Source organism: Barbatula barbatula (assembly GCF_947034865.1).
Source record: "Barbatula barbatula genome assembly, chromosome: 3".
Taxonomy (NCBI): Eukaryota; Metazoa; Chordata; class Actinopteri; order Cypriniformes; family Nemacheilidae; genus Barbatula; species Barbatula barbatula.
Genome location: NC_136764.1, coordinates 15221974 through 15289533, shown reverse-complemented (window position 1 = coordinate 15289533; position 67560 = coordinate 15221974). Strand labels below are relative to the sequence as shown.

At 37.9% G+C, this 67560-nt stretch overlaps 1 protein-coding gene across 1 annotated transcript; it reads left to right on the top strand.

The window, feature by feature from the left end:
- Window positions 1–24413: 24413 nt before the first annotated feature.
- tmtopsa (teleost multiple tissue opsin a) lies at window positions 24414–61211 on the top strand (the record flags this gene model as incomplete). Its single annotated transcript, XM_079453121.1, has 4 exons — window positions 24414–24786; window positions 27554–27882; window positions 48458–48691; window positions 58611–61211. 4 exons carry the CDS (start codon window positions 24414–24416, stop codon window positions 58860–58862), a joined length of 1188 nt encoding a protein of 395 aa, XP_079309247.1. The 3' UTR covers window positions 58863–61211.
- Between the last annotated feature and the right edge of the window lie 6349 nt (window positions 61212–67560).

Sequence of the window (67560 nt, the reverse complement as noted above, 5' to 3'; positions counted from 1 at the left end):
GTTGCGTTACTGGTGTCTGAGCTGCACATTTTCTGCATCATTTTCTACAATATTTCCAAAATATATCTCAATCCAATAATTTTTGACATAAATCACTATTATTAGTCACCTTTTATATTTGTCTCTTGCTTTGACTTTTCGCCAAAGTGCTGTACATTTAAAGCAGAGTATACAGCACATCTTACATTCATACAACAAATCTTAATCAAAAGCCAAAGAAAATGAATACAATTTAAGAGCAGATTTCAAACTGGCTAGTGAAGGGGCTAGCCTCACATTAATAGGCAAGCTATTCCAGAGCCAAGGAGCTGTTGCGGCGACAACGAGGGACGGTTAAAAGAGACTGATTGAAGAGAGACTTAATAACTTCTTAACAATCTTCTTCACTTTTAAATGCCAAACAGCAATATCGAAGCCTTATGAATGCTTCTCTTTTCTAATATTACTACAATCACCTCAACCTATCAAACACATTTCTATTGTATGGATTACTTTTAAGTGCAATAAGCCTGCAGTGAGGTTTATATTGATCCGTTATAAGCACTCTCCCTAGGAGAGCATGGATTTCCCTGATGAGTCTAATAATAAAGCATGGTCAATGCTGCACTTTTTGCAAGTCAACAACAACATGTACACTTTTTATGATAGGTGTAAGATCTGCAGGTATGATGTTATGTTGAGATATTTGTGGATCAGGTGGTTTGAGACCGTAAACATGTTTGAGGTTTGTGGTGGTATTGTTTACAATCTTCGGTTCTTGATCAGATTTGGCCTGCAAGGCAACAAAACCTTTGAGCTTTTTTCATGTTGTGTCAATGTATGAGTACCACAGTACCTGTATTTGCCAAAGAGATCTCGCTGGAGGTTTTATCAGATTTATAAATGTTTAACGTCATTTAGTGCCAGGTTGGAAAATAGTTGGAATCATATAAAACTATACAGTATAACCATAATTCAGTTTTTCAGGTTTTCACCTGTTTCCAACATTCATTGCTATTTGTGCAGAACATGTGTGTGTGTCGAACCTGCCCAGAGCTGACAGAGTAGATCATCTCTTTATTACAGGCCGTGGTGCACGTCAGCTTGAATCAGCGTATTTCATGATTCATGGCTTTCACATTCACTCAAATCTCAAAACTTTGATATGTCACACAATACTTCAACTTGGCATATTTGCACGATCAGCGATTCACCCTTTATTATATCTTTTATAGTGCATTATTAGCATTGCAATTGCCTCCTTTACATGCTGTGAAATTGAATCTGTAATATTCATCCAGTCAGGTCTGGAAAGCATTTTTTGAGTAAATTCATTTAAAGTAAATTACTGAAACATTGCTTTTTTCTAATAACAAGTTGTGTTTCTCTTTTCATGCGTCACAGTAATGATCAATCAACAGGTTGTTTAGTGCATCATGAAGTTTGCCTGGTCTGAGTCATTTAGCATAAAAGTATTATGCCACCTATTGATGTACCACACTTGTGAGTTACTGGCCACAGCAAGAATATATCTCTGTCATGCACACATATATTATTTATTAATTAATTAATTAATTAATTAATTAATTTATTTTGCGCTTTAGATATCCAGTAAGCATCTCAAACAGTGAATTTCGACCACCGGCCTTGCAGGGTGCTGGAAGTACGTAGTCTGTTGATGCACATAGAGCAGAACTAGACCATCTGCTTTCTCTCCTGCTGTGTGTTTAAAGTGGGTTGATGCCATTGACACCTCCACAGAGGAGATTTCAACAGACTGCGTATATCGATCTGCCCTTCACAGTTCTTTGGTGAATTTCTTTGAGTATGTGTGTGTGTTTACTTACACCTGCAGATTTCACCTCAACAATTTCAACAGTAGGAATACTCCAGAGAGTGGACCTCTACCCATTCCTGAAGCTCCTCTCCCATTTCATGTGTCATATAAACCTTTGACCCTGAGACTGTGACTGCTCTGCTGTTGATGCCTCATTTCTGATGTTCTCTTGACACGTGACATGCACAACCATGAAGTTGAGATTAGTCAGCACATCCATTGAGAGCCTCAGGTAATCACAGTGGCTGATATGAGAGGGATCATCTGGGACGGTACTTATCTTTAAAGCTCCCATAACACTGAGGCTGGTGAGGCTTCTAGTTATGGCCTGCTATCGACAATCCCATCTTCCTGAAGATCATGTGAAAATTGGTTGGGGATCCATTAGACCTTCTGTAATGGAGAAGGTGATGGGGCGGTTATAATCATTAATGGCAGTATTACCTTGATAGCCTGGTCATTAACCTGGAACTTGACAAGGACATCAGGCATCAGGGCAGTTTTTTGTAGTTTGAAAGGAATAATTCCCTCAACAATAAAAATTCTGTCATTATTCATTCAACCTCATGTTGTTCCAAACTGTTGCGAGTTTGGAATCTAGAACTTGAATCATACAAAATAAATAGAATAGAATAATTCTTCATAAGTTCTCATTTTCTTTTCTCCATTTGTATTTTAAAGAGTTTTGAACTTCAATGTTCAGTATCCAAAATATAAAAACTTCAGTGAGAATACATTTAAAATTTACATACAAAACTGTCAGCTCCTTCACCTTCAAGACGAAAATAGGAAGAAAACAGGAATACCTGTACCTCTCTTGAATTAATCGATTCCATCAATGGCACATATTCAGATTCCAATTGAGGCACACATAAAATATGTGCCACTCATACCGATGTAAAAAATGTCGTTTAGCTCTTTCTTTTAACTTGTATTGGCTCTCAAGCTCTTTTCACTTGTACTTCAATATGTTTGCTTTCAAAGTATTATGGTTGTAAAATAGGGTACAGATGTGTGTCTTAAATATTTTTGTCTTTTATCTTCTCTCTTTCACCCTTGACTCTCTCCCCGAACACCTGGTCTCCTCTATTTAGATAATTAAATTAATGCGCTCCCTCTGCTCACAGGCTGACAGTGTTGAACCAGAGATGTTTTTTTCTTGTGGATAGAAAGAACAGAGAAAAAACACTAGAGAAACAATTCTGCTTGGCTGAGCCAGAGGAAGAGGCAGAAGACTATCCATGAGGAACAAACTTTCTTAATGACCTTTTGTGTCCTGCCAAGACCCATAAATCTAATTTACTCCACCATTGTTGTACATAAAAAATCTAATGTAAACACTTTCTTTTGCTATTTATTCAATTTCTGTTTGATAACTGCTGTAGTTCTGCTTTAAGTCCACAAAAGCATAATATAGTAATGCATGCATTTATTTAGAAAGCATTATTGTTTATTATCGTTTACAAAATATTAGTGAACCCACTTATTCCACATAGGTAAAAATACTATAATACACTTTATTCAATTACACTTAGTACACTTATTTAAGTGAACTTAAAGTGCTCTATTTTCACATTGTACTTAATATACTGGAAATATAGTCTTTAGTACTTTTACCTTTTAGAACATTTTTATGTTTTTGCTGTGAGATTGTGGAGCACTTTAAATACATTTAAGTGCAATTCTTCACCTGTGCAATACAATGCGCTCAGAGAATAAATTCATCCTGAATTGAAAATTTGTATGTCATTGCTAGGGCTATAATATATTTACTACTGTGAGAAAGATGTTGATGCATTTGGCAGATGCCTTTATTTAAAGCGACATACAGTGCATTTGATGAATATTTTATCACTTTTTGTGTTCCCTTTGGGAATTAAACCAATGACCTTGGCATTGCAAGCATCATGCTCTGAGACGAGCGACAGAAAGGAAATTACACGTGTTTCACATTATGCTTTGAAGCGCATTACAGAGAGTGTGCAAATTGTGTGTGTGTGAAGAAGAGGGTGTCAGGAGATTATGCTTACTCCATCCCAAAAAGGAAAAAAGTCACTCTCCCGTACCTTCTCTGGATCTGTTCCACATTGGTGGAATGATCTACCAGCTGCTACAAGATCAGCAGACTCGGTTGCCATCTTTAAAAAACGCCTAAAAACGCATCTCTTCCGTCAACACGTCGCTGATTGATTTTTCCTAATTCTTTTCCCTTTCCTTCTTTAAAAAAAACACTTACTAACCTCACTATTCTTAGCTTTGTATACTGTGCTAGGCTTTAATGGACTAGTTGACGCACTAATGCATTTTGCCGCTTTGTTGTTATAATTGCTTCCAATGTTTCCTCATCTGTAAGTCGCTTTGGATAAACGCGTCTGCTAAATGACTAAATGTATTGTCTTTAAAATCCTTTTCTGATTACCACACCATTCCTTAACCTGATTGTAAATTGTATGTTTTGGAGGATGGATAATGAAGGGAAAAAGGGAGAGTTAGAAGGGATATAGGAGTGGGGAAAACAGAAGCAAATAGGAGAAAGACATACTGCGTCAGTTGGATGGATTGTTTTTGATAGCAAGCTTTTAGACTGCAGGCCACCTAGATGAAGTTGTTCTATCATGTAGGAGACTATCCATTATTGCTCTCATAGATGGGAGGCAGCACAAAAGGAAGGTGCAGGTCATCGCAACTAATCTACAACTACAAAATGTGTAGAAAAGGGCCCTTAATGTACTGAAGAGATTGGAAGATGAGACTTTGAATAGAAGAACACATAAAGTCCTCGCCCAATCGCATGCTATTGGTTGTGTCAATATTCAAATTCAATATCTGTCTGATTGGAATGCTCTAACAAACAATACTGTCTTAGGGATGAATATTTAGATTTGATATTTTTTCCTTTTGATGTATTTCCAAACAGTTACAACACTTGATAGTATATTTTGTTAACAAAACATCTTGCTCAGCAAAGTTTATATCACTGAAGAACATTTAACACTAAAATTCAGTACTAAAAATGTTTAAATATCCCACAAGGTGATAGGATTGCGCAAAGATTTTACAAAATCTTACTGTATGACTTTCACATATTCAGCCAAGTATGCTCAAAGTCACACTTTATCTTCTGCTGTTGTGCGAAAGCCTTGATTGCTCATGTGTTCTTCACACAAGTGCCTCAGCACTATACTGCGTCTTAATCAAGCAACCCTGATTACTAGGAACCATGCAAATCATTTGCTAATTTTAACTTTATTTTTGAAAGTTCTGTTTTTATATATGAAAGTCCTTCATATTTCAAAACTTAAAGCAATTGTGTCTTACAAATTACAATAGTGTGTAGTAAACGTCAAGCCCACAAAATCCTATAAGGGATTTTGTGGGCGTTTTACTTCTAATACACACTTCATGAAATACTGTAACTATATTTCCCAAGTGTGTCTATAAAGGTGAATATTGACATTTGATGAATCTCTATACAGCGTAGAGTCCTATGGACAACAAACTATGGAGGCAGAACCATTAAACCAAGTAATTAACACTGTACACATAGACTGGGGATCTGCTGACATTTTCCAAACTGTTGTTTTGTGCTGTGTGCGGGTTACTTTTTGCCGTAGTTTTTCCACACATGGAGTTCTAAATAAAGGTTTGGGAAGAGTATGTTTATTATTCTACAACACTGGAGTCAGGTAATATAAAACCCTGTTTACATCTGCATCAATTCTACTGGCATATCTCCTCCATCCTATTATATCTGTATGTGTGTGTGTGTTTGAGTGTGTGACTACAAGCCTTCAGGTCCTTGAAAATGGCATGCAGCCGACTTGATTGGCTTGCACTATATTGCTCCATAATTTACAATATATATTACGTCTTATGAATACTGACAAACAAAGACAGCCAAAAAGAAAAACAACAACAGGGTTGAAGGGTTGTGTGTTTATAATAGCACTGAGATTAAACCTCCATGCCTAGATGGGCCAATGTCACCTTTCTCCTATACCATCAGGTTGAAATACAGCCTCCAACGTTAACCACAGCAAAAAAAAAGACAATTATGTTCACGATATAGTATGCCTATAGTTTAACATCAATGTGATCAGCATGTCTTCATTGTCAATGCGGTTCACATTGCATGTTTTAGCCGTGCATGATAAGAGATTAAATTGAGAGCGAATGGAAACTCTCACCTCTCATGCTTGTCAGTTACATCATATCTTCTGACTAAAAGACACTAGTAATCTCAGTGAAACAGCTCCACGTATGCCCAACCTCATTTTATCTTAAGACCTGCAATACCAGGAGATATCACATTGTCTCTTGAAGGGGCTCAGAATGGCACCTTGTGATTAAACTACCAGATGATGGAAGAACAAGTGCCTCTCAGCCTCCAAATCCAGTGGAATTTTGTATTCAATCATTACCTCAAGTGAATTACAGTCTGCACAGCTTCTGCATGGCTGGTCAGATAAAGGCAAAGTGCATCTGTGTTTATTTTATACAGACTCTGCTGTCATTTGCTCTCTGTCAGTGACTAACGTCTCTATCTGGACCTGATTTGCGGTCTGTGCCCCTGTGGATTCTGCTCATGTCCTCTGATGTGCGTGACTGTATGCTTGAGCTATTGGGAGATTGTGAGGTTTTCATTAAGTGTAGTGTAGTTCAGTTCCTTAATTTGATGCATTTTTCTTTCGTTCTAATTCAAATTCAATGCTTGTCTTAAGCCACCGAAACACAAAAATGAGGACAACATTTTGTGCATTTGTGACAATAATAGGTTCAGTTTTACACAATGGTCTATGCTGCCTGATATAAATGCCATCATACAGTATACTCTACAATATGCATAAATAAAATCATGCAAAATACAGTGAGCAATATTATGCATGGCTGGAAAATCTCTTTAAATTCAAAAGCATAAATGATGTTGCATAGAAACTGTAGTTATTCAAGGTGATGGGTCTGGGTGAGGATGGCAGTCAGTTTGCATAGGAACAGATGTTCTCTGAGAACACAGTGAATGTCATCACCCGTCTCAGGAATATGCCATTCTCTACTGAAGATGCCAGCTAGCATTTGAGAAAGGAAGGTCATCTATAAATATTTTAATCTCTCTTAGTCACAATATCAACTCTTTTGACCTCCCTGATTTTGTTAAACACTCTGGACCTGGTGCAGTCAAAGAGCCCATCTAAAATGACCTCTTATGTCATTATTCTTTATCAACTCAGGGTTGCAACATAATTTCCTTTCACTGCTGACTGTTTATTCTCCTCAAATCCCATAAGACAGGAAAATGTCTTGGTTACGGATGTAACCTCAGTTCCATGATGGTGGGAATGAGACGTTGTGTCGAGACGGACAGAATGGTGTTTGACTTAAGAACCTATCATCTCCGATTGAATTGGATGGCACGTGTTGTGGCATGATGGACATGTCTCGTTCTCTCTGTAACCAAGACGTACCCTTTCTATCGGTCTCGCGACGTTGTGTCGCCACTGCGTGTCAGAGACCTGCCCGATCGGGACTCCAGCCTGGAGAAGGACACGTCTGTCCAAAAGCCTAGGGTGCGACAGCAGTGAGGCGAGAGCCTCGTGCCGCTGTGCCACGCTCTCCAGGGACTCTACTCTGCTCTACTCAACTCGACTATAAAGCCCACGCTGAAGGGGTCTCTAATGCATCAACCCAGACGGCATGACTTCTGTCGAGGACGGCATATGCCCCAGGAGCCTACAGCGAAAAGCTTCAGTGGGACCGATGACTGGAGAGCTAAGGGGTGCTCTGTACAGGGGAGAGCTTGCTCTTGGCCAAGTTGTCCCTTAGGCCCAGTCGGTCAAGGTGCCGAGGCACAAGGTCCCTGTGCGTACAGAACAGATCTTGCGAGTGCGCCAAGATGAGCCAGTCGCCAAGATAGTTGAGTATACGAGACGTACACGCTGTAGGAGGTTTGCTCTTTTAGACTCATTCGACTCGCTACCAAAACGCCTGGGGAAGTCGCACACACTGGGACGAATCAGAGAATCCAGTAGTAATTGAGAGATGATTTGCTCAGCATTAAGCTTCGCAGGTTCGGAAGAACAAAAAGGTGAATGAATGGAACCTGGTGTGCTGTCCCATTCACCAAGTTCATTGACCTCCACATTTGTCCTTAAATATTAATTTGAAAATTACGATTAAGAAATTCACAATGATGTCCAACACAATCATATGTTTACATTTACAAGACATAAAAGCCTATCACAGTACTGGCCGAATATACTGTAGCAATTTCACAGGCTGTTAATCATTTATTTAGTCTGGTGCCAACTTAAATGTATTTTGTGTGATGTGAGTGGATTACGCTATGGAAAATTCAATGCAATCTGTAAAATGGCAAGCACAGTACAATGAACATGATAATTATATTCTGCTTAATTTAACATGCAATCCAAAGTCAAAGTATTTAGACTTAAACCAGGTATTCTGGCACAGAATCATCTGAGATGTCTGACTGAACCCATGGAGGAGTTACAATGCCTGCTGTTCCACCTCTTGTCATGTGATTAACAGCTCTGGTTGTGTGTGCGAAAAGCCATCCATCTGTCTTCACACGTATCTCTCTTTGCAAGTCCAACCCTCTGCCTGTCTGAATTATTATCACTCATTGGATTTGATGAGTATCTCTCTCTCTTCTGGTGCCAAGAGGGCACATGTGATGTTTGTCTGATCGATATTTTACTGTTTTTTGGCCAGTGAAGTGCATATGGGAATGTTAAAGGGGATGCAGTTACTGTATGTACAGTACTATATATATTTATCAAAGTTTTCTTTTTCTAAGTAATTTCACATGAAGAGCATCAGGTACAGTATACAAATTCTGTGACTGTCAATATCTAATATTAGCTAATCCTTGGATCTCTGCAGGACTTTTTCAATAAATAGGGTACTGTGCACCAGCCCTTATTTGAAAATGCCATATACTACTCTTTCTGCCATGAAACAACGCAGATGCCTGTTAATGGATAACAGTTCATTGAATCAGAAAGGCTGACATTATTACACTGGGATAGTGTTAGATCCATGCATGGTGTCCCTCCTTCACATTTCTAGATGAATTCCTAAACCAACTGCTTCATGGGTACTGCAATATAATTTTCTTATAATGCCCTAAAAATGTATTGCCTAAAATGCTTCCTCCACAATCTATCCTCTATTTGGAATGTAATCCCACAATATGTTTTCTCTCAGTTAGGAGGTATACACGTCATTTTAATGTACAGTTACTCAATTAGTAAACTTCCTATTAAACTTTCAGTTACCACCAACAAATGCTTTTAGCTTGGAGAAATATTTATAAGCATATTTTCTCACCACACAGTTTTTTATCTGGAACCACTGTAATATTCATTCATTCATTCATTCATTTTCTTCCGCTTATCCGGGGCCGGGTCGCGGGGGCAGCAGTCTAAGCAGAGATGCCCAGACATCCCTCACCCTAGACACTTCCTCTAGCTCTTCCGAGGGGACACCGAGGCGTTCCCAGGCCAGCCGGGAGACATAGTCCCACCAGCGTGTCCTAGGTCTTCCCCGGGGTTTTTCCCGGTCGGACGGGCCTGGAACACCTTCCGGGGAAGGCGTCCAGTAGGCATCCGGAACAGATGCCCAAGCCACCTCAGCTGACCCCTCTCGATATGGAGGAGAAGCGGCTCTACTCCGAGCTCCTCCCGGGTGACCGAGCTTCTCACCCTATCTCTAAGGGATCGCCCAGCCACCCTGCGGAGGAAGCTAATTTCGGCCGCCTGTATCCGGGATCTTGTCCTTTCGGTCATGACCCAAAGCTCATGACCATAGGTGAGAGTAGGAACGTAGATTGACCGGTAAATCGAGACTTGCGGCTCAACTCTTTCTTCACCACGACAGACCGGTACATCGACCGCATTACTGCAGAAGCTGCACCGATCCGTCTGTCATTCTCCCGTTCCATCCTTCCCTCACTCGTGGAACAAGACCCCAAGATACTTAAACTCCTCCACTTGAGGCAGGAACTCTCCACCAACCTGAAGTGGGCAAGCCACCCTTTTCCGACTGAGGACCATGGCCTCGGATTTGGAGGTACTGATTTTCATTCCAGCCGCTTCGCACTCGGCTGTAAACCGGCCCAGTGCATGCTGAAGGTCCTGGTTTGAAGGGGCCAACACGACAACATCATCCGCAAAGAGCAGAGACGAGATCGTGTGGTCCCCAAACCTGACACCCTCCGGCCCCTGGCTGCGCCTAGAAATTCTGTCCATAAAAATTACAAACGGAACCGGTGACAAAGGGAAGCCCTGCCGGAGTCTGACATGCACTGGGAACAAGTTTGACTTACTGCCAGCAATGCGAACCAAGCTCCTGCTTCGGTCGTACAGGGACCTGACAGCCCTTAGCAAAATACCCCAGACCCCATACTCCCGAAGCACCCTCCACAGGAGCCTCTGCTTCCTCAATGGAAGACGTGACAGAGGGATTAAGGAGATCCTCGAAGTACTCCTTCCACCGTCCGACGACATCCCCAGTTGAAGTCAACAGCTGCTCACCTCCACTGTAAACAGCGTTGGTAGGGCACTATTTCCCTCTCCTGAGGTGCTGGACGGTTTGCCAGAATCTCTTTGAGGCCAGTCGATAGTCCTTCTCCATGACCTCACCAAACTCCTCCCAGGCCTGAGTTTTTGCCTCCACAACCACCTGGGCAGCAGTCCGCTTGGCCTGCCGGTACAAGTCAGCTGCCTCAGGAGTCCCACAAGCCAACCAGGCCCAATAGGACACCTTCTTCAGCTTGATGGTTTCCCTTACTTCCGGTGTCCACCACGGGGTTCGGGGATTGCCACCTCGACAGGCACCGGAGACCTTACGGCCACAGCTCTGAACGGCTGCTTCGACAATGGAGGTGGAGAACATGGTCCACTCGGACTCAATATCTCCAGCCTCCCTCAGGATCCGGTTGAAGCTCTGCCGGAGGTGGGAGTTAAAGGTCTCTCTGACAGGAGACTTGGCCAGACGTTCCCAGCTGACCCTTACAGTACGTTTGGGTCTGCCGAGTCTGTCCAGCTTCCTCTCCCGCCATCGGATCCAACTCACCACCAGATGGTGATCAGTTGACAGCTCCGCCCCTCTCTTAACCCGAGTGTCCAAAAAATACGGCCACAGGTCAGATGAAACGACCACAAAGTCGACCAACTTGCGACCTAGGGTGTCCTGGTGCCATGTGCACTGATGGACACCCTTATGCTTGAACATGGTGTTCGTTATAGACAAATTGTGGCCATCACAAAAGTCAAATAACTGAACACCGCTCGGGTTCAGATCAGGAGGGCCGTTCCTCCCAATCACGCCCCTCTAGGTGTCACTGTCGTTACCCACATGGGCGTTGAAGTCCCCCAGTATAACGACGGAGTCCCCAGTCGGGGGACTTTCCAGCACCCCTCCCAAAGACTCCAAGAAGGTCGGGTACTCTACACTGCCATTTGGCCCGTAAGCACAAACAACAGTGAGAGACCTTATCCCGACCCGTAGGCGCAGGGAGACGACCCTCTCGTTCACCGGGGTAAACTCCAACACCTAGAGCTAGTTTCCGTGTCCAAGGATCGGGTTGTCGAGGCCCTCCCCTCCGACTGCCGCCCGATATGCACCGACCCCCTATGGTCCCTCCCGCACGTAGTGAGCCCACTGTAATATCTTACATAAAAACGTAATTTAGTTTGAAAACTGTTTTGGGAAGGCATTGTTGTTGACGAATAAGCTTATAAACAACATTGTGTTTTATCTACCCTGATTTTGTACTGAACCTTCTGTAAGTCATACTTTTGTAAGGTTGGTCTGGACACTTAGCTATACCTTATCACTGTTGACGGTTCATTCTACATCGCAGATAATTTCACACATACAATTTAATATAATAACTTAATATAACATTTGATTTATTAATACATTTATATTTTTTACTTAAACTTAGTTTAAATTTTACAAATAAAATGCTCAAGTTGTAATACACCAAGTGTATTTTTCATTAAAAACAACTGCCATACACTGATGTTTGTTAGCTTTTTTAATTATAGCCTATTATCCCAAGGCACATCTGCTGGCAAATCATTTTACAGAAAAGGCTTGGAGTCTATAAGTGAATGAATGTTATGGGGAATTCGGTCAAACTATTGCAGCGAGACTGGGAATAGTTGTCCTAAATCAAAGACGGCACCGTCCGCGGAGCCAGTTAGTGTATGTGCACTGTTTCATAAGAGAACATTTTAGTCCCCTGGCTACCATATCAGAAAAGACAATTCTACAAAAACATTGCCTGCCATGGGAGCAAAATTCCCAGCTTTTAGATCTTGTTGGTCTAACTAACTCGAGACAAACTCAACAGAACAGCCCCTTAATTCAGAATTCAGATTGTAGTGAGGTTCAAGTGTAGCAAGGAAGGAAGGAGCCAGGGTCGGCGTAACTGAGGAAATTCTTAATTTATGAAAGGCACCAAAAACACAAAGTGAAACTTAACAATATTTAACTACGGCCTCCTGGCACATAAGGTCTTTCGTGTCGTTTCCCCTAATGTCTGGTACCTCCGTGTCGGCTAGTGCTTCGCCAAACTCTCCGTCTCGATCCTCCCCTCATGCTGGATTTTATACTCTTCCCGCCAATCACTGTAACGAGAGACAGGTGTTTACAATCAGCCTTTGACTTGAACAATATAAGTGTAATTGTTAGTTGCTTGAATAAACGTTTTTAAGGCACCGCAACAGCAAGGGGCTGCACGTGACCCTCCTTATGAGAAGTTTCGATACAAATGACCATACTGCCAGATAGTGCAGCGTGATGAGACATTTGGGCATGAGACTGCGGGTTCGCACAGGAAAGTAACCTCCTAAGGTATAGTACGGGAAACACGTAGGAAAGGTATACCTGTGGTTAAGATATTCCTTTAGAGTCTTGTAGCACGCTAATAGACAACGTTATCGGGAAACACAGCCTACTGGTTGATTTATATCTGTTAACCCCCCTGAATTCACTCTGATTGGTTCTATTTGTCTTTCAATGCAAAAGTCACAAAACTACAAAATCGTTTTTTTTCTGTCCCTTCCAGTAATTCTTATTGGAATAACCATTTATGAATATATAAATTGGCCATTTGTGTGGCCACAATTGTTTTTCTTAACAAAAAAACGATTTATTATTCATAGATTTTACCCTCTCAAGTTGTTTTTAGAAAGATTTAGAAATAACATTGACACTTTTTGTTCATTTTGTGAGGCTACATCTGAAACTGTGAATTGTTTATTATTGGAGTGCTCTGGTGTAATGTAAATACTTGAATAGTCTTTAATAGTTTTTTGTTATTTTTCCTTATATTACAGCTTTTTGGATTTTTTTTACTATTGACAAAATTTAGATTGAAACTAGATTTAGTATAAATATACTTTTATTTTTTGGAAAGTTTTATATTCACAAATGTATTTAGAATTAAACACCACTTTAACATCTTCAAACAAGAATTAAACTTATATCTAGATTCAATTTCAAAATCCATAAATAGGAAAAGAATTAAAACAATTAGAATTTGTACTATGTTTAATATTTGTAATTAATATGCTATAGTCTGTCAACCATCTGCCCCCCTTTTCTGTTTTTTCCTTTTTACCCTCTCTCTTTTTCTTTATTACCCTTAATATATATGTAAATTCATGTATCTATTTAAATGCTGTAATGCTGTTTGTAATTTGTAATGAAAGCGAATTGTATATCGGCATGTTGTTGTTCTATATAAAATTGCAATTTTGCCTCCTGCATCTGTGGAAATTCAGATGACATCAGAATTGCAATATAATCACAATACTCTCTTTATGAATGTGTTCTGTTATTTATTTAATAAAGCACATTTTACATTCTAAGATTTTAGGTTCTCTAAATCCTTTTCTTATCCACCTTTATGGGATGAGTTGCCATTTTTATGAATAATAATAATATGGGTCGACATTTGCCCAAAACGATAAATTATTTGGCTCGATTTAGCACAACAAACATTGCTTCATCCAATGGCATGAGATGTTGTAAGATATATTCCAGTGTGGGAATCCCATTTACTGGTTCATGAAATATGAAAATAAAGTGCTATTGTAGTCACTGAATGATTTTATGGCTCTGCTTTGAGTTACAACTATTTTTACCTGCTTTCACCTCAAGAATCACAAACAGGTTTAGATATACAGGTTGTTGGGAAAAACTAAACATGCTAAACATGGCACGTTCTCTTAATAATTGCTTTTGCTGGAGTCATAAAAACTCAATGTCAACGTTCAAAAGTAATCGATTGCAAAATTGAATTTTGGAAACATAACTTTAACTATTGATTGACTAAGAAGTGTCAGACACAACAATTATCGGGGGGATGATGGATTATGATTTATACTTCCCTCACCTCTACAAAAACAATCAGTGTTTCTCTTGCACTTATCACGAGGGTGCGTGCTGGATGACAGTGACAATAAGTAGATCATTTCTGATCTGTGTATTTTAAACAGCACCACATTCTTTCATCATAAACCGTAAATCTTTGGAATACAAATACAGCATGGCTTTTCTTGCTCCCTGAGCGAATTTACATAAGCAGGGGTTTGATAAATGACTCTGCAGTGCCCTGATGACCCAGTCGAACATGCAGACCGCTGTAGCCCCATTATATTTAAAAGAGAATGCTGCACGTCTACATTAGTAACCTCAAGAGATTAAGCCTTCTGCACTAAATGAACTCCTGGTGAAAATGAGTAAATGTAAAAACATTTCTTTAACCAAGGCGACCTATTTTCTATTTCTCTTTTCTAAAAAGTCCTCTTTCCTGCTGTTAGCTAAAATTTATACAGCACAGTCTCTGGCTCTCAGCTTGTGTTCGGTTCTCAGCATTACCTCCGGCTCGTGAAGGTTATAGTGGGGAAAGGTTGCTGACAGAAACTGTACTTAACATGCTGGAGTCATACTGTAAAAGCGCCCTAAGCATGCCTGACAAGCATAAGACAGGCTAACCATATCCTTCCTTTCTCCTCCACACCTGCCCACATCTGTGAGCTTCAACACGCTCTCATTCACATTCTACACACACAGCTTTCTCACAGTACAATTGTTACTCTTATGAAAATCAATATAATGGCTGTATTGGGCCTTTGATCATTCCAGTCGGTCTGGGAGATGTCTTCCAGTAGATGCCCTTTATTACATATGCGAGGGACTACCTGTTAAACTGGTCTGAGGTCTGTGCCTTGAATTCCGGCCAGTTAGACAGAAAATGCATGGCAGCATCGCCATGCAGAATAAACAGGATTTCCACAAACCTGGTTATCTATTATTGAAAACAGTGTAGAAATCCAGTTCTCTGAAGCATGTTAGAATAGGAATGCTGGATGATGACATGAATCATTTATCTGAACCTCAAGCTTTAGTTGTTGGTGTCAAAACTACTTTGTCTTCTAACATTCAGCAAGATCCTTGTTTTGTAATAACTGAGAGAGAAAGATATACGCCTGCTTTAATTCTAAAACATCCCATGAAAACCCACGGAATCTGTTGTTACAGTAACAGTACGCTATTGAGACATTTGGCAGTAACAGAAGAAGACAATGTTTCAACTCAACAGAAATTTTAGCTGTTAAAACAATTTGTTTTCTTATTTATAAAGTTGAGTTCCCAGGTATAAAGTGTGGCTGAGTTCTCTGACCTGAGGCACGTAAAGGCCAAGTGACTTGATCTTGGCTGACTGGAACACAAATCATGGCAGTGAATCAGCTGCAGATGCCAGAACCAAACCTCAATTGACATTTGCAAAAGCAAACAAATCACTGCAATGGTTTTACTTCCATCTCCTTGCTTTAGTGTTACAGTAGTCTTACAATGTGTAGGAAGATGGGTGACTTGACTCTATACAGTATTATTTGCTACTCAAATTAAAAATGAAACCAGCACCTGCATCACAATACAACACCCAGAAAAGCACATACTTCAGGTAACTAATCGACCCAAGATTATTTAATTGTATACACACTTAACAAAAAATATACTGAATAAAAATATAACAGCATGATTTTTGCTACAATACTATTTAAAAAAAGAATGTGGCAACTTTTGAAAATTGATTCAAACAATAAAAGACACAATGTTCCCCCAAATTACACGCACATTACACGTGAAGTTCTCTGTCACAACATAGCTGTGCTATTTTGCAGGCTGTGAAAAGAGATGACAGTAATTTCACCTCAAGTGTACATGTTTGTTCAACTTTGTGAATGTAAACATGCGCTGGTTGGTAAAAAGAATACCTGCTGCTGTAGTGTAAAGCCATTTTCCAAATGCAGATTTGTTAGCAATGCACACCTATATGTAAATATATTTGACACATCTCACAGCAGTTTCTGTTGAGCAGGGAAAAGAGGGATGCAAGTTTAGTTCTCAAATTTACCGTTGTGCTCCACCATGTGTATTTTGCCATTTCGATTTTGTTAGCATAAGCACTGTTTACCCTCATCCATATATACAGCATAAAGTAAACAAATCCCATATTAAGTTTTTTAACTAATTTCCATTCATTTTAGGTCCATGATATATATAATATCTGCATAATTATCTGTAATTATTATATAGTCTAAAACTAACATAATGACATATTTATGTTTTTAGGTGTTATTGTAAATAAAGTAGCATGATTTTATGATTCATCATTCTCAGAGGGAGATGGTTAGATTTGGTTGAGTCGACTTCTCCTGCCTGCCTGATTGTGTGCACTGGAGACTTGACTCAATGCCAGTGTACTGAACATACCCTATGCACTGTCAGCCATGATTGATTGTCAGAAAAATAAGATTTCTGATGGTTATGTGATCTCATGAAGTCTGCTCCCATGAGGCCAGATTCTCCAACAACATAAACAAGCTTATTACCCCGCTGATATGACTGCAGTGATCTCATGTGAGTGCGTCATATTAATAAATATTCATATTAACGTGAGCTACATTGCATTCAGATGTGGTGTTTTGTACATTTAAAACGGCAAAATAGTTTTCTTAGCAATTGATAAAAATAAAGGCAACATCATATTCAAGTAAAGATGCAGTGGTCTTAGTAACAAATAGCTTTTACGCAATTCACTGTCGCCAGTAAACAGAAGACAACTTTTTAGATTTTTGGAAAAATGATGATGATGTATTTCTCTAATTCCTCCATAAGTCATGTCCATGAAATTAGTATCGGTTAAGGAGTTCTGCCGACTTCAGGCAAATGACAGACTTGTGTTTCCCTTGAAAAATAAGAATATTGCATTAAAACATTAGATTAGTTTTTCCTTTGCTGTATCCATATAACTGTATGTTCCTTTCCCAGCCTCAATGATGGTTACATTTGGTGGCTTGTTTAACTAGTCACAGGTTTTAGTATAGTGTAGTACATAATGACTCCCATTGGATTCTGCCTGCACCATAACTGTCCTCGTCAAGTTTAACAGTCAGCAATAAATATTTTGTTTTGCTGGCTTTTTAAAAAGCAAAACCTTAAATGTCAGGAAGGGTGCAAGATGAATCGCCAAACTATATAACTACATTTTTAAAAATACCCCTGGGTAAGCTTTCTAGCAAAGTTATGCCTTTTAGTGCGTTCTCCTTGGTCATCTCTGCTATAAATTCCAGCTTTGTGCACCTCTTTTTTTGTCAATTATGTTGAGTCACAGAGGTGCAGATTCTGTATCATGGTAAATATCAGCATTTTTTTGTATTAATTTTTTTTGTCATTTATCTGTTTGCATATAGCCATTTACTTTGAGCAATAACAAACTTTTCAGAGAGGTTTTGTTTGTTGACATTAATAAAGTGTCTGATCTTTAGCTGACACACAATGCTAATTGGCAACTAATGTTAGGCTAAGGGTTAAGCTAGGGTTTGTAAAATAATCATTGGGACACACTGTTTGGGAACAAATAAACCATATCCTACACTTTCGGCAATGTTTTTGTGAAGCTGTTTTGCAATAATGTACATTCGAAAAAGTGCTTTATAAGGACATTTAAATGAATTACAATCCAGTGCAGAAAATGTCCAAATGTCCAGTTCTGTCAGAAAATATAATAAATAGAATCCTGTGTGATGTTTTGTCTCCTAGGATATGATTAGGGAAGCTGCAGAGGAAGCTGCTTGTGTCATTTGTGAGTACTGAGAAGTCAAATGCTCACACCTTTATAATACTGTAAATGGTTTAATACTTATACATTTGTGAGGAGGAGAGAAGTAAAGTAGGAATAAAAGGTACTCATTCCTATCATTTTACAAATACACTTGTACATCTACAGCTTTCCTGTAGCTCAGTGGAAAGCGAATGGTGTTAGCGACACCAAGGTTGTGGGTCCAATCCCAGGGGATTGCACATACATAGAAACAGAAATATATAGAATAATGCAATGTAAGTTGGATAAAAGCGTCTGCCAAATGCATAAATGTAGATGTAGTAAGATAAAACATATTTGCAGTAATACAGTTTATCTAAGGGTATTTATTTATCTAGGCACAGCTACAGTGGATAAATATGTGGTGCCAAATAACAGGCAGTTTTTTTGTCAAACGGTGGTTCTAAGACATTTTACAGTTTAAAGAAAAGGAAAAACAATCTCTCTTGTTGTGTCGCCTCATAACCTCATGTGTCACAGAAAACTTTCTAAGTAGAAGCAGTTAAATAGAGCAAGGAAGGCACTTACTGTACTTCAGAACTGGGCCACTTCAGTTCAGCTGTGCCTTTTATTGTCTGACTTATACAAGTCATTTTCCATCAACAATGTTGTTTACTGTAACTATACCAATGGGGAAAAACTGCAGATATAAATATATATGAAGCTACTTGTAAATCCTAGATCTTGTTTACAACTGTTAAAAAACTAAAAAAAGCTGTGTGTTATTTTTTAGACAAAACTATACATTTATGCATTTGGCAGACACTTTTATCGAAAGCAATTTACATAGCATTATCCTATACATTTGTTTCTAAATATGTGCAATCCCCTGGGATTGAACCCACTTACTTGGCATTTTTAATGCCACACGCTTACCACTGAGCTACAGGAAAGTTCAGTATATATATAGTTGTATTAAAATTGTATTAAAAAATATTTTGGAAAACTTGGGTCAAATAATAAAAAGCAGCCAAGAGCCCATAATACATTGATTTTTAACACTGTTTAAAAAGCTTACTGGCGAGACCTCACATTTTGTGAATTCTATAGCAAAGCATGACAACTTAAAATTATATTTAACAACTTAATTAAAAACATGAGCTGAACTGAACTGAACGTGTCAGTAAATTCAGTATATCACCCCAGATATCCCAATAGGGAATTTTCTCATAAAGATAAGTACACACACTTTTGCAAATCCAAACATTTGCATGATAATTGCTTATTTTTGCACACCGGAAAAATGCCCCTGCAATCATGTCTGCAAAATGACAATGTGGCCCCTATACTGCCACGTATTGACATTATAATATAGTGTCATACATTTTTCCTGTTCCACTTTGACAGGCAACAACTGCGGTGTCAAGGTGTTAATAATGTCTATGTATAAGTTATGACAGGGCTGGAGCCAGCCCTTCGGCATACTTTAATTGTGTTTTTTTCTGAAGCAGGTGTTCAGCATTTTTTATTTAGTGAAGCAACAAAGGGACATTCAAAAACGCTTTATTTAATTATTACTGAATAAATTGTACACAGGAAACATTTTAATCAAACATTAACCAGAATTTTAATGCAAATGTGAGTGATCGAAGGTGACTCAGTTGTGTGCAGGTTTGTCATGTAGAGAAATGTGCATTTTGTGGCAGATGATCTATGCACTTCACTAAAAGCATATTTCAAGCATAATTCTGTCAACCGGGTGGTAAAGTCAAGGTCGTTGTCAGGAGTAAAGGATAATTTGGCTCCCTATGGGGAGAGAGGTGAGAAGGTTGATGAGACCCAGCATGAGTGTTAATGTTGTGCTCCACCTCCATTTATAAAGTATACTGCAAGTTTTGTATAGACCCAGTGCACAACCCTCTGCCGATCGACAGTCAAATATCATAAGGTAGTTTTCCCCAAGGCTTTTTATTGCAACCCTGTAATAAAGCTCAAGTACGCTTCCTTTAGCATCATATCAGAAATGTGTTTCTTTTATGTTAATGCTAAATTATTTCTAATGTAACTAGAAACAACTATTTCATAATTTTAAATTAAATACAATCAAAACTATAGGAGAAAAACAACAAAAGAAGTTGGAAAAATATAGAATGAAAGTTAATTTAATTGATAGAGACATTTGATGAAATGAGGATTTACGTACAGTACCTCAAATTTATTTTCACATGCACATATACTGCATGTTCCTTTACAAGTGTCACCAATTTACTGTATTGTATGGTTAAAGGCAGTTTAAAGAGATATTGTATACAGAAGAGGCCTACAATTAGATGTAATTGGCCGTCATAAATCTGGCAACAGAAGGGCACAAGTGAAGAGTGAATTTTAAGAGTTTGGTTCCAAAATGAGATAACTCCGTTTACATTTATTTCCAAAAAACATGTTTTTTTTCTATTGTGCTGTCCAATTAATATCAATTACATCTGCAGTTGGTTTGTTTTGATTTAAGCTAAAATAAAACAGCTAACTAACATAATAAAAACATTCTAACATAATAAAAAACATGATTTTAGAATTTTTTAAAAACTGAGTTATCTCATTTTGGAACCAAACTCTTCATTTAAGTGATGCAGTTCTGCATTACTATACACTAGGTGCCTTTTCCAGGTTTGTTGATATTTAATGGAGGCTATTCGTTCAAGCAGGGGGCAGTAATCTCACTTGCAGACACAAGTTTAGTTGCTTGCAAACCATTACATTATCTGGTTCACCTCCTTTTTCAGTGTAGCCCCTTAAGTGTTATTTTACCATACTTAATTAATCCAATACCAGAACCCCATTAACTTTTAACACACCCTTTTTTTATAGGCAGTCATTTCACTTTAATGGTGATGGTCCATTGTGCTGTCTATAAATGAAAGAGTCTGAAGCACAGTAGTCCAGTGATTGACCCTGCACAGGACAAGTGGTTTCGGATGGATGTTCTCCAACCCTCTTATACCAATCGCTCTGGGATTGTAGGGTCTGCTGTTAGTTTTACATACTGTAGGTTTACATTACAGTAGTTTCTGAAAATGTCTTTGATAAGGTTTATTATAAGCTTGAACTCCACTCTCTCATCAACATGTGAAAAGTTGCCTGGTATTTGTTCACTGCACAAAGAGCATAGATCAAAAACTATACCTGATTGTAAAGACTTGGTTAACACGTTAAACATGTCACATAAATACATTTCTGTCTGCTTTACAAGTCTGTTGCAGAATTCCACTTTCTTTAATGGTCTTGTTTGCCAATCTAACAAGGTAAGAATCAATAGCAACTTGGTGAAGGAACTGTTTGCTTTGCTGCTAATATTGCGACTGAACAAAGGCTTTGACCCGTGTTTTACTGTGAAGGATATTTATCTATTCTGAGCTTTTGCCAGGCTTGTGTCTTGTTCTTTAGTAGTATCAGGTAAAACTGTTTTCGCTATGTATAACTGTTTTTACATGCAATGTATATGATGTGATACTAACCACAAAGGACTCTTTGTACGGATAAAAGGAGTCCTTCCTCTTTCAGTCCACCTTATGTGACTGCATTGTTTGTTTATCTTTCTATTGCTTACTGTCTCTGTCCCTCCGCCCAGCAAACACAGCATAGATCAGATCAGATAGGATCAACACACACATCTGGAATCCTGCAAGTCAAGTGAAAACCATGCTGCTCTCTGATGGGTTAATTAAACAAAAAGGCAGACATTTGATATTTAAACAGCTTAGAAAGTCAACGTTTGTTCCAGTGGGAGAGCTTGTGTTACTTTTAAAACGGTACTATGGTAAATTCAATGCATTTTATAGATTGATTTTTTCATTTATCTGTGAAATATTCACAGAAGAGATGGGTTTTAGTTGAATGTTGTGAGAGATGTGGTTGAACGGACTGAATTAGGAAAAATGTTCCACCAGGAAGGAGTTATGAAGGAGAATGAGCGGGGAAGCGATTTAATGCCCTTTTGAGAACGTACAAGACACCGCTGGTTCACTGAAAGCAGGGTCCTTGATTGGGTGTAGGAGGGTGTAAAAGTATGCCGGTGCAGATCCAGTGATAGTCCTGTAGGCAAGCATTAGTGACTTGATACAGGCTTCTACTGGTAGCCAGTGGAGAGAGATGAAAAGCAGTGTCACATGAGCCCTTTTGGGCTGCTGGAAGAAGAGGCGTGCTGCTGCATTCTGAACCAACTGGAGTGGTTTGATAGCCTTTGAAGAAGACCAGGAAGTTGTCCAATCTTGAGATCACCAGGGCCTGGATAAGGAGTTGTGGCGCATGCTCAGTGGGGTGTGCCGGAAATATGAGTAGTTCTGTCTTGGCAGGGTTCAGCTGGAGGTGATGGTCTTTCCTCCAAGCTGAGATGTCTTTTAGGTAGGCTGTAATGCAAGCTGCTACAGTGGTATCGTCTGGGTGAAATGAGATGTAAATCTGGGTGTCGCCAGCAGAACAGTGATAGGAGAAGCCTATTGCACAAACTGCCTATTGCCCAACCTCACCAACGGCATTACAAAGTATTACAAACAACTTGTGTCGCAGACCTTTTTGCACTGAAGCCACACGATACCTTTATGAAAATACCGTGCATGTCCGTGAATGCATGGAGTCGGCTCTCGTTCAAAAGATAAACCCTAACGGCTTGATGCAGTCGGTCGCGGGAGCCAATAGCGTTTCACGTTCAAAGCCAACAGAATTACATGATCGGCCACGAGACACAGGAGAGATAATGGCATCAAAGCTAACGTAACTTCCTCTGGCGGCAATTTTTGAACGTCGTTGTTACATTTTACATTTATGCATTTGGCAGACGCTTTTATCCAAACTTACATTCCAACATTGTTCACCGGATCTGAGATCTGAGTGTCAGTGTAACCTAAACAGTAATTCAAAAGTAAACTAAAGGTCATATCAAGCATAAGTAGCAATTGAGGTAACACTATGCTGCTTACACTATGTAGTGTACTGTTGTAAAATATTTAACTTTTCTGGTCACTGGCGGAATGGCATAGTTCAAGTTCAGGCTTATAAACTAATGCTTGAAACTCTAAAAATATACCACTGAGCAGATAGATACTTACAAGGAGGAGTTAAACAATCGTAATTTACAGGAGGAAGTGTTTCGTTGCAATTATTCTTGCTAATGAGTTACCAGGTAGCAATAACAGACACAACGTTCTTTAAAAATCTATAAGAAAAAAAAACATTTCACAAATCTAATTGTGATTTAAGTTAATGATCACTTTCATGCTTAAATTGTTTTTTAAAGGAAATTATTTTCTAGTTATGTAGAAATATGTAGAAAATATAGAAATCAAGTAGCTCATTAAGGAAACCCCTGCACATTGAGTGTCTTTCTAGAGAGAGCATGGGTAACTCAATAAACAGCTCATGGGTTCCATTCTCTGTGTAAGTTTTAAAAATACAACATGAACCAATAATATGACCACACATCTCTACATGCTTTCTTTGCCTTACTTGTGTCCTTTGAAAACAAACAAAGCCCTCAGTTGTAGCAGCGGCACGCCACCATATATAAGATGTGTTCAGTCCATTCTCCTATTGTAGAATCCATACTATAAGTCTGTTTTTGTAAGGGGGGGATTTACTGCCATTCATATAGTTCTGTTGCACCAAGACCGAGGAATGAAGAGAATTTTGATGAACGCAGCAAATCACGGTGTTGTAAAAAGGTGTTGAGACGGAACACGTGAGGTTAAGGTGTTAACGCTCAGACTGCAAGATCTTTTCAACACATGCAAAGCAAATGGAATATTCTTTCATGAGATGTTCAATCGAAATATTTAACTTTATGAAATCATAATTCAGGACTTATGGGCTACACGTTAGAAGTATCCTGATATCCTTGTAAAAGTTCAGAATACAACAAGCGTAGAATCAACATTCAGCACCAAGGACAGCGCACAAGCGTGTGAATATCAATACAACAAAACTGACATGTCAGACTTTTCTCCAGTATTACCTCGAGCATTTCACATGGGATAAAAGTTTAGTGTGTAATTACTGTCTTGTGACAACACCAAGGTCCACAGCGATTTGCGGTTTGGATTGGACGTTATTCGCCTCGCGTGTAACCCTCTGTGGAGCACACAAGCTCATACGTCAGATGAGAAGGAGGGCACACTAAGATAAACACGGTACACATCCACTGCATACGAGGTTTGTAGTCACCACACGGTGGAGCAAAGCAACGCGAAAGTTGTTTTCCACTTCTGATGCAACAAAGTTCAGCAACTGCAAAAAAATCGCCGTATGTCTCTTCTTACACTTAAAAGAGCGAAACACGTCTGCAAATAACATTTCTCAACACGGATTGTAATCACTTATTAAAACGCAAATTAAAGTTTCGTTTTCCCCTAGAAAATAAACGAGTAACTCTTGTTCAATGTGCACCAAGAACGGACTGCGATGATTGTGTCCAACCTGAGTGTGCTCAGTTGTAGGTGGACGGATAGCGCGCTGTGTCTTAGTGCAGTTGGTGGACATCTGGAAGCATCCTCCTCTTACCGCACCCTGAGCCCCACCGGGCACCTGCTCGTGGCGGTGTGCTTGGGCTTCATCGGCGCTTTAGGATTCCTCAACAACTTGCTGGTTCTTGTGCTTTTCTGCCGCTACAAGGTGCTGCGGTCACCCATCAACTTTCTGCTAGTGAATATATCCTTGAGCGATCTTCTGGTTTGTTTGTTGGGCACTCCGTTCAGCTTCGCGGCGAGCACTCAAGGGCGATGGCTCATCGGGGACAGTGGATGTGTGTGGTATGGCTTTGCCAACTCGTTGTTAGGTGAGTGTTTTTAATATTGTTTTTAATACTTGCTTAATATTACTGTATATACTGTATGTGCGATTCGCTATTCCGTTGCCACCGCAGGCATTAAATACTGGATTACATTTCGTAGAATTATAACAAAAAGACAATCATTCAAAACCTGGGAATCATAAAAATCCAGATTTGAATCCAGATTTACCCGATTTGTACTTTAAATAAGATAGAATAGAAACAACTGAGCATAAAATACATTTAATTTTTTTTTGTTTAAAGAAATCAGCACTCAGAAATCTCAGTGTACTTTTTTTGACAGAAAGTACACATTTTGCGTGCTCAATATCACCTTGAACATGAATAAAACTCAAGGAGTGAATGATATGACGAATGACTGATACTGACTTTGTATGTTTGTTTTGGTTTGACTAACCTTGTTTTAACAATATATGTATAAATTCACAATGGATATTTGCCTACATTGGCAATGTTTTAAAACGTTTTGTGGACTAAAGGACCAATAGTTTGCATTTATTCTGTGTGCGATCTAAATGTTTTTTCTTTGTTTGAAGTTCCCAAAGAAATAGGTTGGTAAGGTAATGAAACATACAGGACAGGACACGTGCAGTAATCGCTGAGGAAACAAAGCTTTTAGCCCTTGTACTGAGTTAGGATAAGTTGTTTCATGTTTTTTGTAAGGTTCATCTTTATAAGGTTAGTGACAATGGATACAGATTTGATCTTTCAATCAAACATTAGCCTAAAAACACAGTGTTATAATGCAGCGCTACGTTTAACAGCATCATGCAGTCTGATGTGCAAACGGGGTAGTTTCTGCAAATAAACTTTATCTGAGTAAATATAATGATATTTCTGAGGCAAAACTAAATTTCCCAATGTTTTACTCACCCTCAAGGCATCCTGACTGAATATGACCATTAATCTTGAAGAATAATGCAGTCGGAGTTATAATACCACGTTTAAGTTTTCTTCCTTAGAATGGGAAAGAATGGAGGGCCATTTTTTGAAGCTTCAAAAAGTGCATCCACCGAGCAAAGAACAGCTCGACACGGCTCCATGGTCTTGACACAGGTCTACTTTCTTTCAGGAAAAACAAGGCTCAGGTTCACGTGCAGCTGAGGGATAACGGAAGCTAGACATTACCGTCAATAGCACTCTCAATATGGATAGTTCTCTTAAACAAATGCATCGATTCACTTCAGAAGACGTGTCAATGTCCCCATTCAATCCCATTCTACAGCTTGGAAGAAAAATTATGATTTTCTGTAGAAATTACAAAATGACTTTTGTGGGGGTTGAGGTTTGAAACAACACAATGATGACTACATAATGACAAATGAGTTTTCACAGGCTGTGTCACAATTATGTAATGTTTTTTAATTGTGTCTGAATTTAAGTCTCAGTTTATACAACAACTTTTATTTACATTAGATCAGATAGAGATAATATCTCAACCTGACTAAAATCTTTATATGGCCCATTTGTTTTACAATGTTGGTTAACAGTTTAGCGAGTTACTTGAGTATAGTGCCTTACATTATTTATTTCTCATTGCCTTTATATTGCTAATATTTCTTTATACCCAACCCACCCTGCTATCTGGATCACCTGAGTCATGTTTCCAGCTCCCAATTGAACAGAGCAGAGAAAGCTGCAAAATTGTTCAACGGATCAAGAATACAAATCAGATTTTATTGCTTTGTTTTGGGGAAAATGCCAGAATATTACATTTCGAACAATCTTCAGCACTGCTTGAAATCTTATGTAATTTCTCAAATTTATCTCCTCTAAGATGCTGAATGCACAATTTGTCATTACAATCAAAAAGGCTTCATGTCTCGTAAAATATGTGTGGTCGTTGGTTTCTTCCAGATTCGCCTGTCCAGAATGAAGCTGTATGTAATTCAAGCAAATAGAGAACCTATGATAATGTTACTGATGATACTGGTAATAATGGTTAAACTGTTAATAATATTTAATAGTAATAGTAAAATGAATACTAATCCAGCCACTGAAATAATTTTTCCTCAACACTCAACGTTCACAATTCCATAAGATAAACTGTACAGTATGCGTTAAACTCAAACATTTTCCAGGTGCATTATTTGTTACACGGGACATTTTCTTGCAAACTCCAACATGTATTTAGTTTCCATTTAGCCTTAAGGTGTCACATATCCATGTTACATCATTTGACAGTCCAATGCATCTAAAGACCAATAGGTCCTCCCTAGAGTTTCAGAGTTGAGTTATTTGGATCAGCAATGAGACTGCCAAAGGATTCGATTTCAGTCATGGAGACACTGCGGTCCTATACTGGTGGGTGCTTAATTTCAGTTTGTGTATTACACCCTCATAGCCATAAAGTTAGATGAATTCAATATCACAGCCAGTCTGAGTTTTCCCCACAAACACATGGAGTGATGTTAGTGTCACGATGGACGCAGAAACCTTTGATGTTTAATTGCTTCAGAAACATCAAAACATCTATGATCTGCAATGATGGACATTCAAATCAAAGTGTACCACTACTCAAATGCACCGTGTTATAGTGTTTTTACAGAACAATTGATTACTTAATTGACTCATACATTGCTTAAGTCAATGTATACGTGACTGTCTGTAATCCTACATGAATATCAAAGCTCTGACTTTCATTAGACCATCTCGAATTGTAAACATACATTTCAATTTCATCATCTGGTTTTATTAATATGCTTAAGAGACCTCATATCGTAACATGATGAAATATGCTTATCCTCTGAAGGCATTGTATCCCTCATCTCGCTGGCCGTGCTGTCGTTCGAACGCTACTGCACGATGATGGGCCCCACGGAAGCTGATGCCACCAACTTCAGGAAGGTGGCAGGTGGAGTGATGATATCCTGGGTCTACTCTTTGATCTGGACTCTGCCTCCTCTCTTTGGCTGGAGCCGCTACGGACCCGAAGGCCCTGGTACCACCTGCTCTGTGGACTGGACCACCAAGACGGCCAATAATATCTCTTACATCATTTGCCTCTTTATTTTCTGCCTGATTGTCCCGTTTCTGGTCATAGTCGTCTGCTATGGTAAGCTGCTGCATATCATTAAACAGGTGAGTAAAACGGACACGTTGTCCACTGCTGTTTTTGTGTTTGTCCTTGGTTGTGAAGTATTTGATTAAGGTCAGAATATTTGTCATTTTGTCATTTAGCAGCTGTTTACAATGCACTCACTGCAGGGATCATCCTGAGGTTCTGTTCCTTGTGCAAGGGCACAAGGCTTGTAGGGGATTGCAGTGACTGTCTGGCAGGAGATGCTATCCAAGGTTCAAATTCAAGTTGAGCTTAATTGTCATTCCACTACATGCGAGTACATACAGTGGAAAGAAATGTCGTGCCTCACAGGACCACAGTGCTACAGAAGTTAAAACATACAACAATGAAGTAAAACACTATAAGCCTATACATAACTAACCTACTGACAGATTATGACCTTAGGTTATACGACATACAACAATGAAGTAAAACACTCTAAACCTGTATATAACTAACCTACTTACTTATGACCATAAATATACCATAATATACCATATAGCATAAATATAGCATACTATACCATAAACCATAAATATTCTACATATAAAAGTTATCCTATGCATAGAATCTTTTTAAACTATACGAATGCTTCACATAAATACTGTACATGTGCAAAGAGAAACATCGTAAATCAAGCAGCTGGCTGGGGAACAGCGTAAGATGATTGTAGTGAATGAGCATGTAAAGATACATATATTTGAGTCTTTTGTGGGATTATGTACACACAGAAGTGTGTGAAAAGTGTCTGGTGCAAATAGAGGAGATAATCATGTTTCAGTAGGTAAGGGTTTGTGTGGGGATTCAGGGATACAGCTCACGTCACTTTCCACTGCAGTTTAGTACCTATTCAAAGTGGGTGGGGTCATAGTTGCGCCGCCTCTCCATAGCATCATCGTAAACGCTACACAAACAAACGCACAACACAGGAGTAATGGAGCATATCAATGGGGGATGGCAGCAAAAATAAATACTAGGGTAAGCTAATCTTGCATTTAGCATTGTGTTAAGGGACTCAGTTTCTATATTACTATCACAAAGCATATAATGAAATGCCTATATTACATATTAAAATGTATTCTTGTGTTGCAAATCCAATGACGCTGGTAATGATTTTCTTTGCCCAATGTTCCAAATCAGTGATCTGTGTGTAAACACATCACATTTTGGTATCGGTTCGGTACACTTGGAACATATACCGAAGTGGTACTAAAAAAGTTACTAGGTACTGTACACAGTGGAAAACCCCCCAAAAGCAGTGCATTACTATGGAGTGGAAATCATTTTTATTAAACCAAAGACATATTCAATAATTCCATGCTGGAACATCTTTTCTTTAGGTTGATGGCATTTATTGATGGTTGATTGCACAAAAAATCTGGATACATTTCATAAAGTGCTTTATCGTGGCCCCCAGTTTGAGAACCGCTGTTCTTCCTCTCTCTACTATTTTCATAATCTTCTTTTATAATGGTTTGTCTAGTTTACTGAAGGCTCTGAACTTCGATGCGACCGAAAGTCTTTGCATTCACTTTACCAGTGCGTCTTAAAAGCCGCTGTCATTCTGACACAGATGAGGACAGTTTGAAATAACTGCCTTCACAAACGGCAACATGCATAACAACCCATTTGAGTGCTTTTATTTATTTATTTATTTATTTATTTGTTTGTTTGTTTATTTATTTATTTGTGTGCTTTCATTTTGTCTCCGGATACAAATGAAGCAGTACCTCATTGCAAAGCATGCTCTTATAAAGCTGGCAATGTTGAATTTCTAATTTCATTAAAGTAATGTATTTGACTGTACAGTGTGTCAAGAGCAAAGTCGATTGATCTGCTTTACACTTGACATCTAATATGTTCTCTGGCTTATCACAGATAAACAATCAATTATGTAAGAGGTAGGAGGAGGAGAAGTTGTTTTTGTTGGCTCAAGTGAGTCATCTCCTAGATCTCTCTCTGATACATGTTTGGCAAATCAGTGCTAGCTTTAAGAACTTCGATGTTAAATGTTTAGTAGTTGCAAACATATTTTGATTATAAAGTTTTTGGATGACTGTGATACAAAGTTGCTACTACTGTTGTTATTTATTTATGTTGGCTGGTTATGTTGGGTTTATAGTGTTGAAATGTGCAAAGTGGGCTGTGTTAGATGTGCTAGAAATATTAGGTAAAAATACATTACATACTTTAGTGAGGTCATTTAACTCTTGTTACGTTTGTTTGAAACCACACCTTGATAAAACAGGTATCTCTCTATTTGTGTCTCTCTCACCCTTTCTTTTTCTCAATGAGCAGAAGTGGGCTGTTGTCAGCTTTATCTCTAGCTTATACCTCTGATGTTTGTTTTTTCTCTTGCCAGATATAGAGGAGATAGAGGTCTAACCACAGATCGCTGCCTCTTATGGGAAAATGAAATACAAGCTGTAAACCAGGGGTGTCCAAAGTTTTTTTGGTGAGGGCCAAATACAGAAAAATAAGCAAAGGCCCGGGCCACACACAAGAGGTGACATATTGACACATGATTACTGTATGTATTTCTAACTCACCTATAATGTGAAGAACATTGCTCTCAGTGGGAGCAGTGATGCTGTCCTTTGGATTAAAGGATGGCTGGGATGTCAGGAGAAAGTTTGGTGGTTGAGACACGAAGGACTTCACAGAGATGGCTATCAGTCATTCTGGATCTCAGTCTGCTTTTGTTCTGATTTAACAGAGAAAATGTTTGTTCACATATGTATGTTGAGCCGAACAGGCTCATCATTCTTTTTGCGTGGCGTCTCATCAGAGGAAACTTGGCATGAATGATCCAAACTCTGATAGAAGTCAGGGAGGGAGAGAAGCTGATGTTGACTCTTCAGAGAATCATCACATTGCATTTCAATCAGTTCTAACTGCAGACTCTCCTCCAATTCTTCTGTATCCACCAGGAAGGGGGTCGAGAACAGCTTGATTTGTTTTTCAATGACAGAAAAATCTTGAAAACGCTGGGAAAACGAGAGATGTAATTACAGAAGCATATTTCTCCTTTTTAGCAGAAAGGTCTGCCTTTGGAAAAGCAGACTTGATTTCAGACAGCGCAGGGAAGTGTGCAGCATTAAAGCTTCGTAGTTGTGTCTCAAACAGGCGGAGCTTTACACAGAAGGCTTTCATGTGCGCATACAGGTGTGACACCAGCTGTTCTTTGCCTTGTAGGTTCTTGTTCAGTATATTCAGATGATGAGTACAGATGATGATGATGAGATGAACTAAAAATGTCAGGTCTGCCAGCCACAGAGGGTCACTCAGTTTATGAAGAGGTCGGCCCTTCTCTTTCAAAAAACTTGTCGATTTCTGATCTCAGCAAATAAAACCGCTGCAGCACAGAGCCACGGCTGAGCCTGCGCACATCAGAGTGGTAGAGTACATCCCCGTATTCAGCATCCACGTCAGATAAGAAAGCTTGAAATTCCCTGTGGTACAGTCCTCTAGCTCGAATTATGTTGACAGTTTTTACAACAGTGTTCATCACATCGCCCAGCTGGACAGTCTTGGCACACAGTGCTTCTTGGTGGATTATACAGTGCATCCTAACAGCCTCACCTCCGCTCTCTTTTACCTTGACGCACACCATGGATGCCATTCCTTTGCGCTCACCCGTCATGGCCGGAGCTCCATCCGTTGTTACTCCACAGAGCTTGTCCCATTTAAGCCCCATCTTTTCAACTGCCTCTGACACAGCGTCAAAAATATTTCCACCCGTCGTTGTGCCTTTTAGGCTCATCATATCAAGCAGCTCCTCCGTACAGCAAAAATTATCATCGACTCCCCGCAAAAAAATTAAAAGCTGTACGGTATCTCATTCTATCGAGTAAAAATCATAGTCTGAGAACGGTTTGCCATGCTGGGCAATAAGTTGTGCGACTTCATAGCTTGCTGCTGTGGCGTTTTCCTGTATTTTGTTAGCACGAAAAAAAAAACTGTTGTTGAGCTTGCAGGCTAGCTCCCATTTGCTTGAATTTCTGTGCTCGTTCGGCACCTGTGTACGATGCGTAGCTCTGATGCTTGGTCGCATAGTGCCGACGGACAATATACTCTTCCATCACGGCAACATCTTCATTGCAAATCAAACAGACACACTTTCCGTTGATTTCTTTAAAGAAATATTAATTTTCCCACCGTGTTTGAAATCTTCTACACTCACTTGCTATCTTGCGTTTCTTCGGTGCTGCCATTTCTGGTGACTCGTGGTAAATATTTTTCTTTGCTTAATTTTGTTTAGTGGAGAAGCACCTTTTCTGTGACTGGCACTAGACTTCATCTAGTGTTGAAACTGAGAAGTGCAACAGAGTTGAGCTCAAGCGCCATGTGCGGGCCATATTCAATTATATTTTCAGAATTTGCTGCTCTCATCCATATTTCAACACAAATCCTAACCACAGATGTCCAATAGCTGATTAAATATGCTTTGCAAACCGTAAACTTTAAATTTGAAAGTGGACATAAAATGATCTCCACTGCTGAATGTTTATATCAACTGCTGCATCAGGTTCAGATTCTGTTATATGTGCGCTTGACAGAACTGCCAATTATTACATCTGCAACAGTCTGGGAAACATAGCCAAGATGATGCGCATTAGTGTTGTTTATTAGAACTTGTAGACAGGATATGACAGTACTCAGAGTCTGGCCTCAGGCACTGGATGTGTTTGAGGGCCTGTGGAGAGTCTGGACAGGCTGGTCTGGATATTATCACGCCTGCTGCTGCTGCGTGGATTTCATGGCCTGTGCAGCGCTATGCCTCAGGCACAGGCTACTCACACGTGGATATATAAATCCATACACGCTTTTACAGCCCGAAGACTGACACGGTAACCTAAAGGGCAAAAACGTAGCATGCAAAGAGAAAGCATAACAATATAACAGGATCTCTTGCAGGTAATCATCTACAGAAAACCAATACGGTTTGTGACTTAAATGTTTTCATGGGATTGCATTTAATGAGATATGAACTGCACAAATATTACTGCGGTTCCAACGGTGAAGTTTTATACCTGATTCAAAGGGGAAAAGTGTAATAGATGCCGGCCCTATCAAGCTTCACACACACGGTTTTGTTTCACATTTCTCTGATCGGCAGGAACAACTTGTAACTGGCCTCCTTTGAAGCCCAAGGCATATTTTTTCACAGATTGCTGTACTGTTCGCACTAATCCGAGGGCAATGAAGTACAGTGGAGGTGTATGTATGTGTGTGGTATATTATTCATGCTTGAGGGACATAACAGCCTTGTATTAGCGTAGATTGTATCTGGCACATTGCCATGAACCAGATATCATGTGCAAACCACTAGTATGCAGAACTGGCTATTTTTTGTTCTCCTGGCTGTGAATGGCATTTCATATAAAGGGTTTTGTATTATTTAATATAACAAATGAAATATAAATAGCTTAAACCTTGATATATTAATGTTTTATTATAATGAACACATGACTACATTAAAACGTTACATTTATGTAAATAATACGTGATCATAATAATACCCATAAAAAATATCTCCCAGCGTTATAAAATACCATGGCAATTTGCATTTCATTATACGCAAGACCTGGACTAATCATAACTAAAGTTCATGGGGAATAACACCCTGCAATCTTTGGGCACTTTAGGTTTACAGAAAAGCAGCTTTTCTATTCATTCGGTGTGTAATTGTATGTAATTAAAATGTTCCCATATGGTGTGGGCAGGTTAAACTGACACACAGATAGCAAAGATACATGGTTCCCCTGCACTGGAATTCGTACATGGATTCTTTTGAAACTACTGTGACATCTGAAGTAGCGGTTGTGTCAGAAATGCTTCTTCTATTCAATTTGAGGAGCATCTTAGATTGCTGACAGGTGGAACATTCTGTGATCTGTCCAATCAATAAAGTCAGTCTACCAGACCTGTAATTTACATTTAATTATGTTGCGTCTCACTTTTTGTTGTTTTTCAGTCATATTTTCTGTCATTAGGCTTAACTCCGTCATAATTTTCTCTGATTTGATTAATCAGATTGTGATGTATCAGAAAGGCAATGTAATTGTGGGTTATTACAAAAAAGTTTATATTTAGATACTTTTCTTGTGGAAATGCTCAGATTTGTTTAGAATCAGTAGATTTATATAAAAGTAAGAAAGAAAATGCAGTCCTAGCTTTATTAAGATAAAACATTCAACAAGCAGACAAATTGCATTTGGACATCATATCTCATTTAAGAAAACCCCACAAAATTCCCAGAAGCTATTTTGAACAAGGAATGTTTAATTTATTTTCTCTTGTACTATATGAGAACCTATATTTTTGACATTAAAATGATCTGTAATTACCATCATTGCACATAGAATTAAATCTGGCCGGTGTGAAGATGAAATGATTTTGTGAAATAAGGTGCTACTGCCATAAGGAAAAATAGTTTTAATTATTGGTTACCTTTATACCCAGCCGTTTCCATGTTGTTGTTTTTGTTCAATTTAAATCTTTTGTTTCTAATAGCTGCAAAATTTTGATTTATTGACTGGTGCATAGCAGCAGCTTCTATTTATATTTCTATATGCCCACACAGAAACTTCATTGTGAGGCCTTTCAGCTGGTGTTTGGTCACAGCAAGGTCAGGTGTCGGCTAGTTGAATCTTAGTCTTTTGAACAGGATGCATAGATGTTTCCTTTACAAAAACACAAGATTAGTGAGCGTGCTGTTTCTCATTAATCTTCATGATGTCTTAGGTTAAGACAGATTTTAATGGTTTCGTTTCTGGTGTGTCTGGTGTTCGAGGAAGTTTTATGTTCATGTACTCTTTGAAAGTGATGAATGTAAATGGGTTTAGTTTTATGTCTGTAATGAATAGACACAGGCACACATTCCTTTTCTAGTCCTAATTAATTAAAGAGATTACATTGTCATTGATCTTTTGAGATAAAAGAGCTTGACATACTGTTAAAATTTTCTAAAATTAAGAAAACTTAGTGCATACTCAGATTTAGCCCGGTTTCTCTCAACTGTTCCTGAGAACATTCCTATCAGTTTAAAAATGGGCAGTTATAATATATAAATATATAATTACATATAATAATAAAAATAAGATACAAAATAATAACATGAACACATGGCCATCTATATTTACCAGTCAGGGTGAAAACAAATACTGTAATATGGGATGAATAGTCCCGAATACCCGAAGTATTAAAGATAAGGATTAAGTAGAACAGTAAGCTGTGTGAAAGTGAAATCTTTGCTGAAACCTGTAGAACTGTTTCTGTGCCTAGTTCTGTGTATTTCTTATTAATCTGTCAATGCAAACTCTGTGATTTACCTGTATTGTTAGTAGCTTATTGTTTTTATTATATCAATTAACCATGGCTAAACAAGGGTTTTACAGTGTGTAATAATAAGATATACTGTACAGTATGATAAGTCATTTAATCTATTCTGCAGTCATCAAAACCATTATACAGGCCTAGCATGATAGTAAATTTGTTCATGTGGTGTTCAAATAAATCCTTAATCTGGAGGATATTCCAGAAATTGCCAAAACCAAAACTGAGATGCTGTGCTAAGATCTGTAAAAGTTTTCATATGAGGTCTGAGAGCCTGATGATTATGTCAAGCAGTTCTCACCATCTGTGCCTCTATCATCCAGATGCAAGCTCCTTCCTGTGATGATCCACCAATAGTTTTAGACTTTGCTGTTATGGTGACACAATCGATTCTTTTGTTGTAATTGAATTGCAATGAGGTCAGTGAACTCAAGGGGTATAACAGTAACACGTGCTGAGGCTTAAGTTCAGTGAGCATTACACAAATCCACTGACCTTAATTTACCTTATAAATCCCTCAATTAACAGGAATCCTCTACATCGCAAGATCTTTCATGCAGAGGAGTTGAATGGAGCCGCTGATTGTAATTTGATGTTAATCTTGCATCTGATCATCATATGAGTCCCTCGGCTTGTGCCAGCAATTTGTGAAATTAGTCACTGATGCCTTTCTAATTCGTTTAGGTCTGCAACACTTTGAAGAACGTCTCGTTCTTTTACAAGCACTGTCCAAAAAATAACTATGATCAGAGAAAGTGTTGAACAACCTCTATACGGTCACTTATGTTTTAAGGGATGTTATGGTTCCTGTAATTATCAGAGTGGGACTTGAAATTGTCGTACATGGCTCCACAATTAAATACTCCTGCTCCTCCCTCAGGGAGTATAAATCCCCATTCATCTTACGGAGGAATCATGGCATTGTTAAATGTTTTATCTCGACCCACTTTCTCATGCACTTATATAGATGGATATTAATTCTAGGGTCTAGATCTTTCAAGTTCTTGTTAATCTCATTATTGACCTGACACGTTTGTCTACCCTCTGTTCTCTTTAGTGCTGAGTGTAGCATTGGGGAGATAGTAAGTTACTTAAAGCTAAACTACTTAGTAGTACAATTTCTTAAATTAGCATCATCGCTATTAACTTAATCAGATTTTTTTTACAAAGTGATTTAATGGATTACTGTGGATTTAATTCAATCAACACTTTGTAATTCAATTAAGTTTCCGAATTTGAATCAATTGACAGCTCTCTTGTTAATATCACATTTTATGTACATAACATTTACTACTTTTGAATTGAAGTAGTGTGGCTAACACATTTAAAGCAATAACAAAACTACAGTTTAACTACTTTATATTATGAAAAGTATGACAAGCTACAGTTTTAAACTCTCTGTGGAAAATGCTGATATAGTCATTTTGTAAAAGGTAAAGCAATGAATTACTAAATGAACTTATCTAAATAAGTTAAAATTGACAGCATGCAGAATAACTATAATATCCTTGTTAAATGCTCTTTTTGCCTGTTAAGTCAGTTTAATCCTTTTTTTACTATTTAGTGAAAACATTGTTAATATCATATCATCATCATATACAGTACAGGAAAGCAATAAGCCCCAAGATGCAGTTGGTTACCGGGGTATTTTAACGGCTTAGAACTCGTCTCAACCAATCAGAATCAAGGACCAGAACTGATCGTTTTATAATATGCAACTTTAAATATATGTTTATTGTACTCCATTATTTACTCACCTGTATGTCGTATTTGCTTTTAACAAGCTGCTACAAAGTTATGTTGTGTCCTACAAATTATTCAGCGGCACCCAGAAAGCACAAGTAAAGAATAAGTCAGCCACAATGTTGAATATGATTATAGTCAGTTACTAATCAAAGGCATAAGTGCATTTGTTTCATTTATAAGAGCAGTGGAATTACATTCACTGTCACACCTGCTGCATCCTCATGACATTAAAGTGCTTTTTGCAGATTCCTAAGAATTCACTGATTACCATGAGAGCAGAACTAAGTATGTAAGTGAATCATAACTGACTGATACACAATGCATCCATTTGTGTTTTAGGACAACTGTAATTCAAAGGCTAAAAAGGTTTAATTCAAAACACGATGTAGCTGTCATCCCTAATTATTTATGTTATGTTCTGCATGTCATCTCTGTCACGATGAAAATGGTAAAAATGATCACAAAGAAAATAATCTGTCACATTTAAAATAGAAAATACCTGATGTTCAAAAGTCTAGTAAGTTTTGTCTCTGAAAAGTTGTCATCAAAGGACTCAAAACATCACTGATTTGGATAGAATACGTAGTGTGTTCATCTATGATTGCCTTGGGTGTTATAGGACCTGCAGAAATAATACAACAATCTAAGCGTTTAGTCTTATCAATGATATTTTTTCTAGTGGAAATAAGTGTGCATTGAAATGATAAATGCATACAAATTACCCTGCCTTTGGACGTCTTTGTAAGTAGATATCCAAATTACAGCATTAAATTAAGTGCATCTGCATTTATTTCCCACCACCGGTCATTTGAAATGTTTATTTGAAATCTTCCACCACATACAGCCTATTTATGGCTGAAAATCGAATATTGCAGTATTTTCAAATAGAATGCCTGAAAAGCTGTGTTTGACTTTCCATGCCTCGCCATGCAGATCCCCAAGGGTTTTAATGTGGCCCATTAATTCATGTACACATGGAGAGATGCTGAGATGTGGAGGGATGAAGAAATAGCGTGCTTGTCTTTTAAGACCAAGTGGAGCTGGAAGACCAATTGCTGAAGGGAAGCCTGATGTGCTGGTGACAAGAGGTCCTGACAGGGTGAAGGAGCCCTGTGTCAGCTAACATGCAAAGACGTGCAATCCATCACGTTTAGTCCAAAAAGATGAGATTGGCAGCAAGTGCATGTGGAGCCTTAGTAGTCACAGAGTAAACGGAGTCAACTCTGTTTCTTTTTCTTGCTCTTTTCATCCCTCTTTGAGTCAAAGCAAATGTTTGGCTTTGATACGCAGCATAAGGCAAATGTTTATAATAAAATCTAAGCGAATAAAAGCAAAGCGTTCAAGTTTGCAGGTATATACGGGTGAATTCATGAGCGTGAGGAAATGTCAAAAGAATTTGACTTGGAATGGGCACCATCTCTCTAGTTTGACAGATGGTCTCATGGATTGATTCAGCACACTGATATTGCAGTTCAAACAAACAGGTCTCAGATGATGGGAGCAATGGGTTTAGCTTTCCTTGAACAAACAGTAGTATGTCACTTTAGCTCTGCTCAGTCAACACTTGTCTTTGCTAGACCATACGAAGCCAGCGAACAGAATAGGAGTCAAATTCAGACAAATTTGGGATGAGATAGAGATTTTAGATTTTAAATAGTCTAAAGCCAGCACATCTGGCTGTTTGGACAGCCGCTACTGAGCTAATGGATTTAATCGGACTAGGTGTTATAATCCCACTATTAAAGCAGTTGAATTGTGCTGAAATCTTGGGTTTATGTTCTTTGTTCTATTTATATAGTCCTGAATGCAAATTTTGACTCTACATACATCTTTTAATATAATCAACTCAGTTTTGAGTTGCTCTCTGTATGGCAGTATTTGGTTCATAATTCTGGCCTAATGAAAACTCTGAGGACAACCTTGTACCTATACTGTAAAAAAATTCAAGTTGTTGCAACTAATTATTTAGTAACTAGTTCCACACATTAAAAAGTATGTTTGCTCAATTAGTTTTATTGTACATCTTTAAAGAAATGTTTAAAGTTTTGGCATTAATTATGTGTCTTATGTTATTTAAGGTTTAGAATTTGATTATAACTTCACAAAAAGGACAAAGGAACACATAATCGCCTTTAATTTAAATAATCGGCATTAAGTCAAGTATACGCAGATACATTGTAGATGAAACGGAACAGTCACATGCCAGAAGCAGTGCCTCAATGAACCATTTGGCAACCTGTTATAGAAAGAATACGAATTTTAGACCCTTAACATGACTCACCCCTTCCTGAAAAACACCATTTGGAACTATCCCGTTTCAAAACGCATGATCTTATCATAGATGGGTGTTATTACTTTTGTACACACACCACTGTTCCAACATCAATTAAATGTTGGATTAAAATCAATTAAAAAAATCAATTAAAGGTATTATTGCAGCCAAACAGACTAAAGTTTACACCTGCAGAGGATCCAGCAGGACATGTTTAAACACTAACTGCAAGGACTTCCCTTACAAAAAGGTTCATTCTGATAAGAATAGTTAAGCAAAGCTAAAGTATCAGGCCAGGTGCATGCGTCCGATGAAACGTAGTAAGAACCAGTAGTAAGATACTTGTATGTGTGATATTTCAAACTATTGTGGACTAAATTGGCCCACTTTATAGTTTATAAGTACTTAAAGTATAAGTACATAAAGTAGACAGACGCTGTAGAGTTGATAAATTATTTAGTTGCAGAATTCAGTATTATAACTGAGTTTGCTCACTGAAAGTAAGTCTCTCAAGATTCTTATAAAATATGGTATTGGGTCTTCACAGTTGTCCCATAACGTTATTAAAGCAGTCATTTTTATTTTGTTAAATTTTGAATGCGTTTCCACTTAATGGCCAGTTTTCTATGTATTGAATAGGAGGCAGCTTTCTTTGCAAGCTAAGTTGTTAATATTTTACTAACAGAATTTTGAGGTCATTTTATCTTTTAATGTAGAAGCCAGAGCTCTGTTGTTTTTTTAGTCCCTCACAACTTAAGTTTCATGTTTTTTATGTCCTGTCCAGTCAGACTCATTGATGCCAGTTAACTGTTAATATTGGTAGCCTAGTTGTTTAGTCTGATAACGAAAGGATATAAGGTTTATACCACAGGACTGATGATTCATGAAAAAATACTTTGGTGCCTTTAAGCAAGGCACCTCATCTCTGATTACTTCAGGAGAGTTGTTGTTGTAAGAAGTGTACTGCAAGTTTTAGAGCCCAGTACGGGTCTTAAATCCCTGGCCGGAGCCTGGACCTGCCTGACAAGTTTATTAGTTTCTCAGTCCGAGTCCACCTGGAGCCCGATTTATTTTGGATCCCATTACTACTGTTGCAGCCAGTCGTTTTGGTTTTTAATGGCAAAGTAGTTATATATAAAATTATTAATTAACTTTATTAAGTTAATTTAGAAACAAATTTGGAGCATTTTTTTGTTTGGTAAAATAAAACTTTTAGTTTTTTTAAAGAGACAACCAATTGGCTAGCACCTGATGGTTAGGTGACTTGATCAATTTAGTCTATCAAATCAACACATGGCTTGCCTGCAATAAAATCAATTTAAATAAAGAAAAAAACTCAACAATTTAAGCATATCATAATGTTAATTTAAACGTTTATTATCACCACAACAGTAAAAGGGCACTTTTTTTATAAACTGAGGTGTTCTGCTGCTTCCAGAGGCGAACAACATGCTGAAAACAACCGAAAACGTGTTAAATCTAACCAATTTAAAATTTAAATAATAATAATAATAACAACATGCAACAACGTTTTACCTTACAATTTCTAAAGAAAAAAGTCTTATCTCAAACAGAAAACGAGTCAGCCTCCGAACACGGGTACAGCCACAAGAACAATCTCTTAAAGAACATTGTGTAAAAAAGGACAGCATCCACAGTGGAAAGTTTCAGTCCAGTCCACCTTTTTTCTACAACTCGTCCTGCTGCACTGAAGGAACGCTTGTGAGCTATGACGTAAAAATTGTTTAGGGTCGTAAATAAGCGTAAATGCAGGGCTCTAGCAAGTATTTAAATAACTAATTCGCAGCATAGCACTTTTAAAAAAAGCTTTGGTGGAACATTCAACATCTGTGGTGTTGCAGAGAAATTTCTGCACAGTTTATACACAAAGGTTAACCCTGTTTGATTTGCCATCTTATTCCAAATAATCCCAAACACATTGCAGTTCAATTCTGCATCTCAATCGGACACCGTTTGGCTATTTCAACACACCTGGTGCATGCTAAATGTCCCTCCATCACCTTTTATACAATCCAGTCATTTTCTGAGCTAGAATGAATTTGACAGGGTTGTGCTTTTTCCCATTAGTCATTTCACTGGTACCTAATAATACACTAACTGATGAAACTATAAATTCCATTATCCACTACATTGATTCTTACAAATGTGATGTGTGTTTTTTCCCACACCAGTCTATTTAGCTAGCTAGCATCCCATGACTGTTACACAATACATATTTATGAGGGACTTAGCAGTACAGTTTGTGTGCTTGAGATAAGAAGAAAATCATCTGGGCTGTGTTTACCGAAACCTTATTATTGCTGCGTTGTTCTTAAGTTATACCTTAAGCTGTACCTTATCGCCATTGTATAAAATTAAACTGCAGCGATAAAGCAAATTTTGGGGCTAAATCAAAGACGGCGCCATCCTTGGAGCATTTTAGTTCATTTAATCAGTGAAAACCTGGCTACAATTTATGCTGCAGTTATTATTTTATTTAACCTGCCACGGCAGCAAATTCTGCAGCTTTTGGATCTTGTTGGTCTAACTTTGTCAAGACAAACTCAACGGAGCAGCCCCCAAATTCAGCTGTAGGTGTTTTTCCTGCTATAGCTGTTGATTATATGTTACGCGTTTTGCACTTTGCGCTTTTATTGAGTAAATAATGACACTTGAGCAACATATATCATGAATATATAAATAAACGGTTCCCAAACACAGGTATAATCATAGGAAGGCAATCTCATGGCACACCTTTTAGAAAACACACATTCACTCCTTTTAATTTTCATTTTTCTTGTCATGAACGAATACGTTTAATTTCAATATCAAAATACCTTATTGTAGGGCTGCACAATTATGACATACTTGTTTTTATTATTCCCCTTGATATTGTAAGTTTGATTAATAATGTTGGTTATATTTTTATGTTTCAATAAATGAGGCCTTAAGCTACATGCTTTGCGCTGTAAATGCCCTGCTTGCGCATGCGGTGTCCAAGCACAATATGCTGAAATAAACTCTTTTAATGCACAGAAAGTGGCTTTGCGTTGTATAGTTAGGTATAGTTCGGAAAACACAGCTAGAAAAGAAATAACTGGAGTTAAGGTGTATCGCTGACATAAATGGAAGATATAATAAAAAATTTGAGTTAAGTGACTTCTTATTTTTGTGTCCCTAGAACTCAAATGATCAGAATCATTAAAAACACTTAAAAGTTGTAAGATAAATGAACTTTTTTACAGTTTGAGTGCAGTTTTCTCATTTTTAATGAGTAGAATAAACTGTTTGGGAATACAGTGTGTTGTTTGGTTGTACCAGCATTCTTCAAAATATCTTCTTTTGTGTTTTCTACAGATTAAAGTCGTACAGGTTTAAAATTACATGAGGCTGGCACTAGTTGTCTTGTCCTCATTCTCATAAGCTTGGATGCACTTCAATCTTTTGACCTGTAGAGTAGGTCAAGAGGTTTCCAACAGTGGAGTGAATGTATTTGTGTCTGGCTATGTGGTACAGCTTATTATCAGAAAGAAAAGAGGGAATATTTAATGGCTTAAATTTAGTGGATGAAGTTGATATGAAATTTAAATGAGAGTGAATGTGGATTTGACATCTGGCTTGTGTCATAAAGCTCATGAGCAGGCGGAGTCTCTCTGCTCCCACTGAAAGAATTACATCACATCATTCACAATGTTCAGTAAAACACAAATCATTTAATTATGCTTTCATACATAAATGATAATATGTTTTTCAGTTCTGATTTAGAAAATAAACAGGAATATGAAATGTATCATCTTCTGACAGTTTTTCCTCACAGGAAATAAAAAAAAATTGATTCAGAACGGAAAAAAATGATCATTAAAAACAGAGTATTCTTCTGTGAAAGACTAATGTCCCAGACGGCAATAGGGGCCGGATCTGGACCAAACCCTGTTGCTATCTGAGATAGGGGGATTAAAAGGATATATAAGAACTTAAATTTTAGACACAAATCCTCACACAAATATTACTAAATAAGATGTAATTTAATGTGCACTACTACAATCATAGTTTTATGGTGTTTTTTGAGGCATTAATTGTATTTGTGCGGAAATGGGTGACCATTATGGCATTTCAAAATGTTTCCTTTTTGTTTTATTTGTTACATACCCTCCAACTTTCTAAGTAACATCTAATTTGTAGCCTGACGGAACAAGATTGTATATGACTGACCTAACAGTATGATGACTGCCAGTCGTGGCCGATAACAACAAGGTTGTTTTGTGTGTAGGGGATTAAAAATACAGTAAGAAGAATCAGCAGGGAAATGCTGCTTACACTTTGATTTCCTACCACTATACAAAAAGTGCAAAATGTCAATGGATTATGCCCATTAGTGAAAGACATAATCAAAGAGTTGTTGTATTGTTATTGTTCTTGAGGAAATAAAGAAAGTAAAGGGCCTTGAGACACAGGGCCAGGCTTTCATTGACTTTACAGCAAGGGTTATCAGCATTGACTCTAGGTGCATCTTATCACACACAGCCAGCAAATTCAGAAGCCACACCCCTTCTCCTAATGACACGCTGCCTTTGAGAGTGTGCATGTGGGACTGTGATAGGAGGGTCAGGGAGATAGTCTGTCACAACATTTTAATGTAAGCGTCTTTGTGTAGACTGACAATGGAGGGGTGTCATGGGGAGGGTGGTCAGCTGGTGTGGCTTTTGAAATCTTAATGTTTTAATGCTAGAACATAGAGGTCATTCATACGGAGCCGTGGAAGGGACATTGGCAAAAATAAAAAATCTGAAGTTTCTTGTGCGCACGCATTACATTTTCAGGTATAAGTATACCTTGTTTCTGTTTCCTGGCATCTTTTTTTGGGAACAGAAGGGGAGAGAAAGCATGGATGTGCATGAATGTATCGATGTCTATTTAGAGGCCTTCATTTGCCCTGTACAGACCAGTTAAGATCAGAAATTTCCATGGTTGCCCACTGGTCAAGCTGATTATTAAAGCCGAGGTCAAAAATTTTCTAAGACTTTTTCATTCAACTGGAGCGGATTCTAGTCTTTGACAGTCAGAAAAGAGCACACAACTGCTTCAGACCACTATATGCATTAACACATTAAATGAATGATGATGACTGGACTTTCTGCTAAACCAACAAATCTATTCTTCTATTTACTGATATAGATGAGCAAGCTTTTCATTAGATTCCTGTTTCGTTAGTCATAAAACTGCAATGCTCAAATTTTTTTTACACTTGGTTATGTGTTAATTGTTTTAGAGGTTTTGCATGCATAATAAAGGTTAAATAAATTGGCAATGAAAACAATATTTAATAGAGTAATCTAATATTCGTAAAAGTAAAAAATGAATGCAGGCTAAATTCAGAGCTTGCAAACTGAAACTGAGATAGGAGATTGTGGCATTGTCTGCATCTAAATGCAGACATAAAGTTGAAAATGACTTTAATCAAAATAATAATAAAAAATTCAGGTTTTTATCGCTGTTCTTTAAAACAAGGCTGTATGTTCTTCTGTACCCTTACAGACACACAGCGTAAATATATTTTTTTCGATTGACAATATATATTTAGCTTAAGATGGCTATCCTTTTTCATGAAGAAAAACGTTTCGTTCTTATTGCACCTGTTGCTGTGTGTTTTTCTGTATTTATAAATAAGAAAACGTGTGATTTCCTTTAAAACAGCCGAGTTTGTCATTTAAAAACATGTGTATAATAATAACCCAATGACAGCTTATTCATTTCTATTTTTGTCAGCTTTTCTCTTCTGTTCACCGTTTTAAGTACATTCATGATGTCAGTCGCAGGTGGCCATGGTAAATCTAAATTAAGACAAATATAAATGGCATGGGAAATATAAATGATTTAACCAAAGGTTAAATATTATAAATGCATGTGGATACAGCCATGTACTCTATTTCCGTTTTTCCTTTGACAATATTTAGCAAAAGTTGGTGTAATCAAGGAAAAAAACATTGTTCCTAATGCACCTCATTGCTGTGTGTTGTTCTGCATCTACCAAAGAAAATACGTAATAGAAAAAAAAAATATACATATATTTTCCTTTCATTGCTCATCATTTTATTTCTGATTTAAATCCTTTTTGGCCATAGCCGTTTAAAGTCTTGCTTATTTCAATTCATATACACACAAAATGAAAAACATATTTTCATTCAATTCTTTATTTTCCATGTTAAAGAAATCATTAAATTAAAACATTCAGCCTCTTGTAAATACAACCAACGTATAGCTCACAATACAGCTTCTAGCATTTAAAGTGATTTAAACACATATGCACAGTTAAAAAAAACTTAGTCTATGATACCCGGGTATGTCAGTGGAGTTTTTGGAATTAATTCTTTCAATCCAAATTATGTAGGCTAGCTATGTGTTAGAAGCAGCAGAGGTAAACTCGTATGCTGGTTGTTTAGGCAGAATGTAAATGCAAATAGAACACAGTGGGTTGATTTGCAAGTTAAAATACATGATACATGCAAAATGTCATAGTAAACTGTGCCTAAGATGAGCGTTGTTACTTTTAGTCATTACTGCAAAAAATGTACTGTATATTTAAAATATACATAAACTTCAGGCAGGTTAGTGACCTTGAAAGTCCGCCCAGAGACAACACATATTCACTATGAGAGACAGCAGCAGTGCAGCAACTCCACAGCTGCTTTCATGATGAAAGGGCAGTGACATACATGTCATGACTAGCCAATCAAAATCAAGCATTCAAAAGCACTGTGTAACAAGTCTTAAATTTGTTCATATGAGATTGTTTGCCATCGACATTCAGTTTTTCCAAAGTAGAGCACCCTTTCCTCTTAAATGCCTAAAACAACACCCAGCAAAATGTGCACCTCCTACCCGAAAGTCCCCCCTAGTGGTCGGGAGCATTTCTGTTGAGTTGTGACTTGATTCCATTGTTTTGTTATTCGATTCTGTTGTGTTGTGGCTATTCCGTTGTGTTGTAGCTTGATTACGTTGTGTTGTGAACTTATATTTACTTTTAAAATTACGTTGTGCTGTGCACTAGTGGGCCACCATAAATTCCTAATTAGGGTAAAAGTAACAACATATCACAATAGTCCTACAATCCAAAAAAGCTCGTTGTTATGTGTATTATGAATATGTATTAATTGTCACAGAGATAATACGTACTCTACATCCACCTTAGCCAACAGACAGAAATACAATTTTGGGTGAAGACAATTGTCACCTTGGTTGAGTTCGCCCATCAGTCAGTTCAATACAGTCCATACAATCTGTGACAGAATCTCAAACAGAAGCTGGTTAAGATAGTATACTGCAGAGAATGGACTGACTGTGCAAGGGAATAATGCAATGATCTTAGACACAAAGCTTTTAAGCTCAGAAGGTATTCTTCACTGAGACGTTTCAAATCTTTTGTGCAATTGAACATTCTTGTTTCTAAATGTATTTTTGTTTTACCTGTTTCACTGTAAATATGTGAGATAAGGCTAACTCACACTGATCCAACAAACATGTGAATCCCCTGTTGGCGTTTAATTGCTCAATGTGAATGACAATTTAGGATGTTGGTGTTTGTTGACATGTTGGATTAGTGTAAATTAGCCTATACAGTAAAATGTATAGTTTTACATAAAACACCTATTTTCTCTTTGGGGATAATCTGTTGATCTCTTACATAAGTGCATTTCACCTTAGCCTTTTTACAATGTAGAGGTCAAAATGTTGATATTAAAATTTGGACATGAACTATGTTGTTTCGAGTTACGAGCTTCCTAAGAAATATCAAGGGGTGATTAATGTGGAAACATTAAAAAATGTGTGGTTTTAAGGTTGTAAATTAGAAGTCAGTTAGGACTTAGAAGTGATAAAGCTGACACATTGTAGCAGTGGGATGACATAGCTTTAAATTAATTTAAAGAAAAGTGTAATTACTGTGGTAACCTTATTACCATATTTTATTCATGCAATATTTATAAATAGTCCCTGAACCTTCAGCATCCCATTTATATTTGTTTAGAAATTTAATGGGAGGATCCCGATTTGCTCTTGATAAATTGCTTCCTCATTGATCTTCCTGGGGCAATCCAGTAAGAGCAAGAGATCCATAGTCAGCACTGATCAAGCAATGAGAGATTCTTATGGACTTTGTATCCATCTTCTAACAGCTTGACCATGACTATCACTAACTACCATTAAACGTATGCTTCACAGTGAATTGCTGTACCAAACTATGATGACAAAAATAATTGTAGCACACTGTATGTCATCCACAGGAGTGATGTGTTAAAGGGATAGTTCACCCAAAAATTAAGATTCTGTCATAATTTACTCACCCCAAGATGGTTCCAAACCTGTATAAATTTCTTTGCACTGATGAAAGATATTGCGAAGATCTCATCCCCCATTTACTTGCCATAAATACTATGGGAGTCAATGGGGGAGGAGATCTGCGCGGTTACTGACAGTCTTCCAAATATCTTACTTTTGTGTTTTGCAGAAGAAAGAAATTGATGCAGGTTTGGAACAATCTGAAGTTAAGTAAGTGATGCATTTTGGATTGTTGTGCTTGGAGTGTAAATTGAAGCTTGGATTTGATACGAATACCAAAAGAATAACACATGCTTATTATATGAAGTATCAAGAAAAAACATTTTAGGTAAGGTGAAGTATGGTATTCAGAATTTGGATTTAGCCTGTCAAGTGAGTAGTGAACACTACACATGTGAGTTTAGTCTGGATTTATAATAAGAGAGAAACACTATTGTAAATATTCCCTTAGATACTGTATTTATCATTTTATGCCAAATCATTTTGATCAAAAGACACAGAATGTTTAGTTTTTTTTAACATATCTCATATTTTGATGGTTTAATCAATTTTGAGGGGGCATTCAAAGTAGATGTAACACAGGAAAAGCTGTCCAGACATCCCTTTTGGCCACTACTGTGCATCAACAAAATTACACCAAACCTTTTTGCACTAGCTAGCTGTTTTGGATTTGCGAATCGTTTCAATGGAAGACAAATCCAAACAAAAATATAGAAAAGGTGTGAATATGGCATCATGGATTTAAAGTCCATTATGCGGATTGAATTCATATTACGCAGATTGAATTCATATTATGAAGATTGAATTCATATTTTATAGTAATAAAGTGCTGTACCAGTTATACAGTTCTTTCACAGATTTTGTAAATTGGCTTTTTCTGATAATCTTTGATCTTCTACTTAAAGGTCAGCAGTGTGAACACGCCTATGAGCCGCAAGCGAGAGCACCGGGTTCTTCTCATGGTGAGCACCATGGTGATCTTCTATCTGCTCTGCTGGTTACCCTACGGGATCATGGCTCTACTGGCTACTTTTGGAGCTCCAGGACTGGTGACTGTGGAAGCTAGCATTGTTCCCTCGATCCTGGCGAAATTCAGCACCGTCATCAACCCCGTCATCTACATTTTCATGAACAAACAGGTGAGCATGAAGAGGGAAATAACATTGGTTGATGGTCCTTGAATTTAGGGTTTTAAACAATAGTCCTACATCAAATCTTCTGTATTTTATGTACAGACACGGAAGGAAAATCTGAGGAAATCTGGCATGGTTAAAACTTACTGATCTCTAGATTCTAAAGCTGTTCAATCGGACAGGGGAAAGCTGGTGCCAGGAATGTTGTGGTCCAATCCGTCTACACTGTCAGCTTGATAAAAGCTGAAAGTGTGTGATGCGGCTAGTTTACGGGCGTACTCTCATGTAAAACAATCCAATTCATTGTGCTTCTTACACCATCAGTCAAAGTGTCAGCTATGCGGTGTGGTGCAGATGAAGAAGCTAGCTTGGCCGTCCTCTCCAACATGTGGTTAGGGATATGCTATTTATGCAGGCACATCAAGTTAAGTTATGTGTCAGCTGCAGTACTCAAAGTTGACTACATTGTTGCTGGGAGATGGTTTTGTTGGGAAAGATTTTTTAAATCACTTGTAAAGTGTACTATTGGGCAGGGGCGGAGCAAGATGTTGTAGACATTAGGGGCTTTTCCCAAATAATGGGCATGGAGTCCCCCAAGGAGAATATTTTTTCCCCATTTATGGCACCTATATTTTTTTATGTAATTGTTCTTTGTATTATCATTTTGAAACCATAACAAAACAAATCTTCACAATGATATTTTCTCTTCTCTTAACAGGCAGAATATGTCTGCTGTAAGCCTTTAACTATGAAGTTACATAAGAAAGGTTGATTAGGAATTTGGAATAAACAGCGCTGGAATTCACACATGGCTTCTGTTACGCACCCGCCAGCCAATTGGCTGAAGTTCGGTATTCTTCAGTCTGATTGGCTGGCATTCTGCTTGGCCTCTGTGATTTGATTGGCTGGAATTGCATAAACTCTGTCTTTCTAATTTTATTGGTCAACTTTTTGATATTGACGAGCGCTAGCTTAAATTATTACTGTCATTATTTCTTTATATCCCAACAGTGGGCTGGCACACATTGAGCAATAAAGACTTTTGTTAACATTAGCCATTAACCGGTAGTCTCTGCATCCGCTAACAGTTTTCACATCACATAACTATAAATATACACTTTCACAGTAATAACGAAGCCACTGTAATAATGACCGATCTGAAAAGTGTGTTTAATGTCAAAAGATTCAGCATTTTAATTTGCACATAATTTACCTTTGTTTTAATCTGAAAATCTTCTTTGATAAAATTTACTGGAGTGGAGGGCCGAGTTTAAAGCTGATTGCTGGCACCCAACGTACTGAATTTATTCATTTTAGAAACCTGACCTGAGATAGATTCTGGGCTTTTTTTAAAACATTCGTGGCTTGAGCCCCAAAAGCCACCCTTCCACTCCACCCCTGCTATTGCGTTGTCATGCAGCAAAGCAGTTCTCGATGGAAAAATATTAAATGCCAGGCAAAGTTCATAAACGCTCTCAGCTCTGCAGGCTAAAAAAACACATCAGCGAAACTTACTTTAAATCCCAGATACTGTATGTTTCTCCCAAGGCAGCCGACTGTGGTTTGAATGATGGAGAGCCTGAGCTTGTCATTTGTCCTGTCTAGTGCTGTGTTTGACCCAAATTGTACAACTTGCAGTTACATTGCGTCCATACGTTCTGGATAGCTTAAAGGGATACATTTTTGGGAAATAATCCTTATGGAGATCCCCTGGAAAAATACAGATATTAATGTCCCGTAAACGTACGTTTCTACACTATCACAACACATTTGTTCTGCGGAAGTTAATTAATCATGTGTCTGGCTCGATTCAGCGATCCGCTCCCACTTCTTTGTTATATTTCAGTGACTGAGAAGAAAACAGCATTCTTCCTGCTTGGATAATTACCTCTTTGTTTTGATGTGCTTTGTCCCACAACTGGTTCACCTTATTGAAATAAATGACAATGCAAAGCTATCAGCATGTTTCCTGCAGCTTTAGCTTTGGGTATCGATGTGAGATGGAAAGAAACAGATTTATGCTCTGATCTGAAACCTAGTGAGCTTTTTAGAAAGACGCATCATCCTAATACATCTTGTTTTAACCCAGAATCTGTGCTGTTGCATGTATCCTTTGTGGAGAAGGCAATCCCAGAATACAGTGCGACAAGCTGACCTCTCACTAGGCCTATTGCTAGAGCTCTGCTGTGAATTGCTTAGTTTAAAACCAAGCCAACTTTAAAGGAGGAAGAAAAGTCATGTCATGCCCACTGCATACAGATGAAGCCAGACAACAAAGAAACTGGGGTAGCATGTAAAATCATGCCTGTCATTGAGACAGAACTTTCAAAAAGAGTTCACAGTCACCCTTGTCAGATGTGATTTTGTATCATAACTTCTGTCCTGCATTCAGTGGCACAGCTTTCATCTGCTGTCTGAGGGATCTCCTTGAGCAGTTTGCAGTTGGTAGATGTCAAACTTAAAGGACCAGGGTGTTCAAAACACACTAAATCACAAATAATTATTCAGCCGTTATTTTTACAGACGACCTGTAGTAGCTGTTTCTCAGGTTCATAGGTTCTACCACAATCACAAAGCACCAGAATATGGTTGTCAGTGTTAATGTTAACTATTATGAAAATATAAAATTCTGTCATCATTTACTCACCCTCGAGTTGTTTCAAATCTGCATTTGTTCTGATGAACAGAGAATGCTTGTAACCAAACAGTTCTTGGCCACTATTGACGACCACAATTGGAAAAATTACAATGGTAGTCAATAGTGCCCAGAACTGGTTGATTTCCTACATTCTTCAAACACTTCTTTTGTGTTCAACAGAACAATATAAATATTTTTTCCTGCTATGGTGGTCAATGGTGGCCAAGAACAGTGTGGTTACAAGCATTCTTCCAAATTACTTTTGTTCAGATTTGGAAGAACTTGAGGGTGAGTAAATGATGAGAGATTTTTCATTTTGGGGTGAACTCTTCCCTTAAAGTCTGGGTAAAGACTTTACCTTTCCTGTAGCTTAGTGGTAAGACCATGGAGTTAACAATGCCAAGGGACGGAGGTTCGATCCCAGGAGATTGCACATACTTTGAAACAAATCTATAAGATAATGCTATGTAAGTCGCTTTAAGCGTCTGCCAAAAGCATAAATGTAAATGTCAAAAGAGTATTCTGAGAATTGTTTCAAAACACATTATAGATATTAGAAATGTATAGCTGATACACATTACAAAGACTATATGCTAGAAGTATATAGTACTAAAATGTGGAGTTAAACCGTTAAAATTTTTGTCACTAATTCTCTGTTCAGGATTTTTTGGGCAGGGCTAAAAGGGGGGATTGATAACGCAATGGACATCCGAGTATGCATGGCCCGTCCCCTGTCACTAGAGCACCTAGCATCAGGAGTCTGCTCAATCACGTGCTATGGCTCATACACACAACGAAACAAATCTCACGGATGGAGGATCACTGCGCGTGATCGCAACGTGCTTCAGTGAATTAAGTTTAATTAACAAATACACCCGTCTAGTTTGCTATTAGCAATCTCAACATCTACCTTATCAGCTAAAGAGAGAACCTCTACAAATAGACAGTTGTTTTACCTGCATTCTCTCTACAGTCTTCAGGCATTCCTGCGCTACCCCGGCTCCTCACCACAAGCCTGTTTACTCCTGCAGGATTACGGGGGAGTGCTCTGGGTTCAGGCTAATACCAGAGCCCTCTCCCTGGACAGCACGGCAAATACGCATATATTTTTAACCCGCATTATTATCTGCATAGGTAAACTTGTGAATTATCTATTGATGAATATTGTTCGTGTTTGAATTCAAATCCTCCCACCGATTATTTCGGTCTAAATGAGTGTACCCCACAAAGCTACTGTTATATGCATGAGCCATATGCAAGGATTTTATTTAGTACAGTTGCTAAATTATAAAATAAACAGACATCACCTGACCTGGTTATTCCGCCGCACCTTGGTAGCAATGAATTCATGAAAACATACGAGACAAAATAATAAAAACTCAACATCCAAGTCTGTCCTGAATTAGTACCAACCATCGCCCCAAAAGAAAGTGAGCTGTAATTTCCTTCTTTTAAATTCTAATAAAACAGAAGTATTACTTATCGGACCAAAGACACGTAAACCGAATATTTCCAATTATAACCTGCAAGTTGAAGGATGTACTGTTACTCCAACAAAGACAGTAAAAGATCTAGGCGTTATATTAGATAGCAACCTGTATTTTCGAAATCACATCTCAAATGTCACAAAAACAGCCTTTTTCCACCTTGTTGACAAATTACGAAATGTTCTATGTGTTGCTGACGCAGAGAAGCTTATTCATGCATTTGTGACCTCAAGACTTGACTACTGTAATGCGCTACTTAGTGGTTGTCCTGCATCATCAATAAACAAACTACAGTTAGTTCAGAATGCAGCTGCCAGAGTTCTTACCAGGTCCAGAAAATATGATCACTAAACCCTAATGGTATTAACCCTTCACTGGCTACCCATTAAGTATCGTATTGACTTTAAAGTTCTTTTAATCACATATAAAGCTTTAAAGGGTTTAGCCCCTACCTAACTAACAGAGCTTCTATCACACTACAACCCATCACGCTCTCTAAGATCTCAAAACGCAGGACTTTTGATAACAGTAGAACTTTTACAATAACTAAATCCACCAAAGGGTCAATTAAAGGGTAGATTAAAGACACATCTTTTTAGCCAAGCATTCACTTAATGCAAAATATGCTAAATAAACCACCGGGAGACTGCATTTGTTAGATATTATTTACTAGAATAATGTAGCTTTTTCTATAAACACCATGTACTGTGCTGTGTTTGACCTTTTTGTGCTTTTCAGTTTATCTTATTTTCTCCTGTAAAGCTGCTTTGGAACAATGCACATTGTGAAAAGAACTAAATAAATAAAATTGAATAAAAATCTTCACATGTAGAAAGGGCGATACTAGGTTTTCAATATTAGGGGGGCCTCCAATGAGGAGATATATAAAGCATATAGTGTATATATATTTTTATTTATATCCACTCTCTAAGTACCAGACACCGTGTATACATTACTAAAATAAATAATTTACGAAGAATATGCATCACATAAAATTATCACATTAATCAATCAATCTGCAACATTTATGGTGACAACAACAGCCAAAAATAAATATAATAAATGTAATAAATGATATCACATCCACAATATGTTTAATTAATAATAAAAATACTGAAGCATCTGAAAGATGAAGAGCTTCTAGGTACACTTTGAAGCTCAGAACAATGAATAAAACAGCACACCAGGCTGAACTCTACCTGTCCATCGTCTTTTCGGGGCTCTCAAAACTACCGTCAGCTCTCTATAAATAAGTGCAGAAAAATAAAACAGCACTTCATTCACGAAGGACACATTTCTGTGTGCTACAATATCATTGTGGTCATTTTCTAAAGTATGCCGTCATTGATGTGAAACGCTTTCATTTTAGTAGAGGTAAATAGTTAACAGTGTGACAAGGGGTGAACGCAGACGAAACCTTTTATAGTGGATGGGAAAAGGTATTGTATCGCTCCTGCATCATATTATGTTAGCTGCATTTATTACAAAGATGTCATGTAAATGCACACAACTTTATCCTCTGCGTATGATGTTCACTCCACACTGTGCCGAGGAAAAGATATATATATATATATAGTGTACGCCCCTGATATTGACTTTTATAAAAGTGCAGGAGCCACTCAATATGTCGCGCCCTAATTTCCTAATTTGCAGGTTTCAAGCACTTCAGTGGGTCTTTAATAGACAAACCTGTTCATTTGAAAGGCGTGTCTACATACTTTTGGTCATGTCATAAAGCACTACGAGAGTTGTTTGTGTCAAGGGATGCAGAGGGTTCAGTGCCATGCAATTTCAAATAGATGATCTGTGTATCAGTCAGTGATTTTTCAGGATATTCAACACACTACAGTCGATGAAGAAAGAATCTCCTGTATGTCATTTTCAGTCTTCAATTCCTCCCAGCCCGTAACTATGGAAACTGTGAGTTGAGGCGAGTTGAAGACTAAAAATGCTGTACAGATACAAGTAACATTTTTTGCCCCCAACAATCATAAAGAAAATGTGGGAACAGGACATCTCTGGTGAGTCTGGCTCTGTGTCTTCCCCTATAGTGTTTGAAACTGTGGCTTCCGCTGGTGGTCTGAAACAGCAGATTTTCACTATTGATTCTGTGATCTTCAGACTGTCCACGACCAGAAACTTTTCGACAAAGAAAGTGAGAATTTATAATAATTGAAGTAATACCATAGTAAGGTTTGCAGTATTACAAATGTTAAGGTCTGTTGTATATAAAGTATTCCAAAACATTTACAATCCATTTAGGTGTCTAAGAGTAAAATGTTCTTGGCACCGAGTTCCTGGAGCCATTCATATTTAATATCTCTTTCCCACGGTTGGGGAATAGTTTGTCACATTTGAGATTTTATTTCATCAAATTAAGCAGCATCAGTGTCATATTAAATGCCGGATGGTAGTTGTTGCAGGAAAGGAGTGCTTTGGGATTTCCTCTATTTAATGAAGCTCATAATACATTTCAAATTGAAGATTTGGTGACAAAGCTGAGCTCCAGAGACAAAAGTCATTACCTGGATAAATTCTGAGGTTAAACTCTCATTTCTATTAAAGCATGATATCATTTTTTGGAATAGCTTTAATGCACGGAAACAAGGGAATAGCTATCATTTCAGAAGTGGGGGGACGGCAATGTCAACTAAACACACTTGCCAAATAAAGTGTATGAATAAAAAAACAATTAATATTTTTTGGTTGGATTGAGTTTTGCCTCATTAGTCAAATGAGAAAAGTGAATTCAGTCAAACATCAGGCTTTTTAGATCGGATGCAAAAAAAAAACGTAACGATCAGTGACAAAATCAGAAGTCTTATGAATGTTCAGTGATGTTCAGTTCCTCTTTTGAAAATGAATGACTAAACACACCAAAAGTCCTCCTGTTATTATGTTATGCAGCGAGAGACAACAACAGGGTTTCATCAGTTCACTGGCTCGCAACAGTGGAATCATTTTTCTAACTGGATTGGGGTTAGTTTATCTTTGTTTGAAGGTTCTGCTTTGCTGAATTGCCAATATCTAGAACTTTCCAGAATTTGCAATGCTGACATATCATTGGACATGGCATCATTCCATTTCTTGAGGAAATGTAGTTGACTATAAGTATACATAATGCAGACAGAGTATACTAAGTTCACTACGTTTTCTTAAGGGAAGTGACATCACAAAATGAGGTAATTCTTTTCTGTAGATATAAAAGTGAGGTCTTTATTTGTAGAACCTTCAATGTTTTATGTTTTTGTGCTCAAGGTCTTACTGTAAATGTCATAAAATATTGGCTTTTCACACCTACAGTGTATGAATTGCCTATAGAATATCCCACACGATACATTGTAGTTTGAGATATTCTTAATTTGCTTTCTTTTATTTTCCACGCTGTCCTTCAAGTCAACAAATGAAGCATTGACATGATCCTTGAGATATTGTTTATCTTTATTAAATATTTATATGTATATTATGATTTCTCCAGTCTTCCAGAATCACGTACAGTATATCTACATTATTTGTTACATAAAATAGATCCAAGAATCGATAATCTGATTTGATCCAATCCAATCCAATCCAATCCAATCCAATCCAATCCAATCTAATCTAATCTAATCTAATCTGATACAGCACTTAAAAATTAGACAGGTCTGCTTCCAGGGCTGGACTAGGACAAAAAAAGGGCCCTGGCATTTTTACTCAGACCGGCCCACCACAATGGGTCGGACACAACCAACCACTACACCATCCTTGCGGTCCCTGTAGATATGCATATCTACTGTTACATTCCCCCAAAAACCTACAAAGCTGAGAACTAAGTGCCATGGACCAGTGTACCAGTGCAAGTGGACCAGTGTACTCACTCTCTCTTGACTGACTCCCTGGTGATAGACCTATACCTACTTGTAGTGTGATTCAAATTGAGCGTTAGTAAGGGAAGCCAAACAATCCAATAGTGGGATGAGACAGTGGGGTATTACAGAGCTCGCGCCGCGCTTACATGTCATCTGCGCGATTCAATTTCCTATCGCCAACCGATGGGCAGCGTGGCACCAACCAATCCGCTGCACTGACCAATTAAAACATATACAATGTTCATTTGGACACTCATTTACATTTTACCCATAAACCTCTGCTATTATTAACATAAATAGTTGAGGTAAAATGGCTAGGTGCAAAACGTACTACAATAATAAAATAAATTACCTGAACATGTAAACTGTCCTATATAATTTCCAGGAGGTTGGCGTGCTCCTCATGACTACGATATTGGAAGTCATTGAAGTTTCTGCTTTGTACAGGTCTTTCCGAAGCCTCTATAGTACGGAGTCTATACATATGTGCAGTTCTTCAAAGTATCGATGCAAAACACTACCGTTTACTTGTTCACTATTAAAGATAATAAAAAAAAAATTATGCATTTCATCCTGATTTCCTTTGTCTTCTGTAGGGAAAAACTGATAGACTTGTGTAAATGTAAACAAATGTAAATGTTTTTAAGGAATGAGGGGTTTCTTTATTGTACATTTGAGTGTACGGTTTGCGCTGTTTAAATAACGTGTGCGCTGACGAGGAGTCGGCTGGCTGGGCGATTGAATCGCGCAGATGACATGTCAGCGCGGTGCGAGCTCTGTAATACCCGCTGTCTCGTCCCACAGGACTGCGCCTCTGAAGGATTTGATGGACCCAGACATGGCGCGGAACATGTCTACGTCGTTCTTCAGCCTTCCATAGCACATAATGCGCAGCTATCCTCTCAACTAAATCCATGTCCGCCATTTCGCAATTAGACGGGCGCCGCCTGACAGAAGCCCCTCCATGACGCGAATGAAGCGAGTAAAAGCAAAATGTTCAAGCGTCCAACTAGACGCTAATAGATTTACTGCGTTTGGTGTGAACACTCTATAAGACACTGACTGCATTTGACACGAGAAACTGGGGGGGGGTGGAGTCTGTTAAGAGATGATTGGGCCAGCCCAGTGTCAGTATGGAAAATGAACCAATGGGCCGCTGTCCCTGCTTCATGGGCCGGTCGTTGGCCGATAAAAAAAATAATAATATTATATCGGCCCCCAAGTGCGTCGGCCCACCGGGCATTTGCCCTGTATGCCAGATTACCAGTCCAGCACTGTCTGCTTCTGTTTTTCTCACCCAGCTTTGACCTGACTGTGATCATTTCTACACCATTTCAGACCTTATTAGCGTGTGTAACCTTTGTTACCTTTAACATTGACCATTTTTCTCTTATCTGAATGGAATGGATAAAGTTGACATTAATTGCGGCTATGGAATTATTGAGCCGGGGTACATTATGAGCAATTATTTGATTGCAAATTATATAATTGTTCGGTTTCAAAGTAAAATGTAATTAGAGAAAATTGGATACCATTTCTAAATGCTACTTATGAATGTATAAATGACAGCTGTCTCTTTGCCAATGGCAGCGCTGGAAATGGGGTGATGTGGACGAGAAATTACCTTTTCTAATCACAAGGTCTAAATGAGCTATAATTGTTGCCTGTGTCCAGCCGTAGTTAATGGGCTTATTCTTGTTGCTGAGAGAAAATGACTCATAAGAGATTTAAAGCTTTTGTGAAATGCAGGTACTGAAATTAATACAGCTGTTTTCATTTGCAAGGTCATACGAAATCAAAGCATTGAGAGAAAGTGAAATAGTAATATAAGATACTTTTCATAATATATATTATTTTCAAGCTAATTTATTGTAAGTATATTTGTTGAATATACGGTTGTTACTGTATCTAATGCCACTTCTTGTGTTTTTGTCCGGCTGTTTCCATGTTAGTTCTACAGGTGTTTCAGAGCTCTTGTGAAATGTGACAAACCCCAGCGAGGTTCCAGCCTCAAAAGTACTTCAAAGGCAACAAAAGTTTTCCGGCCTGGGCGGAACATGGACAATAACTTTACTTTTGTGGTTGCCTCAGTGGGACACACTGTAGTCCCAAACCAGGCAACTCCAGTGGAGGAGGAGAAGAGCTCTCCATCAGCGGATAATGCCAAAGCTGTGGTGTCCCTGGTGGCCCATTACAATGGTTGAGAGCTATTCCTGCTTTAGAAATGTCAGCACTTGAAGAAACTTTTTCACTCATAATGAGAGAATTGCTGTTTGAGGTTTGGAGGACTTTACAGGGTTATGGAAAAATATTAGTCCAGAATGGAAAATGGCGAAATCCCAAAGTTGTGTAAAAGTGTGATTGTTTTGTTTATGATGGTTATGCCACTGCATCCAACAACAGAATGTTGAATTCTTGTGGTAAAATGTAGCTAGCTGCTACTTTTATTTTTAATATTCTTAGATTCTAAATATTTTGATTTTAATTAATGTTTCATAAACCTGAAAACAAGGTATGAGAAACAAAGCTTACAGTATGTTAATATTTTCAACAACATTCTCAATATTGTAAACAGCAAATCTTTGAGGGATATATTATTGCTTTTTAACAGAATTAAACAAAAATGGCTTCTACATAAGCATTTCGTCTTTCTTTTCAAAAATAGGGAAGTTGGATATTACCTTTTTTTATTATGTTCTTGCTAGGTCTGTGGAATACTGTTTGTAGTTCCTGTGTTTGTGTGAGGACCCGAGACCCGACCATGGACCCGTACGGGTCTATATTTTAACTGGTTAGCCGGGTCAGGTCCAAATCCTATTACTTCGGGTGCCGGGTCTATTTAATATTTTTTATAATACCTTTTATAATACCCGAGTCAAGTTTAATAAAACACTATTTCTGTTTTGTAACTTATCTTCAACTGGTAAAATTAGGTGAAAAAAGAAAATACGAGTGAGCTCAGTCACCAGCAGCCGTCACCGTCAGGGCATGCAGGCAGCTTAACGCACATGTGCACATCATGTTTCTATGGCAACCAGAGCTTAAGGAGTGACAACATGACTTAACAATTGACGATTGGCTCTTTTATTGTTGTTCAGACTCGGCTCATAACACATAGATAATAGCAAAGTAATGCTGCTCGTTCAATCAGCAAGAAAGGAATCACATGGATACCACATTAGTAATCAGTATTGCATCACAATCCGGTACGATATTTTTGCAACTTGTTTACTGACTTAACAGCAATTTGCTGTGGAAATAGTGGAATGGGGTCCAGGGACTGGCTTTCCAGCCGGGTTCGGGTCTAACTTTCAAATTATAGTCGGGTCTGCGCCGGGTCCCGATTATAGTAGTACATTTATGACATTTCTCGGGTCTTAACGGGTTCGGGTCCATCTTTCAAAATATTGGACGGGCCCGGGTTGGGTCTGTGTAGCACAATCACGGGTCTCTTTGGGTTCGGGTCCATTCTTCAAAATATTGGACGGGCCCGGGTTAGGTCTGTGTAGCACAATCACGGGTCTTTTCAGTTCTTCATGTTCTCTCCACATTTTTGGACCTTAAAGACCTCTAGTAGGTATGTCTTCCTATCGCTGGTGAGTTGATGCGTGGGTGGGTTATTTTTTTTACCTTGCCATTAGCATGCTTTTCTGTAAGCATTACCCAATAAGGGACTAAGAAAAGTTGTTACGAAATGGATTTTCATGTTGGAAAAAACTTTCTGAAACCTATACGATCGCTGGAGGAGTGTATCGAGCACACACATACTACATCATATTGTCACGTTAAACATTGTAAATATGTCCAAATGCATGAAACACTGTTGCATCCCCCATTTAAAATGAAACAGAAGGTCACTTTTGAGCTTTTGTCATTCTTTTGGTAAACGATGGACATTCTTGTGGTAAATGACACTGTCAACCAATGTGTCTCTATTTAGGTTGAATAAAGAAAAGACTATGTGCCGGTGAAGACACTCAGTTGTATCATGCAGTTAACATTAAATAAATCATGCTCTTCTGACACATTCCATTCAGGAACGCATACATTTCTACAATATAAGATTTAGTTTGAGATAAGCCGACCTCAAGTTCAATGTTTTCAGTCTTTGAAGCATTAATCATCTCTGCTTGATCTGTATTTGTTGATTTTGTTGACATTTGATACAAAATGCAGTAAATAAAAGAGATATTATTGCGATATAAAAGTGATAGGGTGATCAAAACTTGTATGACCCTAAAAATGTGTTACGCCTCTGTGTGTTTAAAGTATATTTTGTTAATGTTAATGATGATTTGATCCTTACAATTCGACTGTTAAATTTGATTTAAATGTTAAAATGCCCACAGTATTTATCTTTTGCAAACAACATCACAGTGAGGGGTTGAAAAATGACGACTGCAAACATGTATGTCAATTGTCAATTGTTGCTTTATTATACAGTACAAAATGTTATTTTATTGTACGTAACTTTGTATTGTTTGAGAAATCCAACAGTGTTGGGGTTTCAAATGTTGGTTTGAGTTCAATAAAGTTATTTTTAAGGCACCGTCACTTCATGGAAGAGCGTTTGTTTGTTGTCACCTTTTTAGACATTTGCCACTCCAAACAAGCAAACTGTCACAAGCATTTAAAGAACATTTATGGCTTACCATGTCCTCTAGAATCCCATTTTCCACCTGGTTTAGACCCTGATATCCATGACTGTTCCCATTTCAGCATATTAAAGCACACTTTTATCGCAGGTCTTTTTAAGAAGGACAAGACACTGTTTCGGAAGGCATCTCCCGGCATCTTAAAGCAGAGAATTTGTTAAACACAAGACAAATACCATCTGGGCTGTTTGGAGTCTTTGTGTGCACCACTCAGCATTAGTGAAGTCAAAAACACAATTTCTCTAGAGCATTTAGGACTGTGGACTAATCAACCAACCTTATGAGGGATTAATTCATGAGGGCCTAATTAACATTCTAATGTTATTTGCATGTTTGGCCCAGGTTATGTTCATCACAAAGCAGTCGGTAAACTAACAAATAGACCAGTTACATTCTTAAAATTACTAAGGAACTTCAATAAATATTTGAAATGCCTTGAACCAATTTTAATGTCACTGGTGGATATAAAAGATACTTTCTTTAGTTCTTTCTTTAGAGGCATATGAGAAACGCCATATCGTGCCTTGAGAATCTTTTAATTTTCAAAGTAAGGGTTTGCACATAAATTACCCCTCTTGTGTTTTCATTCAGCCGAACAAAACAAAAGTCTCCAGCTGTAATTCACAACACCAGTTTCACTGAAATCCACCGGAGGCCCATTTCTGTTACCTCATTTTGGAATTTAATACCATGTGGTCACACTATTAAGCATATTCAAGCATAGTGAAGATGTGTTGGGTATTCTTTTAGACATAAGAGGAGTCTGGTATTACTTCGGTACTTATTGTGATGCTTATTATTTTGGTTCTGTTTGAATAATGATAATTTTAGCGCATGAATGACAAGCTCTTCTGGAAGATCTGCAATAACTGTGTACTGTTGAACTCTTTGGTTGACAGTCAGTTCTCTTCACTGTGTCAAAGAGAACAGATCCCTTTTAATTTCTCTCTGAGAGCGGAGTGAGTGGGAGAAGCTGGTGCGTGAGTTGGTGTGTGAGAGCGTTACTGAGCAAGTGAGTTCATCTTTTCTATCCTAAAGCACCTTTCTTGTTGTGAACTTAACTGTGTGTTAAGGTTGTATTCTTTTCTCCCTTGTTGTTTTTACTTTTGAGTAAAATAACGTTACTTACTTAGAGTACCTCGCTGAGTTACGGAACACCATCTACTAGCGCGTGCTGGTCGGCAATGGCGGCACCGGAGAGGCTAAGTTTTGAGCAACTTTCACCCAAGCATGGTGTAAAAATCGCAACTGTGATGAGGTGTTCCATAGATGAATGCAGTTAAGCGGTTGAAAAAGTGGTTGGATACGACAGCATTATGTCGGCGTCTCGATTTTCTTGAACAGCAAGGAGAAAGTTAACAGCGTTGTGCAAAGGGGAGTTGTTATACAAGAAACTTTCACGCCAGTAATGCCTTTAGTTCAACCAGCAAAGACAATCATATTGTTAAATGTTCCCCCTTTTAATTAAAGATGAACTGCTTATCACAGAACTGTCAAGACATGGTAAAATAGTGTCACAAATGTAAATAATCTCTCTAAATTTTAAGTCCCCCTTGCTAAAACATGTTGTCTGTTTTAGAAGGCAAATGATTCCGAATAATGATGCTGAAGAAATGAATGTGGCTTTTAAGTTTAGAATTAATAGCTTTGATGCGGTATTTGCAACCTCTGAGACTATGAAATGTTTTGAGTGTGGGCATGGAGGCCACATTAAACGCTCATGTCCTCTGAACCTGAAAATGCTAGAGTTAATGTGACTGATACATCTACTGGTGACAATGATAGAACCGTTGTGACTGGCATTGTGGTGACAAGTAATGTTAAGGGACAGGAGCAGGCTGCAGAGAGTGCAGAAAACAAAATCAAATCTGAAAATACTAGGAACAATGTGGATGAAGCTCGTTGTAGTGATGAGCCTCTCAGTACTGAAAGTGAAGAGAGAAAGAATGATATTAAGCCTGATGAAGTTGCTGCTGTGGCAGAATCAATATAGGAGGCAATGGATACTGAACAAGTGAGTGATGAGGATATCTTTAAAAATCCTATAACTAAAAGAAAGAGGCTTATACCAAGTGTCAAAAAAGGGGCAACTGAGCAGGTTACAGAAATGCAACATGATGATACTGATTGCAGCACATCGGAAGACTCAGATAGTGATGCAGTTGATATCAAAAGCAGGAGAAATGGAAGTGTGGGTACTCTTAATTTAAATGGAGCCCGGATAATTGATGAAAGAGCTTTAGTGTTTGAGTTAATCAGGCATATGAATTTACAAGTAACTTTTGTTCAAGAAGCGCATAGTGATAACTTTAATTAGATTGAATGGAGGAAGGAAAGGGAGGGTGAGGTGTTATTTACACACATAAGTTCCACAAGAGGAGGGGCAGCCATTCTCTTTGCAAATAATTTTTTGCCCATCTCTTGCGAAATAAATCGGGTGATTCCTACGGGCACAATTTGAAAAGTTTGTACTTGTCTTTTTTAATGTTTATGCTCCAACCAAAGGTGCTGAAAGAATTTTTTAACACAGCTATACAGTAGAACTGTAGCTCAGAAGAATACTTGTTTTTGGGTGGTGATTTCATTTGCACCGAAGATGATGTTATGTATAGGAATCATATGGAACCTCATGCTGCATCTAGTCGTGTTATACGAGAACTGTCAGAAACTTATAGTCTTTGTGATATTTGGAGATAATTTAATTGTAATACAAGACAGTACACCTGGGCCCATACTAGAGAAAATAATATTTCTTTGGCAAGACTTGAGGTTTTATTGTTTTAAGCATCATTTTAATATTGCTGTTGGTTTTACTGATCATTGCCTAGTCATATGTCAATTTTTATAGCAAATCTAAAAGTTAGGAGTGCATACTGGCACCTTAACACTTCTTTGAATGATGTTAAATTTAAGTATGTTTTTAGCTTTTTTGGAACAGCTTTAAGTTGTGAAATAAATGTTTTGAAAATTGGTGCAGCAATGGTGGGATTGTGGAAAGATTTAAATAAAGTCACTTTTCCTGCAATACACTTTGAATGTAACTCGGAATACTGCCAAATCAATGAGAGAGCTTGAAATGGACATATTTTTGGACAAAATGTACATTGTCTCTTAAGAAATCTCGTCTTGTTGACTTGTTAGGCATCAGGGCACAAGGTGCTCTGGTACGGTCACGTCTTCAGAACTTAACACTTTATTTTTCAGAGTCGTTGCATTCACTCCTTGCGCTCTGAAAATGGGAAGGAGCTAACAGCACCATCTGATATTAGGCAAAGGGCCGTGCCGTTCTATGCTGGGCTGTATAACACTCAATACAGGGATAATGAAGAGTTATGTGCCAGTTTCTTTGAAGACCTTCGTAATATCTCTGAGGAGTCAAAGGCTGAGCTGGAAAGAACGTTGTCTGGACAGGAGCTTTAAGCCTCTCTTCAGAAGATGGAGAGTGGTAGGGCCCCTGCTATCGATGGACTTTCAGACAAATTCCAGTACATGGCGTTACTCCAGATTCAAAAGATGTCACTGGAAAGCTGCTGCACATCAATGAAATACAAAACTTGGACCTAGAGACCGTTGAGGGTAAAGTAATGTACAAGTGCTTTGAATGCGAGGGTTGACACAGTATGGAGGGATAAGCTTGGGTTGGGAGAAGATGTTAACCCAGTTTGGAGGGAGCGTTCAGGTGATTTACAGTGGAGGCCATTACACAGAGCTGCACCCGTTAATGCATTTGTGTCTGTTATAAATTCCAATGTTACAGATAAGTGTGTTTTCTGTGGCTTAAGGGAACATTTTTCACCGTTTTACAGAGTATCCAAGACATTCTCCGCTTTTCACTTTGTTAAGTCAAGTGCTTTTTAAATTGTGGTGTTGATTTCACATTGAATGCGTTTGTAAAAATAAAACAACTGGACAATAAAAAAACAGGATACAATGGTTACAGTAATACATTTTCTGATTGGGGAAGCCAAACTTGCCATTTATGGGACAAGGAAAAACACAATAGAAAATGGTCACGATATCAAAACAAGAATTGTTGTTGAGTTTAAGTATTATAAAGCAATGAAGGACTTGGAAACTTTAGAGATTCAGTGGTGTATTAATAATGTTGTTTGCGCCGTGGTGGACGGAGAGTTAATTTTTACTTTGTTGTGGTGTTGAGTATATAAATATTTTTTATATATATTTTTGCTTTGTTTTGTTTGTCTTTGATGTAATAATATTGTTAATACAAGTTGTGGTTAAAATTCAAATCTCAACTATTTCAACATCTGTATTGGAATAAATCTTGTCATGTCTAGTAAATTTTTTCCAGTACCCAGCAAGCTTTGCATAGGACAGTATGAAAGTTAGTAGAGAAATACAAATGTATTTTTTGTAATTGTATATCAACTGAGAATATAATACTTAATACTTCACAACAGTATTCTGTTGAGTTTTGAGTGTTTTAAAAGAGTTTCTGTTATGTTCTGTTTTCATGCTAGGTCAAGGCTCTGCTCATAAGATATCAGAAGGACAATTATCATCGATCATAGGATGATCATTATTTTCAAACCTTGCCAATTGACGGTCTTCGTAGATTTTTACAAGACAAAGACATACACAAGCAAACTAGAGCCCTGTTTCACAGACAGGGGTTAACTTAAAGGGATACTTCACCCAAAAATTTAATTCTGTCATCATTTACACACCCTCAAGCTGTTGCAAACCAGCAAATGTATTTTTTCGGAAAGAAAGATATTTTAAAAAATGTAAGCAACTGACACTTTCTAGAACATCATTGACTATCACTGGGGATAAAAGTATCTGAATGTTATATTTCCAAAATGTTTAAGACCTCACACAAATCTAGCATAAAGCTTTTTGATTTTACACTGACCTGAAGGAAATAGTCCATATACTGCTGCACACAGTATCTAGGGAACTTCTCTCCACAGGGTGAAGGCTTCAACAGTTTTGGTTGCTATTTTCAGATGGCCTTCTTGGCCTCAAGTATAAAGATGACCTGATACTGTCCATTTGGCCTTGTTTTTGATTGGCTACTTGGCATGAAGTTCTCAACTTAAGTATGTCATTCTCTACCGCTTACCATCCTTCTTATAGCCAATTAATCATAATTATTTGTTTAATTAACTTTAATTAATACATATTTTCCATAACATTAAAGATTATACAAGCCTATTCAAACAAATAGTGTTAAAAGAGTATTTGTTCAGTAAATTTATTGAAGTTTTTAAAAACTTAATACCTTTTTAATCTCTTCTGAAAAATGTCTTTCAGTAAATACCAGAGTGCTATAAATGCAAGGAATTGTTGATGGAGCTGTGAGGAAATATAAAAGAACATCTGAGTATCTTCCTCTGTCAGGGAACCATCACCATCCTCACTAGACTAGACATTCACTGTAACATAAGGCTGGCGAGCATGTGCAAATAATATAAAATAATAAAAGAACAAGGACCGAAAATAATAAAAGAACAAGGACCGAAAATAATAAAAGAACAAGGACATAAAATAGTCCAAAGACCACTGAGCAAACATTTGGGAACATGAACAAACATTCGACAACTCAAAGAACACACTGGGTTTAAAGTACACTGAGAACTAATAAGGTAACAAGAAACAGCTGCGAGAAACAATTAATAAGAACCAAAAAACAAATAAATAACTACAAAATACAACATAAAACAAGAACAGGAAATACAATACAAACCAAAAGTCCAAACTAACAGGGGAAACACAAATTGAATTATGACAGACACAGCTCTACAGACTACAAACATACATTTGAATCAATAATTACTGTTATATTGTCAGTCTCATGATGGAATCGTACAATCCTCTGTGATTATTCTAATCTTCAAGCCTCTTTTTTATTTTTTATTTTATACAGCGCGTTTTACAATTTTCATTGTTACAAAGCAGCTGTACATGAAAACATGTTAACTATAGGCAATGCATTACATTTATAAAATAGAAAAGGGATCCAGAGCAGAGTGAATAGATTCACTCTTATTCACACAAGACACACAAAATATACAGTGCACACACACTCACATGAGGCAGAAGGACACGCACACAAACGCTCACACAGCGCACATTAAGTACAAAAAAAACAGGCAGACTCTCAGCGAACACAAACAGTCTCACAAAGAAACAGAGACACACACACACACATGCACAGACACAACCCATTCCCTTACCCGCACACACAAAAGATAACATACACGCCTGACACACACACACTAAC